The sequence below is a fragment of the Aptenodytes patagonicus genome, chromosome 3, assembly GCF_965638725.1.
Source record: "Aptenodytes patagonicus chromosome 3, bAptPat1.pri.cur, whole genome shotgun sequence".
Classification (NCBI taxonomy): domain Eukaryota; kingdom Metazoa; phylum Chordata; class Aves; order Sphenisciformes; family Spheniscidae; genus Aptenodytes; species Aptenodytes patagonicus.
Window position 1 is genome coordinate 104,258,067 of NC_134951.1, and position 72,089 is coordinate 104,330,155.

Genomic DNA, 72,089 nt, shown 5'->3' on the forward strand with positions numbered 1-72,089 from the left:
GTGAGAAAAATGAAAAGAAAACACGTGCCTGACTTTTCCAAAGTTTGATAGGAGTTCTGTCTAAATTTCTGTTTTCCTCACATGTACAGCTTCGAAAAGAACCCTACGCCTAACACCAAACCGACAGAATTAGCCTTTTTGACATTTTTCCAGTGACTAGCAGAAAATATGCCCCCTCTGCTCCACCTTCTGCTATATCTCTTACTGTGAGGTTGTTTAGTTTCGCTGTGTTAGCATCCAATGCAAGTCATTTTTGCTGCGTGTAACTGGGTCTTTTAACTGTTGTAAACCCTTTGAAGTTTCCTCTTTCTGCCAAGAGGTCAACGCGGTCTTTCTTTTGCCCTTTCAAAAGGACCTTTCATTCATTCCTGTGTTTGGTCAAGTTGTTGTGGGTTTTGCTCTGGCCTGGCACCACGAGTCCCCCCCCTACACAAGCAATTGCTGCTTTCGTTGCTACTGCTGTTTGTACTCCTTATTGCTTCTTTCATTTATCTTCGCTGACACACCAAAGGAAAGAGGGGGCTGAAAGGGGAGAATTTGGCTGTAAGCTAAATTGATTGCATGTTATATTTCATGGAAGTCTGGCAGGAAGAGTTGAGTGATCTCAAGAGTTTCAGGAATATTTTCGTTCCTATTGTGCAAATCAATCAAAGCGCGGCTCAGCCGGGGCTGCCCGCCCCCCGGCAGCCCATAGCAGAGCTTGCTGCATTGTCAACAAAGGTTTGAATAGAACAAAAGTCTCCCAAGTGGACACTGCATTCACTTGATGGGGTCGCATATTACCCAACATTTAATAAAACTCACATGAATTTGAAAAGGATTCCCAGATAGATCAACGACTGGAAAAGTAGTAAATTTAGCCGGTAGAAGGGATGCCCTAAAATCAAGGTGATGCTGTTACATGTGGCAGTTACTCTTCCGTTTAGATAGTACGTATCATGGGTGTCTTGGGACTATTAGAATGAATTCTTGCCAAATAAACATATCTACCAGTTTCCCGTGATGGTTCCACCCACCCTGGATCTGTCACGGAGGAATTCATTTAGGGTGGGTTGCTTTTTCCCAAGCCTTCATCCACAGCACCAGCTGAACAGGCTGGTTTGGATCCTCCGCGGCTTTACACGCTTCTCTGTGGCACAAGCTGTAAACCAGCAGAGCTAGCGGCTTCAGAAATGATGAGGCTCAAGCAACACCTAAGCGATTGTCCCCCTAAGTGCTTGGGCAGAGATGGCTCTAGCAGATCATGCTCCCTCCCTTTGCGCCAGAGCACTGTCTTAACCCTTTCTGAAAAACAGAACAACTGCTGCCCTGCCCCTCTCGTCCTGCCTTCTTCTTTTAAGCCCAGGAGATGCCCAGGCTCTCCTGAAAGTTATAACCGCTCTGCTAAGTGGGTCTTCCATCAGGGCCTGATAAAAAGGTGATCTTAGTAACCCTGGTTGCTGCTAAAGTAACAAACTCTTAAATTCTGGCACATGTGAGGTTTTAATTTCGTGCCTGAAAACAGAGAGTGAGAAATAATGACTCTGCATTCTTTCTTAGCGAATGCACAGCCTTAGGCTATCTAAAGAACATAAGGCCATATGATGTGTCACTGTTCAAAAATTCAAAAGGAATCCAAAGGAGTACTTTGTGCTTGTTCCCCCCACCTTATCTAGTTCACCGCTAGCCTTGGCAATCACTGTCACAAGTGAGAGCTGAGGGAATGCTGCGTCTGGAGTCATCACTCAGCTAACAAGTTAGTGCTTCTGCAAGATACATGGCAACTTGCTGACTGCCAGCACCTTATTTTGGACACAAGTCAGACTAGAAAGAGGAGCGGATGCAAAAGCTTGCAAAAACCCGTGGCTCTGGGCAGGCCTCCATTCTGCAAAAAACTTCATGTGCCCAGGTTGGGTTTTGAAGGGCAAAGCTTGTAAACTCATTTGTCAGAACCTCTTGCGTGTGGGGGTCATATCAATCACCCCCCTCTGCAGCAAGCCACAAAATATCTCACTCATTTGGAGTGTTTCCTTTTTAGTAACTAACTTTCTCAGAACAAATACATGTCCAATTAACGTATTTATGAGAGGAGGAGTATGCAGGTACAATTTTAAATCAATCTAAATGTGGAATATGGGGAACATAAAGATCAGAGGAAAATCCCTGAAAAGGGACATATAGGGACATACTTTAAATGTAAGAATTATTGTCATACTGTTTTCTTCTTTGTCTTTAAAGAGCAATCACTTATTTTTAGTAAAATATTCAGGACTACGTTTTCCAGCTGGCTGCCCAAATTCTTTCCACCAGTGCCATGTTTCTGCAGCCAGAAGAGCAATAGTGCACAAAATGTGCATAGGCTTGCCCTTTACCCTTGTTATGCACAGTTACTCTGTAGAGTAATTTCACACCACCACAGGGCAGCCCCCTGTTTGAAGCCACCCGATCCATCCCAGCCTCACGTATTAACACTAGAAAAGAAAACACTGTCACCTGGCACACTTCGGCATTCCAGCAAGGATGCTAACTGTTGAATCCATGGATGCTAAGCTAAATGTTGTTGCTAACCAAAAGTAAATAAATCGCCTGAAGTGCACAGCTGTTAGATCGAAGAATAAGTACATGGGATATACTTTTACTATTAACCTCCGAGTTAATTGTTCAGTTCTCTGCCTGCACCATCAGTTATCAAGCCAACTTTGTTGACTAGTACTGAACGAGCTGCTATGTACCAGGGTTCAAAACAGAGGCATGCTGATAAGAAAAAATGTGTGCCTAAAACTCATCTGCTGTTGAAAAACTTCAGGGCATAAGGTAAATACTTCTTTCACTGTGTCTTAAAAGCAATTTATGAAAGAAATAGACATATAAATTATGAACAAATGATCATGAAAAATATATTGATATTGCATCGATGCACTTTAAAATATTTAAACCTGCTTCTGATTATCTTGCCATTGTGCTTGCCATTTGGCATTTACTGCTCCTGATTATCTTACATGCTTTCCATTTAGCATGTAACAAATCCGCTTGAGTCTGATTAAATGTAAGCTAAAATGAAATACTTCCTATTTCCACCAAATACTATTCTGATTTGCATTGTTTTGTTCCTTGGTTAGTTTGGTAAAGGAGGTTGGTGGATAGTTTAAAATCTGTTCTCACCACCAGCTGGCACACTCCATCAGGGGCAGGAGCAGGGCAAGGGAGCGCAGGAAGGGGGGGAAGGAGATGGAGGCAGGTGTGGGATGCACCCCACATCCTGGAGCGCAAAACCCTGTAGGAAAAATTACCTGCAGCCTCAGTCAGGGCTATGGCAAGCCCACAAGAGTTTGTTTGATGAATTTTGCCTCTTTCCGACATGCAAGTCGGTCACAACTCAGTCCACTTAATCAGATACGCTTTTAATTTTTGGCTGGAGTCACTGATAGGCGCGTTTGGGTTGCGCTGCTTAGAGGAGATTGGCCAAAAGGCCTCGGATCGATTTGGCTCTGTTTCTGCACTGAATGTGTGAACGAATACATCCGGAAGGAATCATTTCATGCTTTCCTTGAAATGTGTTTCCTCAAGTTTTCCAGTAACGCACTTTCTGCAAATATTTGAGCCTGTTAAGTCTGATCACACAAACGTTATGGAAAGCAAACACCAAATGGCTGTGAGCCAAATAAATTAATTTAAAATCTGGGGAGGACATTTGCAGAATTCAACCGATACCACTATCTATAGCTCCTGGGAAAAAGAGATCTCGGTTCCTCTTGCTGAATGTGTGCTATTATTCTGTGTAATTAACTAAGAAGTTGATGGATCAAGGATTTGAGCCCCAACTCTGTGATATACTGTAAGGGGTCAGTAGTGAGGAATATTTCTGTCTACTTAAGCTTGGGCTTAGCCTGTAGTGCCACTGTAGTCTCACAGGGCTTTTGTGTGTAGGCACCGTGCTGAATCTAGAGCTGTGCAATTATAAAATACCATTATACAATCGTTTAAATGTGGGTAATTTAAACTAGGCCTCCTGCATTTGGTGGTTCCTATACTTTTCCCCTTCCTTTTTTAACTTTATCTATTTAGTTATTTTCTATTAGAATTCTGGAATGTAATCAGCTGGAAAACCAGGCACACAGAAAACAGCGTTGTGGGGCTTCCAGCCAGCTCCAGCACTGCCCCAGGAAACACTGGGGCACCTTGACTTTGCCTGGTATCAGGAGGCACTCAGCACCTAGCATGACTGGCCAATGTAAGTGAATGCTGGCAGGAGATTGATACACTGGGATTAAAGGTGATACATAATTAGTCCATATGACTTTTGCTGATAATAATTGCAGGTAACTGGCTGCATTCTGCTAATCCAAATGGCTATCGCTGTGGGCTGAGGGCATATGCTATCTGCAAAGGTTTCATATTTGATTTCAAACTAGGAGTTATCCATTAATAAAACAGAAAGCGATTACATTAATGTGCTCTCTGCCAAGACTGCCTAGTAAAACACGTGCGGAGCTTTTTGCCGGTGCTTCCCTGCCGAGCAGCACTGCCCCTGCTCCTCCCCTCTGCAGCACAGCCAGGCACAGGAGGGCTCCCAGGGAATGGTAGAAACGCCTGAGTGATTCACTGCGGGGAAATGCAGCAAGTAAATACTTGAACTGTGTTGTCCAGTGAAAAGGAAACAAGACCATCTTGCGGTGGGAGAAGGGGCATGAAAAGATGTTAATCGCATGAGCAGTAATCTCTTGGGCTGTTCAGTGTGCCACACTTGGGCTTTGTTTGCCTTGACTTATCTGGCTTACTTATCCCAATCTGTGTGATCATGGAGGTGGTGGAGGGCCTCCTTAAGTGTGCACGAGATCAGCTACTGGAGAAGGGCAATGAAACGTTAAGGAGGAAAGGTGGTATCATAAAAAAAGGCAACCTTGAAGGCCACCTATCTAGACAAAAGGGCTCAGACAGGCAATAAAAGCAGAAAATCACTGAGACAGCAGTGAATTATGAAGGCTATTAAAACCCACAACTGAATTTACAGAATCAACTTCCCCTGATGTATTATAAAAATGCTTTTCCCCAGGAGCTGGAGATACCAAAATTTGTATTGCAGATTAATTACGGCTTTATTTAGCAGAACTGGGGAGGGGGAGTTCAGCTCGGTCAAAATAGCATGGATATTAATAGTGTTAAACTTTCTGAATCTCAAATACTGCCAGGAAATCATTAACATCACATTTAACAATTTCAGGTACTTCTGGTTTTGAACTCCAATTTTATTATTTATGGAATCTTGATTGCAGAAAAAACATACCCAGCACTTGTATTTAGATTCTGTTTACAAAGGAGCTCTGTGTTCTCCCTAGAACTTGCATAAGAACAGAAAAGTAGATTATGTGGTTTCTTAATAGTTCTTCACAAAGAGTCTTCTGTTTCTTACAAATGGTTTATGCAAATGTATTCTCTGTACTGCTTCAAGCAGTACTCATGGAAAAATGACATTTTGCAATAGGGAACAATGAATATTCAATGCATCATTTCTTAGGTGAGCTAATGGACAGCTTGTATTCCATGGCCGCCGCCATTCTCTAATTTTGAAATTTTGACAAAGGGCAGGGAAGTATCAACTGGCAGCGGGAAATGAAAAGCACAGTATTCCAAGAAAGGCAGTTTGGGACTTTAAATTGCAGATTGGAAGAAAAATTTCAGTTTCTGCATAATAAACTAAAGGGCTGTTTTACAAAGGGGCAGTATGGATAAAAAATGTAGCTGCATCCTTGAAGTCACAGCTACTGCTGGACTGTGGAAGGGCAAGAGGGTGAAGGCTTCACAAAAGCCTCCCACAGATATTAATCCTTGGTGTGAATGGCACAAAAAAGAGGCAATTTGGAATGTACAGGCCGTATCTTACAGGCCTTATTCATACAAGCAGGCACACTGAAGTCAATGGCTTTGTTTGTATTGGGCTAGGACTAGCCTGAGAGCAAAGGCTGCGTGAGGAGCCCTCATTTTGCAGTCCAGTTCAGAAAGGATGGGTTGGCAGTGGGAATTTGACCTTTTCAGGACAAAATAGGCTTAAGCCATCAGTTCACATACAACTGCTGTATGTGAATGGTAGTGTAACATGGTAGAGAGCAAGAAATCGAAAGGAGTAAGAAAGGCAAAGTAAAGTAGCTATAATGTGAATGTTTTAAGCCTCCTTTGCCTCTCATGCACCTCACGTGACAGCAGTAAGCTTTTTGAGTTGAGTCCCATGAGTGAACATAACAGTTTAGGGAAAATAGCCAGGCTTCACTCGCTCCGCCTCTCTGTTCTGCACTCCTGCAGTTTTTTGCAAATGTTTTTCTAGTTTGGAGATAGGACGCGAGATGTTCTCAAGAGTAAGGGAATCTCAGCTTGTCCAATTCCTTAGCCATTTGTATTTTGTTCTTACTAGTCTTCTACAGTTACCAGGAAGCTGGATAACCATATCTTTGAAACTTAGACATATGGAAATAAAGAATCATTCATAAAATCTTCATGCAGATCGAAAAGAGGATCAGATCTCTTATGTTCATTTAGAGGAAAGGTATTCAGTGTATGAAACAGGCTAATACCTTTGATCGCTGGGCTTTGCAAGTTTATCACATTAAGTGCAGTTGGAGATTGGAAAACAATTTCATGCATATAAATGTCCTAGTAAGTACGTTTGATTAACAGGTGACCTCAAAAGAGAGATTTTGGACATGCTTTAAAACTTGCATTCCAAACAGTGAATTTAACAGCAATGTTGTAAAAAAACAGACACATTAGATATTTCATTTCCACACAGTCATTTGAAATTAATAGCCCAAATTCAGTGTTCAGTTACCTAACCATAATTCCTGAATTAGTTCAACCTATCATCCATTCATTCAACAAGGTAATTGTGGACCAGAACGCAGCAACTGAGATTAGAGGTCCTGCACTACAGGATCAGATAGCACTGAATCTGCTTCAGTTGTTTTTACAAACTATGTCCAGAAAAGTCAGAAACTTATTGCTTAGTCCAGATCTATACAATAGTAATATATGTCAAAAAGAATGCAGTATTGCACTTTTTTTAGTTCCATCAGCAGTGGCACTTTAAGAAACTTTCCTAACTGTTCAAGAGGTGAGTAATAAGAAATTCCAATCTACACCTAGCAATATCGTCCACTGCTAGAGGTTTAAATTAATCTTCAAGGATGGTGAAAAGCCCTGCCTTCTTTGTAGAGGCTGAGGCTTTGCGAAATATATGTTTTTAATGGCCTTATGTGGACTGTATGTGCTAATACCAAGATTCTAAGCTGAGCATTGTTTCCAGCTTCCCTTGGACCGCATTTCTGGCTGATGAACAAACAAATATTGAAAGTAATTCACAGAGGAAAAAAATTACTGAAAACACCAAAGACGTGTTCCATTTGTAGATTTAATTAAGATACCATGTCAATAGAAAAGCACTCAGTCACAGAATAACGATTTCCTGCTGCTGTATATGTACCAAGCCAAAGCTGAGGAGTTTATTTTCAAAGTAGGAGATATTGGTCCTGCCACAGTTGCCAAGACAAGTGATGCGACACTCTTGTAGATAATGACTGGAGTTGGTTTAATGATTTAACCTCGTGGAAATCCTGACCTGCTGCTTAAGTGTCAGAAGAAGGGTCAGGTCCGTACTTACTCTTTCCCTTAGGGTCAGTTGCTGGCCACTGTCAGACATTACAGACGGGGTGATTGGCTTTTTGGTCAGACCCATCAGGGTTATTTTGGAGCAGATGAAAGTTGTCTGGGTGCCAGACTCTCAGTGTGACCACAGTTTTGGATACCTAACTGCACGTGATCCTTTGAAAGTCAACAGGACCTTTTGAAAGCTAATTGCTGCTTAGTGTGGGGGAAGGTACTGGAGTTTGTGTCATCTGCCCAATTTGCTTACCTGGCACCATTCAGGAGAAGTCCAACTTACCTCTAAATGTAATTCGCGTGGTGAAGCTGGGGCTTTCTCAAACGTAAAACCATGGCCAAGAAGCTGCACTGCTTGCTATGGGTCACAGCTGGGAAAGAGAAGGAAATTAGAGAGGCTGGAGTGGGTGGATCACTCCAAAAACCTCGCAGGGGCTACAGTCCTCTGAGACCTGTACAGAGCCCGAAGAGGTAAGGAAGGCCTTTTGCAACATGCATCTAGGGGCAGAGTGAAGACAGATTCGGGATGCTGAATCCAGTCCCGATCACTCTTTCCCTCACTGGTGCATTCAGCTCAGGCTATGCACAGCAGAGGGTTTAGACCAGCTAATCTATTTTTAGCAAGTAGAAGGCCAGTTAGGTTATTTTCAGCAAATAAAATGAGATGTTGTTTTGATTTGCAATTTCCAGGGACTATTCCCTTCCGAAGAGTAAAGAAATAGGTATGTATGCATCTTAAACATTAAATGAAAGTCCTCAGTTTTCCCAAATTATTGCACATCAAGTGGCAGCTAAAAAGGCAGTATTCTCATCTCTCCATCAGGCTACTTCATTTGTTATAAATAAAACCTTGACGCAGACAAAGCCAGAAAACACTATGTCCCGATAACTTTCCCCAGACAGGCACAGATAGGTATTATTATGTTTGCGAATCACATTTCTGACACTGAGCCTAACATGAAGAGAAGATGGCTTAAAACTTGACCAGAATCAATACCGAGACTATAACAGGCATTGGAGTGCAAACTCAGGCTCCTGTTATTGTAACCTCAAAGTTTCTCTCAAATTCCTTCTTGGAAGTCATGCTTGCCCTACTTAAAAAGATACTAAAATACTTCTTGTATAACTGTTCAGGAAAAGCTGTACATAGGGAATAAACTACTGAGCTGGCATTAATTTCATTTTACTCTAGTGTTCTGCAATATGACATATTTTACATCAGCTCCACTGCGTAGGGTTCTTCTATCTATCAACTTAAAGAGAAAAGTTTGACATTATATTTATTTCTTGGATAATATACTGGATGCTTCTGAAGTCTACACTGAAGCATGAAGTGATAGTGTCTGTTGAAGCCATCAGTTCCTATTGACAAGTCTGGTTAAATTATCAGGTTGTATGTAATTTTATTTGAGCGTAGGAAAATGAAGGTTATAGCCAAGAGCTTGGTGGGGTTTTCTTTCGTGAGATGATGATTTATTCATTTTGGCTTCAATAGCTACGGTGTCAGGCGTATTTTATATTTTTCCAACTTTGACACTTCAAACATTTGATTTCCCTTTGCAACTTCCAACCTAAAACATGTTTCCCATTATAGATATTCAAGTGACTGCCTTGCGCACACTGACTCATGAGGCTGGTTTTTATTTTCACAAAATATATAACCCTATTTGAATAAAATACAGATGGTGTCCAATACATTAAACACAGCAAATTTGCCAGTCCCTCCTTCATCTCCTCTGTGTTCCGTTCCCCAGATTTTCTGTGGCTGTATGAAATCTTATCAGCCTCAACAGCTCCGAGAGGACATGGCAACAGAAATTTGATGCCATTCATATTTGGTTTGCTACAGTAAATAATGTGCAGTTTTTTAATTATTAGTATTTTTCTGTAGGAGTCTGCATTCGGAGCTCTGCTTTAAAAGTGAGCTGCATGCCCCTTGGAAGGTAGTTTCACATGGTCCTGTGGTAGAGTTTGAATTAAGGGCATTCAGCATGGAATATGGCACCAAATAACTTTCCTTCCCAGGTGACAGCTGGAGCAGATTCAGCGGACTCTTACATCGCCAAACAATTCGGAAGAAACAAAAATGCAATATACTGATAGTATAGTAAATTAACTGATTAAATTAGTAAAAGCTGCTGAAATTAGTTGAAGAAAAATTGTTCTGGGCTTGCTATGAAAGCATAAGGATCATAGTATACACACGCATAAAAGTTACTTGGAATGCACAAGATCCAGGTTTTTGAATAAGATTCTATCAGCATCACTAGATGGCATTGGAGGGTGCTTTATCTCATCATAGGAGAAAGGTAGCTTTTGTCAGCAGTCCATAGTAACTTTTATTGGGAACACTAGTAGTTAAGGAATTTATTCCAAGCAAGCTGAAGGCATGTTCTATGCAACTTTGGTGAGGGAATTGCAACACAAAGCAAGAACCAAGGCTGGCTGGGCAGTCACTGCATTGCTGCAGTTTCCTTCTGTCACACACAAGGAGCCCACCATCTCTGAGCTAGATCTGTAAGACTGACATTCAGACAGAAATAAATTGCAAAGGGTACCGAAGAAACTGAGAACTGATATTACATGGGCTGGTGACTTCAGAGAGGTAAGAGTTAATCTGTTCCTGACATTTAGGGTGGAATTTTTGGTACTGCGTATTTGTTTTCCCCCCAGAGCAAATTATACAAATCTTTATTATATAAATGGTATCTCTGTTTTTCTTACACCTTTTTTACTATATAGTTCTCATGTCCCTTTCCTATTACTTTTAGAATGAGATCTGTTTGCCATCCTGTGGTATTTTTGTTTAGCATCAACATCCACTTTGGAATTACTGCTAACTTTAGTCGTCTACTCTTGCCCATTGATTGTTACTGCGGAATCAGTTGCACCACAACTACAGTGGTTTCTGAATTGCAAGATCATTATTACACTTACAGAGTTCTCTTTTATTCATACTCTTTAGTAGTTGGTAAAAAGAAAGCAGAGAAGAGTTTGTTCCCATATAAACACATGATTCTAGGACTGTATATCAGAATAATTATAAGTCATGGAACATATGTTGCAATATAAGGCAGCAAAATGGTGTTTCTTTTCACATCTGCCACCTTGACCCACAATCTAAGTCATTAAACTTTTCAATTCTCCAGGTAGACTGTGCAGAGTCTGTTTGCAAATTCATTGCCTATACGACAAAATGGGCATTATTTTTTTGCCTCCGTAATATTCTCTCTGCTTAAGAGCTGTCTTTTATCTAAATTCTGTAATGAATCAGAAATCAGAGCCATATACAGGTGAAAATCTGACATTTAATTGAAGTGTTTCCATTCTTCAAACAGGCTTTAGGTGTGTCACTCTTACGACAAAAGGCCAGCATGGTAAAACATGTAGAAATAGTAGCGTCCACGCTGAACAACAGCTTGTGTCCAAGAATGAGGTAACACCTGCTAGTAAGTCATATAAGGTTTTTAATAGGTCATGAACTCGCACAAACCCAAAGTCTTGTATAAAACATTAAGTACACCGACTTCTAAAAGCGCCACTGTGCCCCTGGTCATCTATTTGTCTGACTGGCTGCTCCACATTCCTTCTAGTGTATTTATAGAAAGCTGCAATTTGTAAATACCAATTTGTACCATTATCTTCATATATGCCAGGTGCTCGTAATATTGAAAACTGGAAATTGTTCTTAGGGCATACTCGAAGTCAGCACAAGGATGATAAGTAAGAATGGCATGATACCTGTTAAACAGTGAGTGTAAATGTATAGAACTCTCATTCCTTTCCTGAGATTATTTATTAAATAGTATATCTTTAATTTGCTGCGTCTTGATAAAGCTTCCATCTTAAAGTAAGGGAACTCTTTATGTTGTCACTGTTTAACTCTCACAGGAACCTACACGCATGCTCACGCACACACGTGTGCGTACATACGGGAAAATCAGTGGGGTTTTCCTCACTTATGTGGTCCAAATATTTAGGTCTAAGAGGCAGGTTTTATTTAGCTCCTACTCCATACCTACTTCAAAATCCAACAGTCTGATTCTGTTTTGTGTGAATATAAATCAAGGATTAACTGAATTACACTGGTAAAATCAAGCTAAGTAAGATCAGACTCTGGCTTTATCATTTCAAGTAGCCACCGGATAGTTTAGTCTTCCTTCTTAGCCTCACAGTCATTTGCTGAAAAACTGTGGTTAGCAGGGATTTTTTGTTTACAAGCCACAATTTCTAATAAATGTGGTGTTTGCCCTCTGGCTTGACATCAAAGACAGTTTCATGATGAGGGTGGCTCCTGCTGAATTATATTTCCCTTCAGTTTGCATGGGGAAGTGGAGCACCTATCACACAAAGGCAATTGTTGACTGTGTTCAACTACAAAGGGAAGAGATACAACATTTTGTTTCCTTCATATTTTTAAAATGCAGCTCTTAAAAGCATCCATGTCAACTTGAAAAAAGTAACTTGTACTTACTTGCAAGCAACTTACTCATTAGAGTTAAAATGCCAAGGCCCATGTCTGTGCTGAAGGATGGGTACGGACCCTACGTGCCCTGGGAGCTCTCAGAGGCAGTCAGCCCGAGGCAGCCCAATGTGTCTCGTTCCTGCTTAAAAACTCAGAGAGAGAAAAAAATATGTTGTCTTAAAAAAAAGGATCAAATGATCACATCTCAAAAAACATTAAGCAGAGTATGATTGTGAAGTCTTTATATACTGCCTGCTTTTCGCAAATTTTCCTTTTCTTCTTTGAGCTCCATTTTCTTCTTTCTGCAGTCGATTGATGAAAACTTCACCTGAGTCTTTTCAACCCAAATTTGTTCAACTTCTTTTAACAGTGTTTCACGTTTTGACCAAAAGGTTAGGGATATGTTTTCCTGGAAAAACTTGTGAACAGTCTTGCCGCTCCATTTTTCCTTTTTTTTTTTTCCCCCTGGTAGTAGGTTTTAGTTAGTCTTCAAAGAATTTAGTGCTAAAGAATACAAAATAAGGCGCTCTCCACTAAAGTTTGAACATCCCTCTATTCATGTATTTCTTCCTGACAGGCAACATAACATGATCTTTGGATGTTCGCTATCACCTTCCATATGCTTTGAATTACAAGTCCTCTAAATCATTTGCTTTATCTAAATTATTATCAACAAGAGTTTCTTTTTTGCTCTAAATAGCAACAGTGCATGAAGGTGCGGGGCCTTACAAACATTAATAGGGTCAGCACCCCACATCCACCAGTAGAAGTGGACTAACAGTATATATTTTCCCTCTCTGCAATTCTCCTTGTAACGCATGCCTCCCGCATGTCCCCAGGTTACAGCAGGCTGTGGGAGAGGAGCAGTGCAGGACAGTGCCGCGGGGAGCTGCTGGGGCTCTGCTCTCCATAACCGTAGCAGAGAGAGCCCACGTGGGTAGCTATGTTTTTCAGGATGCTTGTCTGTGACTGACTGATTAGTCACTGTCTACTCCTTTGCTCACCTGGTGTGAACACAAGGCTGCATTCACCTATCATGAGCGGTGGTACAAGTTGATACGGTGAATTTCAGAGGCAGGGACAAGGTCTTGACTGTGCACCTACCATGGTCAGGTCCTGCTCCAGGACAGTGGTCCCCAGCGGTTACCACACCACATACAGTAGCTGGCAATAGAAGAACTCCTGCCTTCACTCCGAGCTGCTGTCCTCCCTGCACCCCACTCTGCCACCCTTCTCACAAATCTTATGGGAAACTTGGTGGTCGCGGCTGGCAGAAGTACTAAGCAAAATGCCTCAGTGAAGCAGGGAGAGGCAGGGCAAAGCACGTCAGGAATAGTCGTACTTACACTAAACTCCTTTATCTCCAAGGTTCTTTGCCAGTGTCTCACTGCCCATCCAACCCCTTCACTCTCTCTACAAACTTACCCGAGCTCCTCAGCTGGCAACAGGGCCCACTTGTTTTCAGGCTTTCTCTCAGGGTGATGAATGCTTGTGTGATATCACTAATTTCACCACAGATTTCTCTTAGATGTGATGTGAGTTGTAACAACCTGTTTCTGGAGCTGAATACGAGACCTCAGCTTTCCACTTAAAAGGACGCATTGAAGTTGGGGAGAAAGCTTTGAAAAATGACCAGAGAGAAAACAGTAGGCTCAGACAAGATACAGAAAAATAGAAGAACACATTTTTATTTTGGTCTAAGCAAAGACCAAAGCTCTCAGTGTGTCTCCACTACATCCCTCGGGACGTAGGGCCAGAAGTGATGCCGAGCAGTGCCTGCGTCATTGCCTGGAAGTGGTGGGGCTAGTGTCACCCCTTCACCAAACTGTTATGGAGATGGAGGGCAGCTCTTGGAGGCGCTCTGAGCCGCAGCCCATCCGGGGCGTCGCGGCGCTGGATGGGACCAAACGCTCAGCACGGCCCCTCACAGAGCCGCAGCACCCACTGCTTCATGCAGCTCTCACTTCTCCAGATGAACTCAACATCCTGTTTAGCACTTCATTTTGTGCACAGCCAATTGGTTTTTCACTGAGGAAATAAGCTCTCCCTGTTCAGCGTGACACGTACATAAATACGTATACACATACACACACGTGCATGCACGCACGCAGACGTCAGTCGTTTAAAGCCCTGTGGGTGTCTTCTTTCACATTTCTATCTTGTGGCTTGAGGAAGCCAGGAAATGTAAAAAGCAGTCAAAATGTTAGGGTGAAAAAAACAGGTAGAAATGCCTTTTCCACAGAAAACATGGAGCAGCTCCCACGCTGACTGGCCCAGACCTGCCAGCTCACTTTGTGCCTTGCTTCCTCCTCCTCTTCCTCCTCCTCCTCTGTGACTTCTCAGGGGTTTCCATGCCACAAACGACAGGCAAGCACTTTGCTGAATCAGATCCACTGCTGCCAAACACACTTTCTCCCCATAAATTCCGACTTTTGCCAGTGCTTATTAGAGCTATTAAATTCACTTATTGTAGTATCACGCCTCTCTTACTAAGATTTTAATCAGCATTTCCATTGGAAAGCCTTACTCTCAAAGAGTTATAAAACTGCCTGTATAAAGTTGATTACCGCTGAAATTTAGAATCCAGCTTCTTGGCTCATGGCTCTGTTTCTTTCTTGCTTACTTGATCTCTGTTTGCAAAAGCTGATGTAAATTGGTTTGGCAAGTTTGTTTAATTCCAGGGATAAACAATTCCTGACTTGAGGCATTTTTTTCCGGTGCGCGGAAAGTGATGGAATGAAATTATCCTAAGTTACCTGCCTACAACATTAAAGAATTACCCCAGATACCTTTTTTTTTCTTTTAAATGTTGATATTTTTTACCTAGGAATGCAACTAAAGAATTTAACCGTTCACATTGTTTTTAAACGCTGAGTATTTTTGGAGCAGTGTACAGTGCTTAATGGTAAGGCAATCACGGGAGGTTAAAGACTTTCAAAATACATACCAGCACCTCAGTGCCAACAACCCATATCACTTCAATGAACTGTGCAGTATGTGTTGGCATGATTTATGTAGCAATTTTAAAAGAATCTGTAGTGTTTGTTTATTACCACAGCATGATTGATGGGTTCCTAAGTGCACGGCGACACAATCAGCTGAGCTATTACGGCTGGGAGTTTGATAATTTGTGAGTTACAGCCGTTACAGCATGTCATTTCAGTCAATTGCCAGAAGTCGTTAGGGTATCGGTGACCTCAGAGAAACCGCGGTGAGACGAGACCCGCTGCCGACTGTGTCACCATCTCTCCTGCGTAGTCACACAGGCTATGAGCACTTCTGCCCAGCTTCCCTGGCTCTCCTGCGCTCCTTCTCAGACCCTCCTTGGTAAAGCCCGGTAAGAAAAACCACCATTTAGTCCCATGAGTAATTCCTTCAGATTCTGCTCTCATCCTCATCCCTTCCAAATGTTAAAAGTCTGCTACTGATGTGACTCAAACTACAGAGAAAGAAAGGCTGTTCAAGCCTTGTCTTCTAACGGTTGCTTGCTTTGCGACAGGCAACTGCGTAGACAAAGCCACCGCGTACCCCCAGAAACACACCCCTTACTGGGAGCCACTGGAACAACCTCAGTTCCTTCCTGGAAAAAATATCCCAGGCTTAAGTTTACATACAATACGTTATGTCTAAGCCTTCACTGGATGTAGGCATTTATTTGCAACTCAAAAAAATCGAGTATGAAAGGAATTGTATTTATCTTTTATTTTTTTTTACAAAAATAAACAATTTGAGAAACAAAAGCACATTTTTTTTCCTGACTGTACAAACTACAAAACAGTATGACATTGGTCACTTTAGCATTTACTTTATTGCTTTCACTGAAAGCAAATTCTCTAGACACACCATGCCTGTAAAACGCATTTTATATAGAATTAAGGCTAGCATTCATTTGCCATTATTAAGGTCATTTACTTCATTCACTCTAAGAATTAGCAAGCGATGTCTTAGAAAACCAAGGATTTGATGATAAAAAATACGAGCAACTGCAAGATAGTCATTAAACTAGTACCGTTCCACCAGCTGGATTGCTTTGCCAGTCTGTCAAAGATGTGGCTTCCTGAACAATTCAAACTCGATTCAACAAAAGTCTTAAGCACAGGCTTAATTGTAAGCATATGCTTAGGCCTATCCCTATTCAGCAAAGCACTCGGCACTCGGGTAAGTCCTTACCCTTTCAGTGGGACTATTCATATGCTTATGTGATTTGCTAGACCTACAAAATGGCTCTTTTAAATTAAAAATGAAACTTTATGATAACATTGGAAGCAAAAATGAAAATTAGCTACAGTCCTGCAATTCTAAACATAACCAATTCCTTCCTTTTGACAAATACGCCAGCATTGCATATTTGATAGCTTTAACACAAATGCTGATTGTCTTCAGAAATGTTTGCTATTCAGCTTACAAACTGATATGCTTCAGTTACTCTGTTGTGATTGTACGTGCCCAAATAAATATCAGCGCGGAGGATACAGACTTCCCATAGAAATGATCGACTTTCATCCCTGTGCACACATGCACAGGTCAGAAACATTATGCCAACCTTGGTTAGAAAAGCCAGAGCTGCCAGCTGATTTGTAACCAAAATTATACCCTAACAGTGTATCGTATCTTGTATTTTGCTTTGTTTTTAAAAAAATCACATTTTCAAAATGTTGTTTTATTGCACATTAATCCTGGTCACGCAGGTTATTTCTTTAAAGTTTTGTTTAGCACTCTATAGATTAGAATGAGTAATAGTGCAATTATCTCTCCGGCCACAGCCGCCTTATACCTAACAGCTGCCTATATTTATACACAAACAGCTCTCGCCACTCACGTGTCAGACTGAGCCACTTCAGCTGTCAGTCTGTCACCTTCACATATGTTATCTTGTCAGGATCAGGCATGATATGATTTGAGGCCATCTTGAAGAAGACAAGCTGCCGACCTGCACCGAATAGGAAAAGGCAGGGGTGGGGAAAAAAATTAATTAGAAGTGATGAGCAAAAGGTTGCAAACTTAAAATATTGACATTTCATATTCTTCTTCAACCTATGCATTCTTCAGACAACCCGAGACTGAACTCTTTCTTAACTTCACCTGGTATAAAACTGAAATGCTTTCATCTAAAATGACACTGAATCTCCCCTGCTTTGGTATGTTTACTCTTGATCTAATTATGGTCAAGATACGGCTGCGCACAGCTAACACGGTAAACGAAGAAGATTTTAATACAAATGTCACATGATCTTTAAAAAACGTATTTAAAGACTCTCCCACTGATAAAAATAGGCTGGGGTTCAGGGCATTCCTTTGATTGTACAGGAGCATTCATCTTTGCGTGCTTGAATCTTTGCAAAACCGATCAGTGCAATGTACGTTAAACATGACTTTCTCCGAAATAGCTCTTGCTGATCACTCCATAGCTCTGGGTTTTAGACAAGCTGGAACAAGGTTTCTACCCCTCATACAAAAAGCACCAGCAAGTGCTAATGGCCTGGGCTGTGTAAGGCACCAGCCACGTAGACATCCGAGGCCAGCGGGGACTGAATTTGGTGAGGTTTCACTCAGCGGTATTTGTGGGAGCCGCAGCACAGTTCTTGTATCTCCCCACGCTTACTGACCTGGCATCTTATTCACATCCCTGCCTCTCGATGAGTACCTGCCGTCCCACGGACCCGCACTGTCATTGCCTTTCCTTGGAGCAGAAGCCACAGAGAGATTTTTCCACAGCGATTCAACCTCTGCCTTCCCTCTCTCTGAACTTCAGAACATCAAATGCTATCTACGCCCAGCCTGCCTCTCTAGGGGGCTCCCATAACACTATTTTCTTGAAAATATCACACAGCAAACGGGATGCGTCGACTACTGAGCAAATTTCTGTGCTGCAGATTTCAGGGACTTGAGTGCTTATGCATCAGGAGCGACAAGGTAAAGGGAACGGTAAGTAAGACTAGAAATATTGCTAATATGTCTCATTTGCTTTTAGTATTATAACCTGAAACAGGAGCTGCTCTAAACTTCCTATGAATTTCCCTGTGCCATAATAATTACTTTTTTAGTATGTTAATTAACTTCAACTGACTATAAATAGTCTGACACGATGACCTAGTAGTCACCAGTTAGCCACAGGCAAGCTTAATATAAATTAGTTTTTTCTAGGTTCCATGGAAGTCTCTGTTCAAACCTCTCAGAAGCACAAGAAATGCAGAAAGCCGTAGCAGTACACTGCCTAAACACTCTGAAATGTATGAACTGTCTGAAGTTTCTACTAGTTTGTGATGCTTTCAGAGCTGGGGACCTGCTAGGCATGTATATAAGCCTACCTTTGGTGTGTATTTCTGTTGCTCAGCTAAGCACAACTAAAGCACCCAACTGCACACCGGGTAAATTTCGACTTTAAGGTTAAGACGTGTTGTGATTGCAGATGCACAGAGAGAGAGCTGAGCCTCAGGCCCTAATTAACTTGCCACACTAAAGTCTCTGACAGAGCGATGACTTCAATCAGCTTTCCCAAGGTGTGGCTAGCATCAGCCACCCTTCCTCTTGAAGACAGGAGCAGGGGAGCCGACCTGGCCCTAGCAGAAAATGGCAATCGCAGGCAGGGAAGCAGCCCTGTACGTGTGGAGACAACATACAGAAGAAAAACTCACCCTGACTTCAGGGGGGGGTTTATCTCAGGGGAAGATTATGAAAGAACACGGATTTGGTCCACTGCACCTTATAAAAACAAACATGTCTTTTTTCTTTACCCTTCAAAGGGGTGCAGTTTGCCCAGGGGAACACTGCCACCTGAGCTGGCCGGGGCCGGCCACGGGGGCACACAGCTCTCCTGGGCATGCAGGGAAGGGGCGAAGGGTTGGGAGCCGACTGTGGCATTCAGCTCTTTGAACCCCTCAGCCACTCCGGAGCCGCAGCTACTGGAGACTTTTAGCAGAGACTTGTAACATTTTTGTTTCTCAGAATGCTCTGGAGTTGCCTGAAATAAGCACAAGTCTGGTGCAGAAGCAGCAAGCCAGGGCCAATTCTCCGCTTGATGTCAATCGGCACCGACTGCCTGCCTTCAGGGGAACCACATGAGGGCTGCCAGGCCCACAGACCTTTTGGAAAATGTATTTCTCTTTTCAGTGAGTATATTCTGTTAGACAAGAAAATGAGTTGTAGTAGCAAATGGGATTTTCCCCTGGAAGTTCTACGTCTACTTCTGCGTCTACCTGGTTTTAAACCCTCCCTCCTCACTGTCCTTTAGCCAAAGCCCTACTGCTAGAAGCACAGTGTTCCCACCAGCGGCAGGGCATCTCTGACACCAGCTGGGAAGTCCCAGCTAGATCCATGGGAGAACCTGTCTGGTTTTGTGTCAAACCGCAACAACCATATGGATTGGAAAGATTTCTTTAAATCCAGTATGTTGGACCATGTCCTGCACAATTAACTGCGGAAACAGGTCACAGGCTTTTGTTGTTTCTGCTGCTGTGTTTTAAAATAAAATGTCAGACCCCACGGTTTGGAGACCTATGGTCCATGTGCTCTAGCCCTCTGGTGCCAGCTCCTTTGAGCCTGCCCGCAGGTTCCTGCTCCCCCGACAGCAGGCAAAGAGAAGCCCCACCAAAAATCAAACCGCCTCAGCTGGAGCTTCAGAAACTTCTAGCTGCTGCTGGCAGCTCCCACAGCCCAGGGCAGCACGCTCCCCAAACTGTATTAGAACACTTAAAGCAGCCAGAATATGTGACTCGGATGCTGTTTCTGCTCAGCAGCATCCCCGACCTACCTGTCCACGTCGTCTGGTTAGTTAAGACGAAAGCTTTGCACTGGGAGTAGCTGTCACAGATTTCAATGGCTTCGCTGACGTCAAACACGGAGAGGAGGCAGCCCTTATGATGGTAAGATGGCCAGCATCTGTAGTTCTCATCAGGAATAAAAGCTTCAGGCACCCGTCTGTATTCTGCAAATAACCACAGCAAAGCAATCGTTTTGAAAGCTCTAGCAAACTGCTTGTTTTTAACAGGCAAGGTTTATTATAACAGCTTAGGAGGGGGATACATGACGGAAAAGGTGACGGGCTAGACTGTACCAGCCTACCAGCCCCAGTTTACTCCCAAACGTGTTTATAGCTCTGCACCTTACTTTCCTTTTCCTTTCTTCTTCCCACCATTTTTTCCAGAAAGCATCTGTAAATAAACAGTCTGTGCACAAAACCCTTTCCCCTTCCCCACTGCGTAGGAGAGGCCTTGGTTTTATTAGGAATTTTACAGGAAGAATGTCCCATTGAATAAACAGAATCCACTTGAATGAACTGACTCACTGTCCTACTTCTTAACAGTGAGCGGGATTGTCGGGGTGAGACCCGACCAGGCGTTCCCAGCCCTCCCTCTCCCTCAGAAGAGCATGCTATTTTCCTCCGGTCCCTTTAGAGAAGGAAGAAAAGACAGGCTTTTAATTAAGCAAACTTTTTTTGCTTGCTCAGATCAGCACAAAAGAGGAGTCGCTTGATGGGCCTCCGAAGAGAAGGGGGAAAAAAAAAAGTAGCGGGAGCATGTCAGCGTGGTCCTTGCCCAGCGCCTCCGCGCTGCCCTGCCGATTACTCCTCTCCCTTGGCTGCCGTTCAGTCTCACTTGCCTTTATGAGCTGCCTCTTGTTCTCTGTTCACAGCTCCTCTCACTTTCCCAGCCGCTGACGGGGGTTTCTCTAATGAATGCATCAGCAAATTCAACTAATCATTTATAAACATTTCTATTTAGCGTCCAGACGCACAAATTGACGGTTCCACCCCGTCTCTCCCCCCTACCTCCTCTTCAAAAAAATAAGTAACATTCTATATTTCTTCTAATTGTATCTATTATGGAAACCAGAGCTGCCAGCCCTGACTCACAGCCTATTCTTAAGTCACTTTGGTTCAGGCATTTTCTGCCTGACATTGCAGATTCAGCCTGCTAATATTTCAGGCAGCACATTGTACGAACACCACCGAGTCGGAGGCAAATGCGTCTACTACTCTAAACTGCCAGTATTTCAACTGGGAAAAGAAGTACACATCCACAAGTGCTTGTTCACATCACACAATCTGAAATAGTGGGAAACAAATGCAGTAAATGCACTCTTTTTTAAAGCCTGGATGATTAAAAGTATCATAAGAAACATTCACAAACAAAAAGCAAAATCAGAGCTTATCATGTCCCACTTAAATCAAAGGCAAGAAAGTTTTCAGTAATTCAGAAAATGCAGACTCATACAGATGAAGAAAAAAAAAACAAAATAAAAATGCAGTTTTACATTACAAATGGTCATGTCTCCATCAAAAATACCTATGTATTTCTTCTGAAGAAAAGTCACAGCATAAATCAAACTGCTACTGGCTGGATAGGTAAAGTCCCTTTTTTTCGAATTTCTGTATCAACTGTACAGTGTAACAATAATTGAATGTAACTGAATAATATTCTCTTATCTCTGTATGGTTAACTGCTGAGTATTGATTTGTACCTCACAGCCAAGGTCAGTAAAATGATATGTGCAAATGAAATGCAAAAATCAATTCACCGTTGTTGGCACCATATACAACTACCTGTATCAATGGGCGTGCCACGTTGACTGGATATAAAGTGTGACTGTTCACAGCTTTTCTTTGCACGGCTACAGAAGTGCCACCTAACACTGCACCGCGCCAAACCCCATGCCACAGAGGATGTTCACAGAACGATGGCACTTGCTACGGCAGCAGCAGATGAAGCATCTGCCTGATTCTCCCTGTCAGCAGGGAGCATGCCCCCGGCCCTTCCCGCAGGCGCTCTCGGAGCCTGCCGGGCTCCGCGTCAGGGCTGGGAGGGAGCTGCAGCATCCCTCGGCACGCCGTCAGGGCACTAAGCAGCGCAGCCCCACGCCACGTCATGTGGTTTTTCTCCACGCGAGGCAGGAGCCCGTCTGGAAGACCCTTATTTTGAATTATCAATCAATTTTTAAACTCTTCTGCACACGGATATGACTCTTAATATGCCTATAGCACTTTCTTTCTTCTCAACACTGTTCCCGGTACAGCTGTCAGGGGTTAGGCTCTCAGCTGACGTAAACAGATTTCAAAAGAGCAGCGCTGATTTACGTGACCTGAGGCTCTGTCAGAGGTAGGAGATAAAGTCCTCCCTTTCCATTGACTTTTTCAAGGTGACCGAGCCTGGTAAATCATTTGGGCAGCTTGGACACATTAATCGACAGAGTTGGGCCAGCAATAACTGCGATGGTGATGGCGAGGTCCTGGCTTGTGGGCGGCAGAGAGGATGGAAACCTCCACACTGGTACTTAGGGTGGTCTTGCCGTGCGGCAGAGCCCCGTGGCTGTCCCTCCTAGGCCTTGCTGCTCCCCGCCAGTTCCTGCATGAGGGAAGCCACCACCATCTGCAACGACCTCAGGGTGCCGCACTTGTGGGAACAGGCTAGCCTAACACGTACACAACAGCGCGACCCACATGCAGAGAGCATTCTCCTCGGCTGGGAGATCACCAAGTGCCAGATAGGTGAAAATGCAGCCACTGGAGTCTCAAGTGAAAGCACAGAGGCACGCAGAGTCTGCAAAGGCAGCTTCCGGCAGCTCCCCCGAACCGGCACAGACTGCTGAATGCCTGCAGTTTGGGGATCTGAGCCTCCTGCCTACGCTGCCTGCAGGGAGGGGAGTGGGATGCAGCAAGGGGGAAAGGCAGGAAGGCAGCCCCTCTCCCCGCTCGCATGGCAGGCAGCAGGGATGGTTGCCCAGGAGCGCCTTCCCCTGGGAGCATCCCGGTGGGAAGGCGGCCACGAGGAGCAGTGAGTGGGACACGCGATGGCCCCGCACCCTGGCTCATGCTCCCAAAGCAGCCAGGTGCTCCCGCTGCCCCGGGAAGCCAACATGGGATCTCCTCTTAAACTATTACAGTCAGAAATTATCAGAAACCCTGCAACACCAACCGAGCGCTGGGTCTGAGGAAACCGCGCTTCCCTGCAAAACTCACTTTATCTCGAGCAAGGCAAGGTACCTGCCTTCCCCATTCGCACAGTGAAGGCACGTATTCCTGGAATCTCTTGTTTACACAGTTACAAATTAGGGAGCTGACCCCTTAGCCCTCATTTGTAGGACTTGTGAAGAAATGCACTCCTCTCACGTGAACTAGGAGGGGTCGGAAGAAGGGTGCTCCTGAAGGATGCCCCTCCGTTGAGATGTGCCCTGGCAATGCCAGGCACCTGCTGCTCCTCCTTGCACTCCATTAGCCCCAGCCAGCAGGAGAGCTGGGCTTCCCCTACACCTTTAAATGATCACCCTGGTCACTACAGTGCAGTTACTTGCTCAGTTAAGCAATACTCCACTGGTTTATGGACAGCTCCAGCTCAGGTTTTTGTCCTGCCAAGACCTGAAACTTGCTTAAATGGAGTCCGTGGAATTTGAAGGCTCACGGCAGTAAATCACATCATAAAAAGGTCAAAGTTCTGGTCGATTTCCAGACTAATGGTGTTTAAAACCAATAAATACTTGCCTAATACTATAAATGCAGCCATAAATTTACACTTTTGCGTACATACACGTAGCTTGACACAGAGTACATAAAGTCTATCAAGGTAATGGCAAGGAATAGATTAGACATGCAAGATGCCCCTGCCGGTATCACAACGGAAAAGGAACCATTTTCTCCAGCTACTGATTTTGTGAGGATTGAAGCAAATAAATGTACGCAGTAAGCCTGATCTTGATGTCACTTATGACAGATTTACTCCAGCTTAACATACGGGAGCTGATTTGCTGCTCACTGTTACACAAATAAATCCTCCTAGGAAACATCTTTCCTGCCCCGTAAACATTTTGAAACTTCAAAATATCTTGCTATGCTGAATCTGGGCAATCCTCAAAAGTTTTGTTTTGCAATATTTTTAATAGTTTTAAAATATTTTTACAAGTTTGCTCTGGTCAATCAAAATATGCTGTTTCAATAGGCCAAAATCTTCTTAGAAGTTTCTCACAGTGCTAGGCAGCCCCCACAGCAGCCGCAGCGATTTTCCAAACGAGCATCTTCTCGTGACAGGTAAGAGAGGCATCTTTAAAAGCAACCTGCAGTATCACTGACCAGGGCAAGAGCTACAAAAGAAAGTCAATGCTTTAAAATCTTGTTCTAAATTTTTTCCATCAAAAATCACCTGCGTTGTCCCAAAGCCGACTACAATCTATAAACATACTCATTTTCACTGCACTGGACTGAATCATATAAATAACTCCACAAGTATATAATAAACTATGTGAAACCGCCTGTGGTTTCCCCCTTTTAGCTTGTTTGAATCACCCTAAATCTGACTTTAATCAGTCCTAATGACCGTTTATTTCAGCCACAGCAGCCAGATTGCATTTTTACTACCAACTACAGCTACTCGTTGGAAATTTGCCCAGTCCTCTTTTCTAGTTATCACCTGCCAATACACCACGGGTCAATGACACAAACGCAGTAATGTTCATCCTTGAGAGAGAAATCATGTTGCTCCTTTTCCTCCCTCCTCTTTTCCTCCACTCTCGAGAGGACCACTGGCAGTCGACTCTGGATTTGCTTTTAATTGCTTTGCTTACAAGTAAGCAGAAAGAGCCTGATCTTGCCAATCTCAGCAAAAAGTGGTATTGAGCAGTGTTTTGCTCTACAAACAGTCCCCACCGATTCCCAGGGAGCTTATGGAGAACAGAATCGGATCCTAAATAGACAAGAATACACTTATGTTTTTAGTACGTTTCATTTTACGCTGAAATTTTCCTCATGCTTCAGTATCTCACATTTAAACATGCTTCTGACAATGAGCCTTGCAAAGCCGTGTGCGCAGTTGCGCTACGGAAAGCTGTTTTTTGGTATGTTTGAGAAAATGACATGCTAGGCGTATCCCGCGTGTCTCTGCTTTCAATCATTTCTGACGAATGCCAACTGTTTGGAAGGACAGACAGGCCTGGCAGGACATGGGTTTGCCGTCAGACCAGGAGATAGCCCTGCTTCTCTGGTGAGTATTTCTGTCCTTTGGCTGCCTCCCACGTGCAGGCTGGAAGCGAAGTAAGGCTTGCCTCTTTTTATATGCTTCTATTGTGCTTACAGTAGAGCCATATTTAAATCAGTATGCAGGCTGTCACCGAAACACAAATAAATAAGGAGAAGAACGACATGTTCCCTTACATTTTATTCCCATTAACATGACACAGCTGGAGTGCTTTTCCTGCCTCGTGCCCCACGTCCCAGGGCCGCTCACCGGGCTGCGGAGCTGCTCCGCGCCCACGGCCGCCTCTGCAATGCACACCGATTTACTGAAGGCAACTAGCCCAAACTAGTGCCACAGATGCTTGTAAACTGCATCTGGCCCGCTCGCTCATAAAAACAATGATGCTGATGATGGACGAGCCAAAAGGTGCCTAGGGTCACGTGTGCGGGGTATTTAAGCTTAAAGACAGATGCCTACAGGATTGTAAAAGACACTCGGTGACTTTTTTAGTGTTCTTGAAAGGAGCTGAGGACCTAACCCATCAGCAGAAAGCATTTTGCTGTACGCTGCCAAGTTGGACCTAGAGAAGTTTAGCGACAGCAGAACACGTTGCTCAGTGAACAGGGCATATGGTTTGCACGACGGTGGAGATACGTGTGAGCAACAACCAACCGGTCACTATACAGCTATACAGCCCCACGGTATTTCCAGTGCCGTACGGGTGCAAAGGAACCTGCTCCTGTATTCCTCTGTGTGCCGGGATTGCCTGGCTGCTGCTGCGAAAGCCCTCTGTGCAAGGCAGGGCGTAGAGGGAGACTTTCTGCCCGTGCTTGCAGCCCTGTGCACCTTTCCCCCTCAGCCGGCCACAAAGCAGCCTTGACGTTCCCGGGAAAGAAACACCAAATGCACAAGTGCCAGATAAAGCAGGAATCTGGGCTGCAAGGACTGGGCTGCAGTATGTTCCTGGCTGAGCCTTCAAGCGCCTTCAGCAGCATACTTTTAGCCTTCGCATTGTGGCCTGCCGTAGGATATACAAACTGCCTCAAACAATATTCCAGCAACCTTGCAAAATTTCTCTCTCGCACATACACATGTGCACAAACACTGCCCCCCTCCTCGATTTCAATAATTCTTGGGTGGATTTACAATTTCCGAAGCAGGTTGCTATAGTGACCCTGCAGAATATTTTTTCAAAACACTGTTGTACTGTAAATGTTTACATACAGCATAATCCTGCCAAATTGTCTTAAGACAAAGGAAAACATGAAGTGTCTTTGCTTTATGTCCAGCCTTCCAGCTTTTTAGGCATTGAGAATGTACTTTCAACTAACAGCAGCAGCTAATTATGCCTTTCTTTGGGCTTGCACACCCTCAGGCCTAATAATGGGTCATCTATTAGCTTTAATGAATAACAAAGCTATCGGATTTACTAGTGTTAGCTGATTTCACGCATTTCTGAGTAAATTCTGAGTTAACTGAAGGGCTGGGGCTTAGCTCAAGGGCCAGACACCCAGTTGGTACAAATCAGTGTCACTTGATTGAAGTAATAAAAATGTTGATACTGGGGCAGGACTTTACTGATGAACATCTGCAGATTTTTTTAGTCGTCTTAATCTGGGCAATTAATGGAACGATTTAATCATTTTTAGATAACATGTGTCAGAAAAAATACATGATTCCTGTTTTAATTCACATTCTCCTGGATTCCAGCAAGAGAGACCAACAGTCAATGGAATATAAAAGTATTTGCTCACGGTGTTGTTTTAAACACTGTAATGTTCCTATATCAACATTAACAGTAGTGTGATTTATGATTACAGAACACATACGTAGCTATCGAATGTCTCCCGCACCTCTACTCTGTTTCTAAGATACTAAAGCAAAGTCCAGAGCAGAATATAATTTACAGCACTATAAAATCTTTTACAACTGAAGCACAGTGAAAGCTTAATATCCAAGACCTTCTGTAATATGACTATGTCATCTTGTTAAACTTTATTTATGGGAACACTAGGGTTGACAAGAACTTTATGTCACTTCCCTACTGATTATCAATATCACCTTTCTCACTTCATGGTGTTCATAGGAAGAGGTCTTCCTTTCAAAAACATAGGTTGAGATAGATAACAGACTGTTTCCTCAAAGTTTATGTTTTAGTTATGGCCTTAGATCACTTGCCCAAGATCATGATCTCTTCTTTCCTAGTACGAATTTACAATGCTCTATCCAAGACAATGGATAATTCAAAGCATTTAGACCTAAGACAAATTCTGAAGCACCGTTACCTGAACCTTCTACGGTTTCTTTCCCTCAAAAACCAAACCAAACCAAAATCTAGCAATTCTTGTATCTGAATTCTCCTCCAGTTCTGCTTTTAAGATTTCAAAATAGATCATACACCAGAAAGGCTTTATTTTGTCACAACCCTTTAGATGCCAGAGGAGACTGGCATCGTTAATTCTTGTCTATTTCTACTGCTTGAGAGAGTGAAAATCTTGGGAGCCAGTCACCTTGTGAGACTTCCATCATCTGGAGCAAAATCGATGTGAACTTGTGCCTGCCCGATCTTGGCACAAAGGCGTACGAATGCAAAGCTCTGATTAACTCCTGTCTGGCCCGAGAACAAAACCATCGCCTCTGGTTTTATCTTAACATAGCACTGGGTTGGAAAACACTCTCCTTGAACTTTCATTACGCTGTAGAGCAATGCAGAAAAGTTTTTAAAAAATCCAACAATCTTAAAAGTATTTTTTCTTTGCTTTCAGAGAGTAACACAGTTACTAGACCTCAAATAGGGCCAAAGCAAGACCTCAGCTGACAGCTTAGGAAAGGATCACAGTTGTCCCTTTTCCCACCCACCTCTACCTCCACCACCCACCAGGAGTTACACAAATTATTCGATCTGCTCAGCATTTCAGCCCTGGTTTCGCTGGTCAGGACGCCAGCTCAGCTGGGAACGTCCTGCCTGCGGGAAGAGGTTGATCACTTGGACACCGGTCCTTTCCAACATCGCTGTCACCCTCTCCTGCAACTTCACCGTATCGTAGGAGAATTTCTCATTTCATAATGTCTGGATAATTTCTAATTAATAATTTCTTATTCCATAATCTTCAGACTGAGAATATTAAAAATTAATTCTAGCATGGTATTACCAATCAAATACTGGTTGAGGAAGGAATGTGTTCAGAGTAAAAGTGATACGAATGAGTAGGTAGGCATATTTTCACCCTCACAATATAACTTCTTCATACTTTTCTGGCAAGGAAAGAGAGGCTTAAAATAGAAATAAATTACAACCCCTTTTCTGTTTGGTTAAAGTAGCCTTAGAACAAACAAGAAACAGGCCTGCACATCTTAAAGGCATGGCAGCTAAGTCTGAAAATACTTCTCATCTAAGTGTAAATTCCACTAAGATATCTGATTCCTCGGGCTTGCCGCTGGTTGAGAACATTTTCCTATCAAGGAATTCAATACTACACTCATGGTCTTTCATGCAGACTGGCCAAGTATGTTACACAAAGCATCTACGGATTTTTAACATCTTTGCTCACGCTGTAGAGTGCCTAAGCCCATGAGCAGTGTCCTACAAATAAAAAGGGCTCCTTGCACAGAAGGGCGTTACTAACCGTGAACACGGGCGGCGGATTCTGCATTATATTATCCAGGACTCCTCAGAATTAACTAACACAAAAATGTGTAACTATTACAGTAGCCAAATATACATGGAGATCTGCTCCATATTAGTAGAAACCTGCACTGTTACATTTACTACCGCTGTCCTAGGCTTCAGTCCCCGAGATTCTTTATAAACACGACAGCCTTCTAAAATTCAAAACTTCATCTTGTCCTGATGCGGCAGTTAAATCTGGAACCAACCAGCACCACAGAAAAACTTCAGCCCTCCTGGCACTTCTTCAACAAAGGACGTGTTTGTACTATTGATTGTACTGCTGAAAATAATTTTGCTGTGTTGACAGGCCTCACTCAGCACAGATTGTGATGAAAAGCTGAAAATTAGAAAGTTAAATGAACACCTGCAACAATTTTCCTGCCAATTTTACAACAAAATAAATATTGAATTATTCTGATAAGTGGGTCAAATTCATCCTTGGTGTCATGGCCCTTTGAGGTTAACGGCACTGCGACAGGGATGGATTTGGCTCCTGTGTCTCTTTCACAAAGCAAATGCTTCACGGAACTATTCAAATCCCCCGTGCCAACATTCATCTTCATTTAGAACCCATCTTTCCCTCTTTACTGAGCTTTTGCAGCAAAGCCATAATTTTCCTATCAACTTGCAGTCAATTATGTTGACAATTTGACACGAATATTGTACATACACAAAAATAATTTGCAAAACAGCTTTTCCAGTTGTTAGACTTAACAGTCATTTCCATCATACATCATCTTCTTTGATGTGTATAATTCCACAAGCTATCCTTCTGGGAGGACTATGCATCCCTCCATGTCATAGCAGCTTGAATAGCATTTTACATACCTGTGGTGCTGCAGAGATTTTATGAAAAAGATACTATTATGCAGCTTCGTTTTCATCCTTTTTCATTATATTGCTAGCAGAAGCTGAGGGACACATTATTTTTGTGAAGCAAAAATTTTGTTCTCCCAATCTACAAGTGCTTATGTAGCAAGAAATTCCTGTAAGTCCCAGGAAATCCACAGAGGGTTACGGCATCTTGACTAGATTCCCCCTAACTCGTGTTTGGGGAGGCTCTCGTACTCCAACAGCAGAGAAGTGTGTGGATGTGATGAAAAACATTTTCTGCAGATCTGCTATGGAAAGCAACGCTCCATTGGGTTTCTTTATCCCCATTACAGCCTGCTCACACCTATGGATGTGCATCTACCTCATTTAGTGAGAAGGGTTTCAGATGGCGCCCAGGAAGCAAAAGGCAGACAACAGATTATCACGTGCATGACTTCAAGGGCCACCGAGCCCCATTTTCTGCACATTCGCCCTTTCAAACCTCAAAATAAAGGCAAAGTCTCTGATTTTTAGTTTCGAGAAAGACTACTTTACCAGCTTTCGGCATCCGGGTTGTGTTCTGTAGGTACTCTCCACTCTTATACAGGTTCAAAACTCTCTCTAGCTGAGCAGCTGTCTCATCTATTCCCCAGTGAAGTTCTCCTTTAAAAGCACAGAAAAAGAATGAGTTAGATGACGAGCAACCTGCACAGGACGAAAATGAGGTTGCATAAGAATAAAGCCCTAAGCATCAGAGCCCAGCGGTGCCCTGCTCTACGATGGCGTCATGATGCGGACATGAAGTCCATGAGTTACTACAAACTGGGTTTCACACCTGACATGAGCCAGGCATGTCAAAGGCTGGCTCGTCCGGCTGGGAACCCCAGGCCTGCGGGCAGAAAACACTGCGGTGAGCTCCCCACGAGGGATGAACTTTAGCCAATACAGGGAACTCAAGAGGTTTTGCTTGTTAATTAGCTACAGCCCAGCACCATTAAAGTCCCCGTTGAATACACACAGCATAAGGTATAAAACCCCTAGAAGAATGCACTGAAAACCCTCAAATCAGATTTACTGATTTGTTGCAGTTGCACATGCAACTACTCTTGTCCCAACGGCACTGTCTTGGTAATTAGTAAAGATCTATGGTAATGTCACTTGCCTCTGGCTTCTGAGGTATAGAAGCACCACCGGGACCATTGGCAATGGGGAAGTACCCTGGTGTTATCATTAAACTTCCCCTTGCAATGGACAGGGACTTGTCCAGATCCCACAAGGGATTGCATTCTGATGCAGTTCACCCCAGTGCTGAGGTGTCAAGAGGAAGCATATACCTCTGTGAAGCCTAGATAATATCTCAAAATGGGATTTCTCTGATATACGGGGCCTTCTCTGTATGGAGGGGATTTTACCTTGGATAGAAAAACAATCTGGTTCTATTGCAGTGAACATAAAGCAGCATCCCCCTCATCCCAAGCGTGATAGTCACACTAAAAAAGGAACTCCTTGGCTTTACCATGTTTATTGCGATTACCTGTTGCATTGACTATCTTATCCAGTAACGGTCTTAGTGAGGATGGCGCACTGTGTGGCAGAAGATATGTAAAAAAAAACCTGCAATGGAAAAGTAACCCATATTGAAAAATTTAAAAAAAGAGTTTACAAATGTCTGGTAACTACTGAACAACATAAGGAATAAGATTCCTATCGCTTATAAGCCACTGACCTATTCAGGAAATATAATCATATTCTATAATCAAATAAATATATAGCTGAGACTATTCACATAGCTGTCTGGCATACCTAGACCACGCTGTTATATACAAGGCGGCCTTGTAACTATGTGTAAATGTGCCATTAATACAGAAATTTGCTACGAAGCCCCATGGATTGTAACTATTTGCAAAGCTGTCTGTACTTTAACGAACTAAAAGGACACCATCAACCCCAGAAGTCTTGGGGTTTTTTTCAAACCTTGAAAGTGCATAAATCAAATTTCTGCTCATTTCAAATAATTGACTATTATTTTCTTTTCTACAGTTTTCTTAGACTTTCAAATGAATTGCCAGGAGAAAGCCGCCTTCTATTGTTTTAATGCCACTGCAATTCAGAATGTCTTCTCTGTTCTCATCATTTATCTAAATTCAAGATGCATTTACGTAGATATTCATCGATGGATGTATATTCTCCATTTCAACATTTCTAATTACAAAAGAAAAAACAATATGCCTTCACCATCACCTGAAGTACACTTAATTTTCACGTTGTTCCTTTAAATTTCTATTACTCTGCCAATATTACTACCCACTGCAAACTGGGTAGTAAAAAAAACAAAACAAAAAAAGTTCAGGATCTGACAATATAAACAGAACTATCAGACATAAATATTAGGTAATGAGCAGAACAGGAACACAATCGGGAAATTGCCCTGCTTTACATCTAACCTGCAAAGCAAAGTAAACACTTTTTCATATACAGAGACCACATTGTCAGACAGAAACCTCCAGGGACTCATGCTCAGGAGGGAGACTAGCCGACGTCTTACATAAGCACAAATTAAAAAATTAAGCTACTGATAGCAAAAATTGATCATAGACACAGGAATTATTGAGCTGACATATTCCACTTACACAATGAATGTTTCCTTGGGATTTTAAATCCCTTTTTCATCCCTTACAAAAATAGTATTTATGATTTTCCCAAGCGGGATTATCCCCAGGTAGGTTTTCTTAGCGATAAGTATGAAACAGCCAATATAAATACATACAGAAATCTAAAGAGCAGCATAACATTTGTAATGAATAATTTGGTAAATTTTACCTCACTTTTTTTGCTTAGAGATTATCCATAAAGCAGAGTCCGGCTGATCGTGAATAGTTCTTTGCAAAAATTCAGTAGCTGTCATTTACTTTCCTAAATGCTGGATGGATGCGAGTCACGGAGGTTATTGTTTTTCCATGGCTATAGAAATATACGACTTGTTCTAATGCAAACGCCCACATGTGAAACTCTGACATGTAGAGACACTGGCGCCTGCACAACCTAATTGCAGGAACATTTGTTATTCATTGATTGCAGGGCCAGTGGCATCCCTTGTGATCTGCATAACACAGATTGTCAGATCCTTTTACATTTGTTCCTACAGCCTTTTTTCCTTTCTTTCTTTCTTCTTTCTGAGAACTATCTGATCTTAATTTAAGAATTGTCAATGATGGAGAATTTGTCTCAGCTATTGGTTAATAGTTCAAAATATTAATTATCCTTACTTTTAAAACTGTCCAGTGCTTTGAAAATTGTTCCTCCAAACATTTGGAGGAAAACCCATGAAGACACATTTGTGACAGAAGGTAACCATCTGAAAGTCAAGACGGGCCAGTTCTTGCATAGCAGAGTTTTTTCCAAAATGTTTTCTCTCCTTTAATTATTTACCTCATAAAGAAACCAGCTAGATAGGCTGATTACGCTTTCAAGGTTAGGGCCTGCTGTATTTTAAAATTACAAGGGGTTTATGAAGTGTTTGACATATTGCTGCTTTTGACTTCCACCTAACACCAGCAATCCTTCACTGAGGGCAATCTCTAACCCTACAGCAACAGAGTGCACCCATGAAAATATGAAATTTAGTAGCCTATACCTAATGAACGGACGATTTAGCCTTCCAAGACAAGTGCGCAGAGTTTGTTGCTCATGCCCTAGCATGGGTGGTCACAGCCTACTATAGCATGAATCTGCTGTTGAACAAAAACCCACTGTCCCTATTGAATTAAGCAAAAGCAGGGGCTGAAAACACTGGGGCACTGTGCGTGCGTTACACACTGGTGTGCAGTTCAAAGGCAATATTAAGAACTGTAATAGAAAAAGACTGCTTCCTTCAGCGAGACCAGCAACCTGCCGCAAGCCCACCACACCGCAGACGTATCTCCACTTACGACCGAGATGGATGGGTTTCCCATTAAAGGTTTCTTAGCCAGACCAGTAAAACGGTCTTAATCAAAAGCTAGCAAGCTAAGCAGGATCTTTAAGCCAAGCAAATGGAAACGGAAAATTTTGCAGGACACGTTAAAAACTGTGCTGCACAACTGCAGATGGCTGTCATGTGGTGCAGCCCATTTCAGTGTGGTCAGCTAATGCAACACACATGCTGGTGAGCACCCTGGGACCAAAGCAGAAGACGCTCTTTGGAGCAGCCTCTCCTCGCTGTGGTCTGGCAGGCAGTGAATGGCATGATACTTGAAAGAGAAGTCTAAGAAATGAGCACACCATTATGGCATTGCTTTGAGATCTTCCATCCTCCTATCTGGATCAGACAAGGCGGCCGCCTGCCCCAGCAGCGCCCAGCAGCCGGAGCGGTGGCGGCAGGAGGAGTGTGGCACTGAACATCGGCTCTCGGCTCCCCGGAAAGCAGCGACACGGCTCCCTCAGCATCCCGGCCCAGCCCTCCGAGGGGAGCGATGGCCGACGGGGCAGAGCCGAGACCACAAACACAAAGCCATCACCCAGGAGGACTCCGCTGTAAATTTGGAGAAACCCTTAAAATTAAATTCGGAAGACAGATGCGTCGGCTGAACGCTTTCTTCAGCGTGGCCGACTGGTCCAGCGTGACCCGTCACCCACGCGTTCCCCGTCGTGGGCATGGCGCTGCCCCAGAGCAGGAGCAGCACCGGGAGCCAGTCCCCCAGCACCTGCCCACGCAGAGACGGGGGCTGTGGGCAGAGCGGAGGGGGGGCAAAGGGGAGCAGCCCTTGCTTTAAAAGGTTTGGGATTACGCCCCAGATCGTCAGCAACTGAGGGTGCTCTTCGTGGCCCCGTGGCTGCACCGGGGACCGTTATAACCCTACCGAGGCAGGCTCCAGTGAGGCAGGGAGCATCAAGCCAGAGCACAGGGCGAGAGCTGAGCTCTAACTCTGCCGCTGAAGCCAGCCCTTTCCTCAGCCGGTGGTGGAAAACGCGTGATGACCCGTCTTAACTCACACTGAAGAAGAGCTGCAAGAATTGTCTCGCCACAGAGCTAAAGGGCCCCCACCTCCACAAGCGCCTCTGTTTCACTCCTATGAAAATTTCTACTCGTGTGAAGAATTCAGTGGGATTCAACCAACGCAAAATTAGACTGAGTGGTGAATCACACACAAAGTATGCAAAACATTTCCAAAGTTATAAACGCTACGTATTTTCACAAACGAAACAATTATTCATGGCTTCACTTACTCTTGGGTAATGGTTCTGAGACAATACATACTTGTTGATGTGAATAACTACAGAGGATGCCGGAGACTTTTGGCCCACTCTTAATTCTCTTTTACCTTATCCGATCACGTACCTGTAGGCGTTGTAGAGATTCCTCTTTTCGTTCATACTCTGACACCGTCCCTCAACCGAACAGGGCAGGGTGAAGTTCCTCGCAGGGAATTCCATAAAGCAGTCGCTGTTGCTGGTGCAAGAGCTCTCCTCGATGCTGGCATCATCCAGATCCGTCACCTTCAGTTCCCCATCCACAATCACAAACTGCCGAGGGCGAAAATCCAGTAAAGTCACGGAGCCAAGAGGAGAATGAGCCAAATAATGCAGAAGCCGAACTAAGCTGAGACATATCTGAAATGCAGAAATGCGGGTACCTTGCGTTATTTTCTCAGTACAAAGTATATAAATGAAACCACTTTAGCTGAAGATACATTCATAAATATATGACTTAATATAAGCATTATAACTTATCCTCAAAACTGAATGCTGCAGCTAAGGAATTTTTCAAAGGATTAACATAGTTGATTGTAAAACCCTTAGAGACTTGAAACAAAAATAAGCTTCTTTACCAGTGCTTTCCCACACTATTCTTGAAGCAGAGCTCATTGTTGCTATTCTTACTTTTAATAGAAATAAAAGCATTAAGTTTTAATAACACATTACGCACAGGCCTTGACCACGCAGCCTGATTCTGCTCTTTTACAAACTCCAGGTCTGGCAGTTTTGGCCGGACCACCCTGCGCCCGCGCCTGGAGCTCCAACTACAGACGGTCTCTGTATTGCCTCCATAGTGATCCCGCCTTTTGGCTGCTTTTGTAATTTTTTTCCACTGATTCCTCTTATGTTTGCCTTTTTACAGGGGAGAAGGAAGCAAATTCCCAGAAGGAGGAGCTCCACAGCTTCTCCGTAACTCTTCACTGTGCCTCAGGGTAAGCATATATATCCGTCTACCTTGGTGGGTCTACCTTGGTGGACCCTCATGTGTCACTTTGAAGCTGGGGTGGGAGCTCTGTGCTGATGCTGCACTTTTCAATTGCACGTTAGAAACCTGAGTAACTATTACTAGACAGCAAACTTGATGAACGTTGAAGTCAGCCCCCTTACCAAAGTACTGTTTTCAATTCATGCATTCCTTTAGAGCGCACTATACAATATATGAATGCAAACGTAGCATTAATATGAACGCAGTTAAATACTGGAATTTTTATTCTATGTATTAAATTAATAACAGGTCTTATCCAGTCTAGCAAGCTTTTTATTGTTTATATATAATCTTTGTTTTCTTTTAAAATACACCGTTAAGGCCACGTGCGTTGAAGCAGTCAAATCCAAATTCAATCTCGGGGCATAAACGGTATACTCGGGGGAGCGCCTTAATGCGTCCTTCATAAGAAAGCTGAGCATGTCTGAAGTTATCCCTCACAGACCCTTCACCTGTGGGACATGAGGACTATCTCACACTTCTATAAGCATTCTCCTGCTTGACCAGACTAGAACATTTTTATCCTACTTACAGGATACCACAGTTCACATGGAGATGCCTGTAGGTGTAGATGAACACAGGCCTGGTTATGGAACACCAGACTTGGACCACCCTTTCCTCCCTCTGGAAGGACACAGGATTCATGTATGTGCCATCCCGCAATACGCTGTATATAAAAGGCACATCCAGCCCAAACTAACCTATAATGCACGTATCTTCAATTGCCAATCAACCCAGAATTTAGCTTGAATAAAAACACAGGTTGTCATCTGAAATTACTGCCTTTTCTCAAATGCCAAAAAAGCCCCTGCTCCTGCACTGGCAGCCTCTGTGACCAGGCTGAGCCCCGATGGGCTGCTGCCCCTGTGTACCTGCTGCCAGCCTGGGACTGCAAATGCCTCTGTAGGACAAGCTTTAAGCACACAGATGAAGGCTTTGCTCAGTATCACACAGCTCTGCTGAGCGCAGAGGTGCTGATCTGGGGAGCAAGCTTCCTGCTGAGGCCTTCAACACAAGGAAATTATTTGTAGGAATAAGGTCAATATTTATTTATGCAGACGTTTTCAGGTCTGGATCACAAACAAGTCTCACATATCAAGACGACAGAGTTTTATCTCCTCCTTCTTCTCTGCGTTAATTGCATCCTAGACAAGCTAATGAGCATGACATTATCTAAGACGTCGTTACAGCGGTCACAGGAATGTTTCATCTGTAATTCCACCTCTGTGAATCAGCTCAGCACCTTCATCTAACTCTCCTTCATCTCCCTTTGCAATTGCTCACTCAGAAATATCCATGCTGGAAGGAAACCTCCCTATTTATTACCCATAACCTAACATATCTCTTGGTCATTTACTTTGTACGCAGTTGCCGTCACAGTCCGTTATTTGCATTGCCTGGATCAGATGAGCCAAAGACAGGTCCTGTATTTTGGGAGCCGTGACGAGTACCTCTACCACTTAACTAAGTACTTCTTTCAGGAAAAGGGAGCTGAAGCTTAGCGCAGGGAACACATTTGCTCCATCTATATTAGTAAAATAAACTCTGCCAGGGAACATTCCTAGGCACAGAAACTTAATCCCACACGCACACTTGCTAGCATGGTCTCTGGCCCGGGTCTGACCGGGACCAAGGCTGCTCTCCCGCACAGCCCCCAGATGCGATCCAGAAGGCAGCACGGCCCAGGGACCATTTCCGACGGGCGTCCTGCGTGCAGCCACCCAGCCTTCAGGGAGTGCAAGAATTCAATAGTACAGACGTGGGCTGCACCTTGCTGGTTCGTCTCCGAGATCAGTCAGGCACACTTTTAGTTTCCTGGTACAGATGTAGCCATGCAATCCAAAGTGTTTTAGATGAAGACTGCTGTCGCCTTGCAACGTCTTAGGGAGTTAACCTCAGCCGACGACACATCCCAATATACACTGAATGAGACAGCGCTGTCTTGATCAAAGCACTGCTGCAGTCTGGCTTCATTTTGGACAAATTAAGTGTGACCTTCGTGCTCCTGGTAAATTGCCAACGCGGTGGACAACCAGGGCTTGAGATTTGTGTACATTTATTTCACTCTTCCCCCAGTAAAAGACAAACAGAGCAGGAAGCAGTAGAAAACAATTACAAAACCAACCTATGATAAGGATCAGGAGAGAAATGTAACATCCTCCTATTGTTTAAATCCCAGTTGCAGAGCACAAACCTCAATGCCAAAAATCCTGGGCCTCGAGCTTTAACAAGTAAGAAATGTTTGAAGCTATCATGTAAAAAGCATATAGCCAGCTACAATTAGATAACATCGACAGACAAAATAGCACAATATCTTAAACGCTGCTGAAAGGGAATGCTAAATGTTGTTTCTAAACCAAGATGTAATCATAAGCGAAGCAAACGTTTAATAAATGTGAATTGCACTGCATAGTACATAACCCGTTTCATGCTTGATGTTATTTTGCATTCATCGCTCTCCCAAAAGTCCTTTTAAAACAGTTGTTACTCACTCGAAATCTGTCTTCCCAGGAAGTCTGTAAAAGCTGAATCATCTCTAAAGGCGAGCCTAGTTCAGTGATGGTCGTCAGCGTGTCTGGGATGTCATTGCTATCTTGGTAACAATAGCCATAGAGCTGAAAAAAATCACAACCAGGCACTGTCAGTGTAAGTATCCTGGCATGCTTTTACGTTTCTCCGTGGATGAGGTGCAAAGTGAGCATTTCTTACAAGGCTCTGAGGTCTACACATTGTATTGCCTTGAAGTCCCCCCAGTAGCTTTTGTATCCTCTCATTTGAGTGACGCTCCCTTGAAACTCCCAAATTAGCTAGCAGAGTCTCTTGTGGGCATCGTAACAGCACAAGGTCAGTGAAGTGCCCGCTGCATACCCCTCTGTACAGGATCTTATACCAATGAATGTTTAAGAGGGAAAAAAAAAAAAAGATTAAAATATCCATGAATGCAGAAGCAGAATTCTATTTGAGGAAAAGTAGTTTAGCCTATGCAATACTTGGCTAAATAAGACTGATTTTCTGCTCAAAAGACATCGCGAAATAGCTTTTAATGACATTTCCCATAGGACTACTGTTTGTGCATTGAGTGGCAATGTGTATTTCAATGACACGGTAGCTTGAAAAGCAATTGAAATGCCAAAACTTAACTTTTCCCAGCCAGAAATTGCCTGTCGCTATACTTGGTGGACTTTTGTGTGCAGTATCGTTAAAGAATGGCAAATACTCCAAAATATTATCTACCAGCAGCTTCTTCAATTTAAAAGCATTTAAATGGCAATTTCGGCCATGCTCCAGCTCCTTCTTGTATTTACTTTCCAAAGACATTTGAATGATTAATTTTCACTTGCACAAATAATTGCACAAGAAGAATATTTAAAGACTGTGGAGAAGAGATGTCTTGCTTTATATGGAGTGGGACAATGTCTGACAGGGCTGGGGGACAGGCTTTTACAAACTCCCTGCCAAACCCTGGCAGACAGGCAGTTAAATGAGCCTGATAAGGATCTGATTGCAACTTTCCAGCCAGAACAGCATGCACATGAAATAAAATTAAATGTAATCTCTGCCCCCAGTCAAATAAACCATACAGTAAAAGGGTCTGTGTGAAAATGCAGCATTAAAAAATGCCCTGCTGCTATTCCTCTACTGCCTTGCCCCGAGTAATTTGACTTTTCAAACCTCTTAGTTTTAAAAAGCTCAGGGAAGATGATGGGGGTCTCCCCTGAGCGGAGGGGACTCGGATATGGCCCTGCAGAAGAAGCCAGGCTCATGCAGACGAGAATGGGGACCGACCCTAATTCGCCAGGAAAGCAGAGAGCCAGACTAGAGAGTGCCATCGCTGGAGGGAGCGGGGTGAGGCTGAACACAACCCCTGTGAGCAGATTCGAGTATCAAGCACATTCTTATGGCTTGTGACCCTCCCAGACAGAAAAGCAAAGACCAGGCTAAAGCAGCAAATACGGCGTTTGTTATGAACCGTTCTGCTAGCTCTGACTGTAGCTGTCTACATTTAAAGGAAAAAAGGGTGCCAAAAAATGTAAAAGAAGTAAACAATTTTTCTTTTTGGTGTAAAAATGGTGCTGCGTTTCAAAACAGCTGCTTAAACACGGACATTAACCTAAACAAAAAAAGAGCTAAAAGATTTTATTTTAAAACATGCCGAAAAGATTTTGGCATCGATGCACAACAAGAGAATTTGTGATAGATGCCAATACGAACATTTGAAATAGGAAAAGGGACCTTTCTCTTTACTGCCACAACCATGACAAAGATTGCAACCGCAATCATTTCTTAATCTAGAGCCATTCAGACCGGACTTGGGTTTGTTCCTTAGCATCCGTGACGCCATTTTTGTGCAGCTTATTGACAGCCGTTAAATCTTCGTGTGCCGCTAACTATCTTAGAGGATCACGTCAGCACAATTCTGTTTAAGCCTTCTGAACTAACAAAAAAATGAAATTAAATTAAAATATTTAATACAATATATATCTTTTCTCAGAGACAAGCTGGATTCTGCTTTCCTACGAGGTATTTCACGTCTCTCTTGCGTGGGGGTGTGGGGGCAGACTAAGAAGGCAAGAGGCAGCTCGGTAGGTTTGAAAACCCTCACTTCTGAGTGTCAAAATCTAACATCTGTTTCTGTATCATCTGCAGAGTTTAGTGCTTGTCTTTAGCACAGTAATACTATCCGTTGGGGAAAAAGCCATAAGGGAAATTAGCAAGCAATCCAGACTGGGAAATGACAGTACCGCAGTAACTGTTGGTTCACAGTAACACTGAACACAAAAAAGATCTCAGTCTTCATTACGCATTCTCAACGTTTGTGAAAACCATTCCAGGGATAGAAATACAGACGACAAACAACAATTATACGTTCATTTGATTATAAAAACATAACACATACATATCTGTACACACTAAATACTGAGAAGTTAGTCTTACTATCTATTTATGTGCATATGAACACAAAAGTAGAAATGAATTACAGTATCTATTTGTGTCTATTTTATCTCAATCCATGAATGCCAAAAGTAATAATAATGATTTAGATTTGTTCTCAGAGAGCTGGAACTTTGCTCGTAATTCTTTCATTTTAGTATCCAATTTGTACCTTGGCAAAAGTCTTCACTGCCCAAGTATCTGAGTATTTGGTGTATATTTTACTATATTAATACCCATTTAATCACTTCAGTCATTGTGGAAGCTTAAATGACCTGATCCAGTTTTGGTTTCATATTAAATTGCTCTTTATTCTCACAAGAAAATTTTCTTGCATAAGTACTGCTGAACTTAATCAATCTTACAAGCTGAAAAACAGTACTGAGCAAGTTAGCGTAGGTCTAACTCAAAAAATATATAATCTAACCTGAGCCCTTTATTGCTTTTACTTAAGTGAAACCTCTCCAGATGCGGTGTTATTACATAATTATATAGAGTTATAAAAGCACAGAAGTCTGAGATATAAAGGATTTACTGGGCCGTACTTATACTTTTCTAAATGAACTCCTGAAACTAAATGCAAAAATGCACATGTAATTACATGGCCATATTTGTATGTGCAATTACCATGATTACAAACTGGGCAAGTCCCAACAGCCAGTTAAGCATCTAAAATGGTTACATTCATCCCCTCCTGATGAACCACCACCCAGCATACAGATGTTACAAAATACAGAATATATATAGATGCAAAATATTCCAAGACAGTAATTCTTAGGCCTTTTGTTTAAGCAGCTGACTTATTAAGAGACAGAAACAAGTACAGAGGTACTACGCAAAATACTTTTTTTTCCCCCCTTCCTTTTGTTTTTGTCCAATCCATTTTAAGGTCTGAAATGAGACAAAATGGTTTGTATTCCCAGACGGTGAAGTAAGAAACAGATAGCTGGATGCATACAATAACAAGAAAAATAACCACACGGGGAAACTGAATATAGCTGGAAGCAAAAGATGAGCCAAAATATCTCCCCTATCTAAAATTCTATTAGGTTGGACATCATTCTCAGCGTTGCAAAGCTACACTTTAGATATATTCAAGAGTGATGGTTTTCATACGCCTTTTCAGCATGGTTCCAATTAAATGAATGGAAAGAAATACAATCCCACATCTTTTTGCTATCTCGAGTCACTGCATTTAAATGCCACCCCAATATATTTTTGTGTAGAATCTAATAGCAAACAGTCACAATAGTGGGATGCCTTTCTGTCTGTTTAGAAAAACATATGCCAGATATGAAATGTTGACCTGTTCTCACCTCATATGCCGTAATTCATTTCGAGTAGCGCTGTTTACCGAATCCTTCCCTCACTGTTTGGATTTTCTCAGTCATAAAGGCTCGGTCCTGCATTAGCCTTTATGCACCCAAAACTCCCACTGACTTCAATAGTTTTTAGGCACGCTGGGCACACAGGGTCAGCCCCTGCTAAAGTTATATTGCTTTCTAGGAGCCCATATCCCTACAGCCGGTCAGTTCACCTCCCTTTACAATTCCCTTTTACTACAAATTATGGGGACAGAGGTGCCCCTTTCAGAGGAGCTGGGGCGGGGGGGGGGGGAAGGCGAAAGCAGAGGTCAGACCCTACACAAAAGCCGACAAGCTTACTGAATAAAAACACAAAATAAAGGAGCTTATTAAGCTGTCATCAGCAGGCTAAGTCTGTGCAAACAACGGGCCCTCCTGCATTAGCGTAGGCACCCTAGCCGGATTTTCAGAAAAATAAATATCAAGCCAGAACCTCCACCAAAGTGTTACATTTCATTTAGAGAGGCTGCTCAGCCGGGAACGGGGGGCCTGGCCACCTTCCCCAACGGGGACTCCGCCGGCTCGGCTCTGCCCGGCTGCCGGGCTGCGGCACAATCGCTGCCCCGGCTACTGGAGGGCAAAACTCCCCTGTAAAGATCAGGCCATTTCCCTAAAAATTACAACACACCGCGAATCTTTTTCTTTGCCTTGCTAGGTTCTACCCTTAATGTTGACAAATTTTAGATTTTTCTCTACAACCATACAAGCTGGAAATGTCCCCCTTTTTTCTTTAACGAACATGAGATTTCCATGACTCCAGGAACAGGAACTTCGAGAACACCGTTTCCAGCTGTAATATAAGTGACACACTCAACTGCATTACACTAGAAGTAATTTCTAGAAACCCAATTCTCTGCTCTTTTCATTTGGACTTGCCCAAACTAACTACAGTAAGGCCTAGCTGCTGCCCACAATAGAAAAGGGCAATTAAAAAAAAACCTCACTTTTATGAAGAGCAACAGTAGTTAACACTTGCCACAGCCTTTAATTTCAAGAATAGATGGACACACGGTTACTTAATCAAAACTCCTTGTGTCAAGACTGTATTTTGTAGCGACTTGGTGCCCAGGGGAAATAAAAAGCTCCCACTGACATTGCTAGCCATTTGATGAGCCATTTGTTTGAGCTGCTACATGTCAAAACCAGAACAGCAGATTTTAGAAGCTCTTGCCCCTTTATTGCTATCAAAGCGAATGTAATATTTTTTATGCAGCCAATACTTGGATTCACCTTTCATTCCTGGAGCACTGGGACAGTCCCTGCGAGAGCAGGAACATACGGCACTGCTTGATACAGCTATGATTTACTAATACATGATTTGAGATGTTTATGTCACTCTAAGATCTAGTCATCCCTCGGGCTTTAAGTATTTCCCTTCATTGCTGATGGTATATACATATATAAATATACACATACACACAAGCACATATATGTATATATTTGTGTATATATGATATGTATGCATATGTGTGTTTCTATATATAATATATACACATATTTGTATATACATTTTAGTATTTTTTTATATATTAAAATATTTTTATATCTTGCCATACCTACTCAGCCCAGAAGATTCTGCAAACCTGTAACATGCATCTCCCTGGAAAAAGGATGGGTTCCCTGAAGGGCCTAAACTTAATAAAGATCAATCCAACATCAACCTTCCTGCTACAGGATATATAGAGATGATGCACGGGAAGTGTGTTGATTTTCCTCATTGAAATCTAGCAATCAAGCCCTGCCAAGTGCTGAGCTTCATTGGAAAAAGACTTTCATACAGGGTGTCCCCAGCACCACGCAGAACCTTTTAAGAGCAGGACCAAAACTGTGTGCTGACAGCTGCGAGGCAGGAGTTCCTCTGCTGCTGGATACTGGAACCGAGAGCAAGCAGTGGGTAATTCAAATATTGAACTCTAAATTCACAGCTCTGCCTAGGCTTTTATTTACAAATGCATTATTACAATTAGCACTAAGCTCCAGAAGAGCTAGAAGGTACAAGGATCTCATACCTGGCACTGTTACTAAACATGGAAGTTCATTAATAGAAAAATTGGCATGTATTATTTAGAAACACACATGTATGTATATCTAACCATTTCTGTTAGTATATCCAGAGAGGTCCACAGACATCTCCATATATTTTATATGTATGTGTGTGTATACATAGCCATATATACCTGCTGTTCTGACACATATTATCTTGGCTATAATCTTATGATTTAGTAACGTTATCTCCGTTTTACTCTCCCTGCTTTCCTTACACTCTGAAGTGGAAAATTCCTCTACTAAAAACATTTACAGCACTTTGAATTTGCATTGCACTGCACAAGCTCAAGGCCCAACCCTGCAAATATTTAGTCGCACAAGTAGCCTACTCTTGCAAAGCCTTCCAGTGAAGACAAATAGATCACTCACACAACCATGATTTCAATGGAAACGGGCTGATATCACTGGAGGTGCAGTTCATTATCTTATAAATAGCCAGACCAGAAGCTCCCCTGACCTCCATCCACAGGACTGTATTCAGTTCCACTGCGTTGCCAGATTAACCCTTCGTTATGATGTGATTTTGCATTACAAAACTATCAACCTCTGTGCATTGCATGTTTGGAAAAGCTTGACTTGGATTCATTAGACCCATCTGTATAATTCTTCTTTCTGAGGTGTCTGAGCCATATCACTCTGTACTTTAACATGGCGAGCTTTAAAATAAGCTTGGAGTCTATCTGCAGCTACAGAGTCCAAGAAAAAAGCAACTCTTTCCAAACTATGTTGTTCCACATTTGGCCTAAAACAATATAAAACATCCATGTTTGGTATCTGCTACCTAAACTGAGTGGTTCAGCTGAGTGTGACAAAAAATAACAACTTCTTTAAAATTAGTCTAGAGTCAATATTAGTATTAGCATAGTGCCTGTGAGAACTAGTTCTTGTCAAGTTTTTCATGGCCACCACAGAAATGAAAAACTGCAATGGGAGTTAGATGCCACAAGGCACTGAACTGAACCATCAGATGACTGTGTCGGCACAAAAATCCATTAAAAAGACCTTTAAAAAACCCAGCTTGTATGTCTGACACAGACACTTCATAAGCCAGGGCTGCAACACTTCTAAGTGTGGGCCAGCTTACGTCTGAGTCCACCAACACTCTCTGTGTCTGTGCAACGAGCAGAGGGCCAGAGGAGCAGAGCTCTGTCCTTCCAGGAGTCATCTCCTGCCTCCTTGGCTAACCACCACAGCCCTACCGGCCCTTCCCAAAATATGGCTGCAACGAGAAGACAGGGCATGTACAAAAGGCCCACAACCATCTGCTGCAGGATAGGATAGGATAGGATAGGATAGGATAATTTCAGTTGGAAGGGACCTGCAACGATCATCTAATCCAACTGCCTGACCACTTCAGGGCTTATCAAAAGTTAAAGCATGTTATTAAGAGCATTGTCCAAATGCCTCTTAAACACTGACAGACTTGGGGCATTGACCACCTCTCCAGGAAGACCATTCCAGTGTTTGACCACCCTCTCGGTAAAGAAATGCTTCTTAATGTCCAGTCTAAACCTCTCCTGGTGCAGCTTTGAACCATTCCCACTCGTCCTATCACTGGATACCAGGGAGGTTTACCTAGCTACCTCACATTTGGGGGGAGGGACGGAGTGTAAAGAGAAACTCTAAAAAACATGTGCTTTCCCTTGCAATTCTGCCCTTGTCGTAACTAATTTCCAGGCCAGGATATTCACAGGATGGAGTGGCCTTGTTCACTCATTGTCGCTCCTATGAAAAAAGGCAAGCAGCAAGGGAGAACTGGATCGTACCCACAGCATCCCGTGGCGACCAGTGATCTTCCCGAGCCGCTGTGCAAAAGGAGCAGCGCTGGGCTCCCCTGAAGGAAACTGGATGAGGTTGCAAGTCATCAGCTCCCATAAAGGAGGCAGAAATTCAAACCAGAGTCTTCTGGAATTATTTACATGGCACATAAAACTGAGAAGCAATCATAGAAATCATTTAACAAATGATTGGGATTAGTTTTATGAATGCTGCTTTCAAAAGGACGGACGATGTAGCCCTTTTCACTTACGTGATGGCACGTGCCTTATGGAAAGCTGTTCCTGCCAACAGCTTTGCAAGTTGAACACCCTCTGCCATCCCATGCAATTCAATGGGAAAACACGTTATTTGGCCACTTCAGCATCAAGACGCACAGCTTGCCTTCCAGTGACATGAACGGTTAGAGCTGGTTTGCAATTGTATCAGCTCTGCACTTACAGCAGCTCTGGAGTTCTTGTTAACAGATCCTTTCTTCACTCCTAAAAGTGCAGGATAACATCTGGGCCTTTTGGGAAGCAGTCTCGCAATAAAGAAGCACTTTGTGTAATTCTTCTTTCCTCGCCAAACCGCATCTGTCTGCTCTCTCTGCCCTTCTCCACTCCACCCCGAGCTCTTTGGGGCTGTGGGGACATCTGTTAGCAGCAGCGAGCTGTCTCCACCGAGCCATCAGTAGGTGGCACTGCCTGCTTTTTTTCTCTCCACCCATGTAAACGTCCAGTGCTGACACCCTATATCGACCACCACTAACAATTTTGAAGGATGCCCAAGTGACTTAAACACCTTGTGTCCTGCAAGGTGCACCTACGGCAACGTCAAGCAGTGGAGTGACTGGGACAAAGAAGCAGTTCCATCTCTGCTCGCTGGGCAGCCGTGGTGGCAGCTTTACCAGAGGAACAAGGTAGCGAGCGAGCAGTGCAAACCTCTCCTGCCACCTCACCAGGATTTGGCAGGCTCGTCTGCCCACGACCTGAAGTTCCTCTGATCCTAACGCCAGTTAAACAGATGGTGTCAGCCCGGTCTTGCACCGTGTGTGGTGGCCTCATTCATTCATCTTTAGCCAACCTGTCCCAAGAGCAGCTCAACTGAGCTACTTTAGAAAAACATCAGAAAAAATTCCCTGTCTAAACCAACCCCCCTACTGATGGCTGCATGTGGAGCGCCTGGTCAGACCCCAGCCAGCCCCAGCCCCAGCCTGGAAGGTTAATCCTCATTAGGCGCTTGGTTTTGAAAGGTTTGCTCCCAAGAGCTGTGAACCTCCGCTGCCCCATCCAAAATTCAGCATGACAAATTCTCCATGTAGTCACCCGCCAGCTGGTATCAGCAGTCACAGCACTCCTTCCAGGCCAGCCGCTCCCAAAGCTGTCATGGTCAAACTCTAGCCAACTGCAGATCAAGGCTTGTTGCTGGGAATCCAGCACCATTGCCACCACAAAGAGAATTCAACGCCCACCCGCTGGCAACAGGGAAGAGGTCCATGAGTAGCTGTTTCCACCATGGCTTGATCTCCCCTCCTTTCTGTGAAAACAACAGCGGTTTCATGCAAGAAGGATGGGGAAGGACCAGACCTTCGAGTCCATACACTCCCTATGCAAATGTATTTGCACTGGAAATTAATTGTATATTGACCTTCTTCAGACTTGGAAAGACCGTCTACTTCCACTTGGAATAAGCAAACTGTATACAAAGCTTTACTATTTTAATTCTCACATTAAAATTAAAAGTACCCTATCCCGCTGGCTACGCATATGTATAGGGAAACGATCAGGGTAAAATGTCTGTTAATTATCACATGTAAAGAAAAGAAAATCTTATTTAAAAATAGGTATTTAAAAATATCATGACCGGCTAGCACATCTTAAGTCTACTGAACTTGTCAACAGCAAGGGACGTATTATTTTCAGTGCTATTTTACTCAATGAATTTTCTAAGTGATAAATATTCTCACTGTAATCATGACCATTTAAAACAAATCAGACAAATACACTAGAGCTAACTGAACCAATTCACATAGAAACTGCTTTGACATCATAACTCGGATGGTGACTTTTTTAGTGTTGATGCCATCTCGCTATTTCATCTGCGTGTTTTAACTTTACACTAAAGCTAAATAAGCCAAATGAAACGGCCTTGTCCGGGCAGTCAGCAAACCAGCGGTTCTGTTAGCAGCTGGTGTCTTCCACCGGCTTCAGACAAAGCCAACCCTTTTCCTTGAGCTTTTGTGTTTGTTTTTAAGAAAGCGGTAGCTCCTTCTTAAAAGAATCATTGTGAACTCACACTAGAAGTGCTGATAAACAGCTGCCACAGAAATAAGCTTGCACTTTTCCAAACGTCTGCACTTTCAAACCTTGCCTCCCCTCTCTTCAGCTTCAGCAATGCAAAGGAAGAAAGAATTCCTCCAAAGAACCGCTTATGCCCATGAATGGCTACAGCCTTAATTCTGATACTCCAGGGCTATAATTACATTATTACAGTAAATCAAACATTGCCTTTGTGTCTTTACAATCGCGCTCATTGTTTGAAATTAACTGCAAATGGTTCGATTTTCTTTTCTTCCTCAAATACGGGCAGGGAGGAATTAAAGCACACTAAATCATCTTCCCCACTAAAATGCGTGGAAAGCCAGGATTCAGACAGCAGCATTTGAACTTTGCAAGAAAAGAAACCGCAGCATGGAGGGAAAGGAAGAGATCAGGCACCGCATGTGACACAGAGCGACTGCAAAGCAATTAGGGGGCCGCTAAATCCTCTGTTACAATAAATCAGTGACCCGCTTCCCCGTCTTCCCCAGCGCCCTTCATTATAAAATCAACTTTAATGAACTACATAGCCCTCTCTTCCCCACTCCAAAGCAAACACCTTGCCACCGCAGTCTGCACCTGCCCTTCCCAGCGGCTGCCGCGCCAGGGAGCCTCGGGCAGCCCTGGTGAGCTGCAGCGGGCCGGGGGCTGCCTCAGGTGGAGGGGCCAAGGAGGGCGATGGCCCAGCGCTGGCACTTCGGCGGGCATGCGAGTGATGGGCAGAGCATGGAAATAAAAAGAGGAAGGCAAGCTGCCTTCGCCTCAGCGTTGGCTAGTGCGAAACCACCCTCCCTCTTGCCGGTTTTCCACGTTTCTTTTGATAGACTTGATTTGCCACATCTGCCGGAGCTGACACATCTGGCTCCTTCCCCAGGCGGAGGGCACGGTGGATATGTCAACATGTTGTCTGAAGGCAGTGGTACTTTCTGGAAAGAGCTCTTTTCCCCTCTATCATATATTGTACAATAATCAAGTCTTTTAAAAGGATGGCTAAAAAAAAAAAAAAAAAAAGCTGATTTTGACAAGAGACAGGCCGGAATGGGAACTGCTGAGACAGTAAGGAACAAGCCTGTTATCTTACAAACTACACTTCAGGCTGTCAGCTGCCAGAGATTTACCGGAAAACCCCCTTTCCTAGGACTGAACCTACACGAAACTTTTATTTCCAGCAAAAGAAACTCATGAACGCATTCACCCCGAATAGCCCCTGACCGGGGCCGGGGATGCTCCAGAGCGGCAGGGCACGGAGGACAAGGCAGCCCGGGGGAGGGCGGCTGCCGCCGCCGCGCCGCTCCCCTGCCCACGGCGGCCCGGCGTCGTGCGTGGATGGGTCGCCGGGTGCAGGGGACTCTCCCCGACCCTCCCGGCTCCCCGCGGCGGGGGTAGGCGGAGGAAGACCTCCCGCTTGCCTCAAGCCAGCCCCGGTTCGTCTCCAGCCCCGGGCGGGCGGCTGCGCGGATCCCGCCGGCTCCAGCCGGGGTGGCAGCCGGGCGGCGCTCGCAGGTGGCAGCGCGGGCGGGTGCTCGCTCCCGCCGCGGCGCGGAGGGAAAAGCATCGCTCCGTGCCTAAAACCCTCCCGGCTCCCCCCTTCCTGCCCCGAGCCGGGGCTGCTGCAGGCTGCCCGCCAGCCCTGCCCTCCCCCAGCACGGCAGGGTGGCAGGAGGGTGACAAATCTACTTACAGCAGCCGGCTCGTACTTGGGTATGCCGGGAGCCGCCGGGGTGGGGGGGGGGGGAAGGAGCAAAAAAGAGGTAAGGAGGAAAGGCAGAAAAGCTCCCGGCCTTTGCTGGCCCGGTAGATGTTGTGTGGTGCCTGTGGCATCTGTAGGCAGTACGGGTCCTACTGCTCCAATGGAAGCTGAAGCGCCTGTCAAAAGCCAGAAGAGAGGGGAGGAGATTTTGAACCGATTTCCTCTCCCTCGGCCGCAAACCCTGGACAGTGATTTCTAAGCCTTGGGCCAGCTTCCGCTGAAAACAAGCTACAAATCAGTCTTGAGGTTGGTAGATCCCGTCCCCTTTGAGATTTTAACAGAGACATAATCAGTAAATTTCACGTTGCTCGCTGGTGCCCATTTTCTGCACCAGTTTTACGACTCCAGCGTGACACCAGAGACCTATTCCTGGCCCATACGGCTGCCCCGACCGTGCCTAGATAAAGCCCGTCAGGTCGATTTTTATAGTCTCCTTTCAAGGCAATGTCTTATCAAACGTTTATCCCTCACTCACGCCGCAGTAACCTCGCCCCGTACGTCCCTGGAATGAGATATGTTAAACAAAACGGTCGGTGATGTACGGGGGCTCAGGGCTCTTCTGGTCTCAGCCGGGCAGCTCTGCCAGGGGCTGACAGGGACGGAGGGCAGACAAAAGAAAACGCGATGACAAAATCGCAACGAAACCGAAAACATATTTCTGACTTAAGTCTAATCTATTTTTAAATTAGGTGGCGTTGATTAGGGCATGAAGCCCTAATTAACGCGCGGGATTTTTGCCCATCAGAGCATTTTCCCAGCACGGAGGCTGGGCGTGTTTCTCCTCCCGGCGCTGGTGGAAGCGCCTGCTCATCCTCCAGCTGCTCCAGCCCCGGCCCTCCTCGCCAAGGGACACCCCACAACTCGCCTTCGCTTCCCCCTCCAGGCTCCACCTGACATCACGAAACGGAGGAGTGAATGAATTACGGCGGCTCCTCTACGGTTTGCTGCAGGGGGAGCGGTGCTCCAGGCAGCTTCAGCGGCGCAGCCCGCGCTGCCAGCCCGCTGCCGGGGGTCCCGCTGCCCACACACGCAGAAACGCCACGGCGGCTGCTGGGGACCCTTCACAGACAACGCAGCCCCCTTCCACTTTGTGAGGAGGACGGGCTGTTTACAAATTAATCTTTCCAGAGCAGAGAACTACACACGAGTAACACGGGGAAGAAACACTAGTGCCTACCAAAATGACCCGCAAGTTTAAAAACACACGCTTCAAGCTCGACCTGGCCGGCTCGCTTCCACTGAGGAAGAAAAACAATCTTGGGCAAGAAAAAAATCCCCTCCGCGTTTACAACTGTAGGGTGTATTTCCTGCTGTCAACTCAATCAGCAACGATGGCTGCACCCAAGCACGGGTTTCCCAACAAGAATTCATCACAGCAACAGAGGAGCAAGTAACACCCTTACGAGGAGCACAGCTCTTTGTAACTTGCTAGATGCTGTTCTCCTTCTGTACTATACTTAGACCTGGCACCACTGAGGAAAGAATATGGAAATAGGAAGGAGGGAAGGGAGGAGGGAAGGAAGGATTTTAATATCTATTTTCTTGTCGCGGATAAATCATGACTACCCTTTCTTTGAACAGTATATGAAATTCGAGAGCTTTGATCGCTGGGATCTGAAGTTCTCTTGGGGAGCTGGTACTCCTGCTGCTGCTGCTGAAGAAACACAAAACTCCTTTACTCGATTCAGTTCAAAAAGCACCTACTGTGAGACCGTCTGGTCTAACGTTCATTTTTTATTCTACTGCAACGCTCATGCTATGCGAAACGCAATAGGAATTTCCATACCAGCATTTACATCCAAATGGACCCGTTGAGATTCATGCTGATGTGTAACAGTCCTACTATGCAGCCCTTCTGGCAAGTGCCGCGGTGTCGGCGCGCTGACTAACAAGACTAACCCTCGGCCCGCCCCAGCCGGTTACTCCGTGGGCTGATCCGTGTGCCGGGGCTGCGTGCACCCAGCACGGCGCCCTCTCGGAGGCTGCGCCCGCCGAGAGCCACCGCAGGCGCTGCCAGGGGTGCCCCCTCTGCCTCCTTCTCTCCAGGGGTGCCCGGAGCAAGCGGCGCTTGCACCCAAGACGGCCTTTATTTCCTACATTTGGGGAGTGCTTTTTAACCTCCGAGTCCTCCCTAAGCCCGCTCCCTCGCCCCCTTCCTCACCTCGGTATTATTTACGAGGAAGAGCGATCAGAAAGCAAGCCGCACGGCCGGCCGTGGCGGGAGGACGCCGGTGAGGTTGGCCCTGCACCAGGCGGCAGGGGGAACGCGCCGCATGCCGCACCTTTCCTCGGCCTCGCCCCCGGGCCCGGCGCGCCCCGCCGGGGCGAATCACTTGTCGGCGGGGGGTGAGCGCCGCTGGCGGTGCGCGGCTGCCGGCGGAAAGCGCCCATCGTCGCGCCTCCCGCCTTCCCCGCGGACCCGCGCTGGGGAGGGGAGGGGAGGTGAGGAGCCGCCGTGCCCGCAGGGACCTCTGTGTCTGCCCCGCCGGCCCCCACCGCGCCTCCCGACGGGGCTGCGGCTCCCCACGGGGGAGGGTGTAAACTCCCGGGGGCTCCGCGGCACGGCCCCGGCCCGCTCCCCGCTCACGCCCGGGCCGGCGCCGCCAGCACCGACAGGTTGCCCGCGGCGGGGCCAAGAAAGCGGCGGAAAACCAGCGCAACCCACCCGCCTCGGCGGGGCTCCGCGGCCGCCCGCGCAGGACCCGCGCGGGGCCCGCGTACCTGCAGGACGTTGGCGTGGCGGAGCCGCTGCAGCAGGATCATCTCCTTGACGATCTTGTAGGCGGCCAGGCGGTAGCAGTCCCCCAGGGCGGAGAACTGCCGCACGCAGTGGGCGATGTCGTGCCCGCCGAAATCCACCGCCTTCAGCGCCACGGCCAGCGTGCGGTTGAGGACCGCCTTGTAGACCGCCTTGGTGTACCCCGAGCCCAAATACTGCACGCCGCTGACATTGCGGATGTCGCGGCAGCCCAGCAGCGGCGGCTCCAGCGAGAGCTCGGCCGAGGCGCCGGCCCGCGGCCCCGCCGCCGCTCGGCCCCGCGGCCCCGGCGGCCGCGGGTGCTCCGCCGAGGTGCGCGGCGGCGCCAGGTCCATCAGGCGCCGCTCCCGCGGCCGCAACGGCCGGCGCCCCGCTGCCGCCGCCCGGTGCTGCCGATAGCGCAGCACCTCCTCGTAGCGCTCGCGGATCTGCCGCGCCAGGGCGGCCCGGCCGCCGCCGCCCTCCTCCTCCGGCGAGTAGAGGGGAGCGCCGGGCGGGGAGGGGGGCGCCCCGTCGCGGGGCGGCGGGTGCTCGGAGCCGGGGATGAAGAGGACGTTGAGCAGGGTGCCCAGGAGGAAGGCGAGGCAGCAGCCGGCCGCCACCGCCGTCTTCCTGCGCCTCATCGCCACTTCGCTGCCGGCTTGTCCAGCCTTTCGGGCTTCTCTCCTCTCGCCCCTTCCCCGGGAACCAGCTCCGAGGCTTTTTTCTTTCTTTCTTTCTTTCTTTCTTTTCCCCCCCCTTTTTTTTCCGGGCTGTGCCGGCGGCAGAGCGGACCCGGGCGCTCAGCCGGAGCTCAGCCCTTACGGCGCGCCCGCATGACACTTGCCTCCCTGCTTTTAAGCCTCTGAAGCACTTATTATTAGCGGGACGCGGAGGAGGGCGGGGGGGGCGGGGGGGATCCCCGGCTCGCTACCCCCGCCGACGCGCGCTGATTGACAGCCCGGCCCTGCCCGCGGCCCGGCCGAGCAGCAGGGGGGCCTGGGAAACGTAGTCCCCCGCGGAAGCCCCGCCGGCCTCCGGCGAGCCCCGGAGCCGGGACTACATCTCCCAGGCTCGGCCGAGCCCCCCGGCGGGGAAGGCGCGGGGCGGGGCGGGGCGGGGCGGGGCGGGGCAGAGCGGGCGGGCGGGCGGACCCCCCCCGACGGGCGCCGCGGCCACGGCCCCGGCGCTGGGGCTGGGGGCGCCGCCGCCGGGGGCTGCCGGGCAGGGCGGGCCCCGGGCGCTGCCGCCGGGCGAGGCGGGAGCCGCGCGGCTGTGGTCCTTCCCGCGAGTGTCCGCGCGGCGCGGTGAAAGTCGCGCCGGCAGCCGTGTGCGCGGGATGCCCCGTCCCCGTCGTCCCTGGCAGCCGCGGGGGGGGGCACAAGCACCCACGTACCCACAGGGCCGCAGAAAGGCGGGGGTTTCCGATGCCTTTCGCCGGCACAACGCGGTCGCGGAGGAGGGCTGGGCAGGGGAGCGGGGAGACGGGCTCGGGGTGCCTGTCACGCACACGAGACTACAGCCACAAATCACGGTCTCGGCATGGGGTAGCCCCTGCCCTGTTGGAAATGTGAATTGCAGGGGTGAGTGCTAATGACATGGTTATCCATCAAGCCCACATTACGATGCTGTTAGCAACTAATTAACAAATACAATCGGCCCGCGAAACTTCCACAAAGGAAAGCCCATCAGCAAGAGAAAAGCCGTAAAGAGTCAGGCGAGGCAAAGTTCACCACAATGGAAGCGGGCAATCATTTCCAATGAGGGAAAGGGACGAGCCGTTTAGGTAATACACATCGGACATTCCAAAAAACAACAAAAAAAAAGGAGGGAAATAGAAAAGGAAAAAGAAATCGGCGGCGGCTCCCAGGAGCCCGCGTGCTGTGATGGCCAGCGCTTCCTCCAGAGCCGACAGAAAGCGGAGCTCGGGGAGGCTCAGCCCCCGGCCCCCGCCCGCCCGCTGCCGGCGGCCGGACCCGCGGGGAACCGCTCGGGGACCGGAGGCAGCGGCGAGAGCGGGAGGAGGCGGGCGGAGGCAGCCTCTGGAGGGGATGTGGGAGATCCACCGTCTCTCCCAGCAGCCTCGCCTTTCTGTCGCTGCCTCCCGAGAGCCCTCCGCAGTCACCGGCGGCACGGCCCACCCGCGGCCCCGCACACGGGGCGACCAGAGGCGCGGCAGCTGCCCGCCCGCGGCGGGCCGGACCGGGCGCCCCTTCCCCGCGGGACTCCCGGAGCCCGGCGCTAAGCACCACATAATAATAACGGGGGGGCGCGTAATGACCAATTAAAATAAAAAAAACACGGGGGGGGAGGGGGGGGGCTGTGCCCGGCGGGGCAGCAGGCTCCCGGGCGCGGCGTGCCGCCCAGCCCCCGCAGCGCGCTGCCCCGCGGCCGCTGCGCGCCGCCCCGCGGTACTCGCTCCGCCCGCCGGGGCGGTGCCACCTGCCCGCCCCGCGGCTGCGGGGGACCACGGGCGGGGGCGGGAGGGAAGGTCGCTGTGGGTGTTGGACAGCCGGGCTTTCATGCTTGCTGTATCCCGGGGGATTGGCGGTGGGTGGTTTTCTTTTTGGGGGGGGGGGCGTGGGTTTTTTTGTTGTTTGAATTTTGGGGGGATTTGGGGTTTTCCCCCCGCCCCCAATCGTTTCTGTTCTTATCTAGAGGGAGCAGCGGGTTTTTTACCTTTCAGCCGTGCCAGAGCAGCTTCGTCGCAGATCTCCCGAGCCAGCCCCTGTTCCTGCTGCGCTCAGTGGGATTTCACGGGTGTAGGGGAGGACAAGGTTGCAGGCCGGGATAATTTTTTGCAAAGTAAGCGGGTTCATAACGACATAAAATGCGTTTCCAAAGCTGTTGGGACACCTGCAGCCCTCCCTGTTTTGAGTGGGATCCCCCCGACCCCCGCAGGCGGCGGGAGGCTCGGATTGCCTTCCCGCGGTAGGTTTGGGAGATCTGAAGGTAGCGGGCCTCCCCCCGGCAGGGCAGAGGGCTCCCGGGGAGACACCGTGCAATATTACCCAGTCCGTCATCTTACATCGCACATTGCGGATCAAGTCACCGCGGAGGGGTCCGCCAGCGCCCGCTTCCCGAGCCAAGCGCAGCCGCCGCGCAGCAGGCGCGCAGCCCGCCGTCCTGCGCGCCCTCCGGGGGAATCACGGCGATTTGCCCGTGAGCGCTTCAAACGTGCACGCTCGGCTGGATTTATGGCTTGGTTGATGTTAGCCAACACTCTCTATTACTGCGCAGATAGGGCCAGAATAAAGTCGGAGCGGTTGTGCAAGCCGAGAAAGGAGGAGGCGCTGGAAACGTTACCAGCAAGCGGTGTGATCTCAGCGGAATATTTCTCACAGGCCAAACCGGGGGCGACCCGAGGCCAACAGCCGCTTGGAGGGGGAAGCCGGCTCCTCCGAGGGGCCGCGCCCGCCACGAAAGCGGATGGTGCCCCGGGGGGTGCAGGCGGCCCCGGGGGAGCGGCTGAGGGCCCCCGGCAGGGCCAGCGCGGAGGGAGGGGGAAGCTTGCATTGCCAGGTACCTCGCATGGCACCTGCACCCCTGGATGCTTTGGGGGCGGGTGTGTTTGGGGGGGTGTACATCTCCGCGAGGTGGAGGCAGCGCACGCTCTTCTTGCAGGACGGGAAGGAGAGGGTCTGCAGCGAAATGGGGAGGGGTCGGGCTTTGCTTGTCGCCGAGAGAAGGCAGCGACTTACGGAGAGCAGCCCAAAGGGCCGGGGAGCAGAGCCGCCCTTCTTCTGCCTTCCCCTTTGCCTCTCCCCAGAAACGCGCCGCTTCGGGCCGGCCAGCGCCTGGCGCCGCGGAGGCTGCGCGCCCGCGGAGGTTGCGCGCCCGCCGCCGGCCCGCCGTGTTTGCGCAGTTTACGGGAACACAACCGGACTGCAAAACAGATGCTCCGCAACCCATTAAAGTGGGCCACCTGTTTTTCACATCATGGCCCATCTCAAAGCCGGTTTTCTTCATTATATCCCTCCCGACAGATACCATGAAATACATCACTCATTTAGATATGGGAGCCGACCTCTGGAGGACGACTTGCGCGGAGCGCTTTGATGTTGAGAGACAGATTTCAAAAGACAGAAAGCCCCTTCCATGTTTCTAATTACCCCGCGCCCGGGGTCTGCCACTGATTAGGGCGGCGGTGCCGGGCGAGGCGGGCGGGCGGCCCGCGGGAGCGCAGCCGGGCGGCCCGGCCCGGCTGGGCGAGGAGGGGCTGCCGGCCTCCTTAAACCGCGCTGCCGGTAAAACCAACACGGGTGCATAAACGGAGCTAGCGACTGAAGTCAACAGCGAGCTGCGGCGAACGGCAAACAGCCCGTGCCGGCGTGAAAACGGGGCAAAAGCCTCTTCTGCATCCCCACCGGCACCCCCAGCCTCCCCGCCGCTGAAGGAGATTCAGGAGTGGACGATATTTGCTCCCGCAGCCAAGGCTCTTTTGCAAGACGGCGCGCTGAAAGCATTACAGACCTTGCTAACACTTCTGCTCACATGCGAGCCTTTTATCTCGGCAGCGCAGTTGGAAAAGCTGAATCACCGCGGAGAGAGTGAGGACTGAAGGGTGTTTTTTCATATGCAACAGGCTGCTCTTTATTTGATCTTCACAGTCCCTATTTCTATCAATATTCCTAAAGCTGAGGGATCAAACACGGAAAAATTAAAACCATGCTACCACGCTAAACAAGATTAAGATCGTGGCAATATATTGACTGCTCCTTGGGGAAATGATTTTGTTGCTGCAGGAGCCATGGCCGTCCTGGAGGCAAAGCTTGTGTTTCAGGAATGGGCGACGGGAAGGAGAGGTTTGGGAGTCTGCATCCGAACCCGGCCAGGAGCAATCCCAAGCGCCCGTGCTCCTCTCCCCCTCTGTGCTCCCAGCCTGGCTGCGTGGGCATCGCTGGTCTATGGAGTCAAGGAAATTTGCCAAGCTAAGCTCAACTATCCCTGTTTCTACACCCACGAGCAGGCATCTTCAAGCGAGTCCCACTGTTGGTCTCAAGGGATTTTGACTCCAGGCCCCAAAAAAGAAGTCCTGCATTTTCAAGCGTGGGTAGCTTCAAGATTTCACTTAAAAACCACAACTGGAAACATGTTTGTGGGAGCTGGAATCCTTCAGAGCTTCTGCTGGGGAAGTTTGTTCTTCCAGAAGTGTTCTGCGCTCACATCACTCCCCTTTGACGCTTAGGAGTTAATTTTTTTTTGAAGGGACTTCATAACCTTTTGAATTCCTGGCCACCTGTTCTGGCTGCTTGTGTGGAAGGAGAGCTTTTTTTGGAAAGCTCAGCCTCAGCCATGAGGCCAGAAGTCCCTTGAAAACGCGAGTCCATGTCCTGCATACCTTTTCACTGAGGGCTCCTCCAGGTCCAACCTCTCCGTCATTCCCTGCTTTGCCAAGGTCTTGTCAGCTTTCAGGGCAGGGTGGAAAGCTTCTCTTTCCTCAGGGATGTGGGGCCAGAGGTGGGCCCTTGCACGTATATATTTTGTAGCCTTTTGTAAGTTTTCTTACATGGCAAAATCTTTGTAGTGCTTTTTACTTTAAACAAGATCTCTTTTTTTTGATGTTGTTTCTTCCTTTTCTCTCAGGAAACCCACTCCCTTGTATATTTGAAGCAAGCTGAGATGCAGCCAATTGTATTAGTTCTGGCTGGAGCAAAAATGCATAATGAAACACTGGATGTGTGGTGCGAGTCCAAAATAAATGGTCACTAGCAGAGCCAGCAAAAAATCTGCAAGCACAGTCAATCTGCAAAAAAGGAAAAGCTTGGACTCTACCTGCAGTGCTCTGCATTTTTCTAAAGGGAAAAATTAACTTGGGGTTTAGAGGGCTTGGGAAGAGATGCTGGGATACCGTGCCTTTTTGATTACATTTGTGAATTGTGATGATTCTTCCATTTTTTTGTGCATACAGCATCTGTAAGTGGGAGAAGGTGTTTTATCTCCTAACCTGTATTCTCAAAGCACAGCAGTGTGGTTTTTATGTGCCAGATGTCAGTGTGCCCTGATTCTTCAGGCATTTGGGATTAAAGCTTGCCTGTATCAGAGAGGTGTTACAAGGATAACTCCATTAACGCGTGTGGAAATCTGGTACTGCAGCGATAAAGACCCTGTAAATATTTACACAGACAGGCAAGCTCATGGAAATTTTACATTATTAGCTTAACTTCATTACAAGGAAGTAGTTGAGAAAGTCAGCAGTATATTACATTCGCTTTTATTTTTAATTAAACATTGACAGCATATCTGGTGCTCCTTCAAGGCACAAGATTCAGAGAGTCGCTGCTCTAAATATTTTACAATCTGCAGGGAAATACCAAGTCTGAAGCACAGGAAAAAAGTAACATAGCCACTATAAGAATAAATCTTGCCAGTCAGACCTTTTACACTTTTAAGAGTTAATAAAATAGTGGGCAAAGAAGAACCAGAGGATATAATTTATTTGGACATTCAAAAGCCTTTTGATAAACACCCGTACAAGAAACTGTTAAGGAAACTTGGTAACCACAAAGTGAGAGGTAAAGTCCTGTCATGGATTAAAATCTGGTTATAAATGGGTATGGAATAAATGGCCAATTCTAGTAGGGAAAGAGATTAATAACGAGGTGCCCTAGAGAGCAGGACTCAGACCAATATTGTTTAATGCTTTATTAATAACCTGGGGGTGAATAGTGAAGTGGCAAAAGTTGATGTCAATAGAAAAGTACTTAGCTTAGGTCAGGAGCAACTTCAGAAGAATTTAATAAAATGGCAGGACCACGTGCAGAAGTATGAGGGCAGCTTGGAAAGTGCCTTCAAAACCTACAGCAGCGCTCCCGCTCCTCCTAGCACGCTGGGACTGGCAAAGGGACAGGGCCTGTCCCACGTCTCTACAAAGGTGATGGAAGGTCAGCTGAGGACAGGCAGATGTTTCCAAGCATCTCAAGTACTTTTTCACTCCTGGTTGCTGCCCAGCTCCCCTAGTTCGTTATGCCAGGAGGAAAGACTGAGCTCCCATATGGGAGGCCCCTCCACCAGTCTGTGAATAATAGCCCCATGAGCTCCTCCAGTAATTGTTTAAAGAAGCTGCTGTGAGTTCCCATGGCTGATTCTTCCCTGAGGACATGCCAAAGGCTCTAGGTCACCTCTCACAGGCATTTCAAAAATTACATGCTTGGTCCGATGAGAGTGACACGACAGCAAGCCTCAAGTCTGCTTAGTCTAAGAACATAAGCTCCTGGGTGCTGCCTGGCACCTGGAAAAACAAAACCTACCAGGACAGCTGGGGTGCAAATATCTATATGCAAATAGTAGTCACATCATCTAGTGCGTAACAGGGTGAAGGCACCGGCAGCTGCCCGAACTTACTGCCACTGAGTGTTTGGGTGAGTTGTTTAGGTGAGTTGTTTACTCTGGCTTTTTCTTCCCACTGATTTCACTTGCGGTGTGGCTGTGTCTTGCTAGACCTTGTTGATGCGGACTGCAGCATCATGACCTGGCGCAGGCCTGAATTCACATTGCAAGCTCTTTATTTAAGCCTGATATGCAGACGAATGTACTTAGCAGCAGTCTGGACAACATTTGATGGTATCTTTGTGTAATCTAATTGCTGCCAGTCCTCTGTTCCAACTGTTCTGTCTTCTCCACAGTGCCACCCAAACACAGCACAGGCTCCCATGGCTTTTGAAGGTAATGACATTCATGGAAATTCAAACGGCTGTTTTTCACAGGGATTTATTATTGTTTTGTTTTTACCCAGTGGGTCATTTCCAAGGATACTATGCTGGAAAAGAAAGCGACTCATAAAGAAAGATTTTTAAAAATCCTCTTGATATGACTTGCAAAGTATTTTGAAGTACCAGCCACAAAAGAAATTGTTTTTAAATCCCCTCTTTCATCTGATGATTTATATTACATTAGAAATGCCCCACGTCCCCAGCATCAGGACCCCAGAGTAGTAGGTGGGGTGCCAGTGCTGCTCACAGAGGACTCTGTTCCCAAAGGGAACTGGAAGGAGTCCCACCCCAGGTGAGAAGTGGGAAGTCCACAAGCACGCGGGAAATGATTTCTCTCTGATCCTGCAGCACCCAGGAGACAACCCAGGGCTCCCTCCCCTCAGTGAAGCACACCGCCTTGCCTTGTCCCCACGTTTGTAGTTCAATCCAAGCTCTTCATGGCTTGTGGGCACTCTTGGGATTCTTACTTTTACTTCTTTCTTTTTTTCATCATCTGAAATGAAAAACCATATACACATGCACATAATGGCCATTCAGCCTAATAAACAGTAACCTAATACTTTAATGCAGGGGGATGGGCTCCAGGTGTGAACAGGCTTCGTTTGTGGAGCTTTATAAATTGACATCAAATGAAGACCTGCTCAGAAGTGAAGGAACAGCTTCAGCAGCGCAGGGTCTAACCACCCAGCACGTGTAACCGGGGGTTCTGCCAAGGATCAGGTTGAAAAGGAGCAATTTTGCAGGCCAGGGGTGCATGCTGTATTTGCTGCTGAGCCTGAGGCGCGATTTGCTCTGGCCACGGTTCACTGAGTTATTATGGGAAGCAAAATGTTCAGGCAACATCATGGTAACATTTGCAATAAGTATGATACTACAGGAGCATAGTGCGCAGTCATGCAAATGTGAAGGTCACTGAATGGCTTGGGATTGATGGTTTAAAATTGGTACATTTTACCATTACCACCGTCACTTTTCTCCATAAGTACCATCCAAAGAAAAGCTTTGGGAGCTTGTTCTGAGGAATCAGGATAGGCCGGAGTCTGGGACAAACAGTGGCTCTGGGCAGCTGCAGCATTAAAGCAAGAAAGACTAAAACGCAAGTATTTGACTTCAAAATGCGGAGGCAGAGCCCTGGCCTTTCCCTGGAAGTGGCTGCCCTCTGCCTGCCTCGCTGCCCCCGGTGCGATGGGACATACGGCTGCCTCTGCTGTGTCTTTAGTGCTGCAGGCTCTGCTTGTGGTCTTCTTGTCTTTCCCATCTTCACCACTGAGCCTGCTTCTCCCAGCACACCCCCTTTTCCCTCCATGCGGCAAGCCCCTCCGGTCATCGCTTCTGTTCCTTCCTCCTTGCCAGCAGAGAAAACAGCACTTTCTCAACCCTGGCCTCCTTCTTCTCCAGGCTTTTGAGGGCTGCAGCGACTGGCTGCAGCGACCAAGCCACTTGAGCAGGGCAATGCTGATTCCTTTCCTCCTGACTCCCAGAACAATTAGGAAAGGCTGGCATTTTGTTAATCCAGGCATAATTAGTCACCACCAATGCTCCTCTGTTTCCACAATCCTGAAGAGCTTTAGGAGCTGTGAGCTTTTATACGTGATTGTAGAAGATACTGATGCAGATATTTTGCCAGGCCATAAAATCCTTTTTTTAGAGGGCTTAAACAATTTGGGATTAAAATCAGGACAGAAATACAAGGGCCAGGCTGGAGAGGTACAGAAGGAGGTTGTCTGATCTTCGTTGTTCCAGCAGCATAGAGTAATGGAAAGGATCAGGAGCAGAGTATTTTGTACTCAGAAGACGATTTCTTGCTATCTACCAGTTCACAAAGACATGGCAAAGAGGAAGACCTGGATCTGTAGTTCATTCCTGTGCCTTTGGTATCTATCTCCAAGGATGCTGGCAGTATAATCGCAGCAGTGTTTCTTAGAGATGGCAATGTGTTACTTTCTATGAGAGTATCCAAGACTGCGTCCAGGAAAGATGTCAGGTCGCTTTACAGCCTTTCGTTTGAACAGACAAGATGTTTGAATTGTTTCTCAGAGTCACTTAAAAAAAAAGGCATGTGAAAATGTCAGAGAATTTCCTCTTTCCCTTTCCCACCCAAATACAAAATCAAATAAAAGCAAACACATGGGACAAATACAAGAGCAGCCCCCTCTGCACGTATTCTCTGTGATACACAGGCTGTTTCCAGATGTATGGATTAGACCTCATCCAACTACTGCTTAAAGCTCAGCCTTAGCATATTGATTGAATACTCACCGAGTCAGAAACTTCTGGGAAAACTAATGCACTCGGTGGTCAGTCTCCCACTTTCTGCAGTGATACTGGTTGCTGTGTCTATTCTGTGACCCTGTTGCCATCTCTTCATTCCAGTTAGACCATTTTCAAGCTTGCTAAACTATAGATTTAAAGTTCCTGGAATGTAATTAAAAATGAAAAATAAAATATGTGATTTTTTTTGTCTTTTCCCTGAATGTTTTTTAATCAACTGTTGCTATAGTGTAGGAAATATATAGCCCTGACAGCATGAGCAGTGAAGTACACTCACGGTGAAAAAGCACAGCATCAACACTGCATCATGTATAAAAACACAACTGCATTGTGTGGGAAAAAAAAAAAACCACAAGTGTTTAAAAGCACTTCGGTATCTGCACTCGGAAACAGTTCGGGATTTTCACGTATCATGTGGATGAACATCTCACATAACTACTTTTGCTAATTGAATATTTGTGTGTGTGTGGTTGCACCCCAGATGAGAATTTTTCAGACATAAATACGCCTGCAGTAATAGTAAGTACATGGTCAATAGGGCATCGCTGTACTTGTGCAGGGCTCGTGCCCTAGGCTGTAGTTGTTATTACTGCCTGTATCAGAAACAGTGTGGCCAGCAGGAGTAGGGAAGTGATCATGCCCCTGTACTCGGCCCTGGTGAGGCCGCACCTCGAATACTGTGTTCAGTTTTGGGCCCCTCACTACAAGAAGGACGTTGAGGTGCTGGAGCGTGTCCAGAGAAGGGCAACGAGGCTGGTGAGGGGTCTGGAGAACAAGTCTGATGAGGAGCGGCTGAGGGAACTGGGGTTGTTTAGCCTGGAGAAAAGGAGGCTCAGGGGAGACCTCATCACTCTCTACAACTACCTGAAAGGAGGTGGTAGCGAGGTGGGTGTCGGTCTCTTCTCCCAAGTAACAAGCGATAGGACGAGAGGAAACGGCCTCAAGCTGCGCCAGGGGAGGTTTAGATTGGATGTGAGGAAAAATTTCTTTACTGAAAGAGTGGTGAAACATTGGAACAGGCTGCCCAGGGAAGTGGTGGAGTCCCCATCCCTGGAGGTATTTAAAAGACGAGTAGATGAGGCACTTAGGGACATGGTTTAGTGGGCATGGTGGTGTTGGGTTGATGGTTGGACTCGATGATCTTAGAGGTCTTTTCCAACCTCAATGATTCTATGATTCTATGATTCTACTGCCTAACATGGTGCTTAGTATTTTTGGTCCTGATTCCGATCCTAACGTGCCTCAGCACTGATCTCTTATTTTTGAGTAATATTGGAATGAACAAGACTAGACCAAGGTTCTTGTGGCTATAGATGTACAAGAGGCACCTCGGCTTTACAACAGCCAATTTTACAGTGCTGTGTCACTCACAGGATTTTTATCTTCACATTATGCACCAGAAGAGCCTGGGCATCCCAAGAGAGAGGACAGCCTACGAATGGGGGTCAGGAACACCATCGGGCTGAGAAAAGAGCTACTTAAGCTCATCAGCAAGTAGAGAGTGCAATATAGAGCGAGGTGCCTGGCTTAAGGCTGAAAGGTGATGCCTCTGCACTTGGGATTCAGACCCTGAAACACCCCTGGGCAGGTGGCTCCTGTGAAAGAGAGGAGACTGAGGCTCTGTACTGCTACCTCATTGTGTAACCTGGTGGTTAGGAGTGTCACCTGCCCTCCGGGAGACCGAGATACCTGAATCCCTGTACTGCCTGACCAGAGTTCATCCCTCACCCCTCACCTCTTGCTGGAGTACTCTGGCAGGAGAGTACAAGATAGGATTCCCTCCATCATGACTACTCAAATTGGGCTGTGTACTAAAAGCTATTAGAGAAATTATTCTGTTCTCTGGTGGTTTTTATCAGCTGCTGCATAAGAGAATTGAGAGTCAGTCTCTGGTTAAACGATGAACAGCAGAAGCAGAGACACGCAGCACACACACTTCCAGCAGCTGCGGCACGTTTAACTCTAAGAGCACAAAAGGTGGATTTAAGGGCCAGTCTGCTGACGTTGGCTTTAGAAGAGTAAATGCCCTGACTCACAGAAGCCCAGCGGCGCTCTGCGAGGCCGGCTGAGCCCCGAGGATGGTTGCAGAGTCAGGCCCTCTCCATGTGCTCACACCTGCACCTATGGGAACAGGAGCATCCCGCAGCCTCGGCTGGCAGAGACTGACCTGCCAACAGGGTTTGGGCACCTCTGGGTTAAGGGTCAGAAAGATTTCTGAGGATTTTTCAGGTTCTGAAGATTTCAGGTGCTTAGAGAGGCAGTTAATGACTACATCTCTCTGTGGAGGTGTTTTTCTCACCACATTTTGCAGATGCCTTATGGATGTACCCTCAGTCAAACGTGGTTACACTTTGCAGGGGGCTTTTTATTCCCACCTTTCTCTAAAGCATTGTAGATACCAGCCAATAAAGTCACCAGCGTTGTTTTGCAAGTAGAAAAACTGTATACTTGTGTAAAAAAGCCCTTTATTATTCATAAAATATTCCTTGATAATTTGGCTCTATTTATCCTGAGAATTAAAAAAAAAATGCTGTTATTCAGGAAAAAAACCCACTTAAAAATTGTTTTAGTCCTCAAATCTAGGTCAAAGACCGGAGCCACCTTTGAATCTAGCAAAGTCACGTTGAACTCAACTGCTTTTCCAGAAATGCTGAGAATTTTATATTCTTTGAGCACCCTGATGGGCTGAAAATATTCCTGAGAGATTGGTAGGCTCTCAGCTACTGCTCCAATTCATAGAAATTAAACCTTCCATCATCTGGTTTTTATATTGGGAAAATGTCGGCTATACTTCCTATCACGTATATTGTTGCTTCAATGCACTGAGCCTTCCATGAATTTCAAAACACATAACTCAGCTCTCAAGCATTTCTTTTGTAAATATTGATAATGGTTTCAAGTTCTTTATTAAATAACTTTTTAATGAGTTTGAGGACAAAGAACTATTTTTTCACAGTCTCACAAAGATAAGAATCATAACATATCTTTCTGTACCATGGAACACATGGTTCTCAATACCTCATTGTGCAGCATGGGTTTTCCTCACTTTTAAAAAGTTTACTTTAACAAAAAAAAAAAGCGCCCCACAATACCAAGAAATAAAATCTAAGCAAGCCATACTAAAACGTCCAAAATCGCATGCAAATGCTATGTGACAGCTTTGCAGGTCAGTGCGTGCTGGCATTTGGAGCAGCATTAGAAAGCTCCCTTTACCCCTTTAATCCGACAGCAAGAACTACAAAAAGCCACCGTCACTCCTTAATAAGGTTCAATGTATAAACCTCTCCTTGCTCAGCATTATTTATTGCCTGCATTTTTACCAGAAAGGATCCCTGTGTATACACTTAGGATCGAAGACAATAAAATATTACGGCGAGGTTCACCAGGGGAAGTTTCCAGGGAGAGGTTTTTTATCAGTTTACAGGCATGGTCAAAGTCTTGCAGGGGAGTTCCTCTTTGGAGCAGGCTGTAAACAATTTACATGGGGTAGGTAAGAGGAAGTCTTTAGGGTGCCTTGAAAAATATTAAGTTATAGAAGTTCTGACCTCTGTCTTCTAGACCTGGCCCAGAGGACTGATGTTTACTAGCAAGCATGCGGCTCTCTAGGAAACTGCATACTGTCAGTGGAAGTAGGTTTATTTTTTTAATACATTTCAATTAAAAGTTGGACTGGGTAGCAGCATACTAAATCAAATATGCTGTACAACTAATTTTCTCTATAAAACCCCAAATGTTTACCTTTGAACTTTTACCTTTGAAATGTTGCCTTCAGGCATATAGTGTTCCAGCCAGCTGTAGTTTAAACGCATGGTGCAGGTTCTGTAGCTTGCTTCTTCATTCAACACTCAAAATCGTTCATGTTTGCTAAGCGGAATTAAAAGCCGGCTAGGAACAGATTACTGGTCCCCTGATATTAGCCTTTCTTCTCACACATTCCCTTGAAGACTTTCAGGTCTAATAATAACATTTTCCCGTGCTGGTCCTATTGACAGCTTGAAACCTTAATGACGATCCATTTGAAATGTAAATACTTGGCCTTATTTGCATGTTTATTCAAGGGAATTTGTATTGAATCATTTAGCTGTGACTACAAACAGAAGTCAAGAGACAAACAAGGAAGTTTAGGTGATTTTAGATGGTGTTTTAGGCCTGGCCCACGGCAGGACATGTTGCCAAAATTGTGCTTTCCCAGAAGGCAAAGAGAGACATCTCAGCCTTTCCAGTCTCCACCTGCACAATTTTTCTCGTTAAAATTAAATACAAGGGCATGCATTGGCACTGCTGGTTGGTTGGCTTGTTTGTTTGGTTTGGTTTGGTTTCCTGCAGTCAGGATGGCAACAAAGCCACAGAACATCTCTATTAAACATGTAACCAAAAGATAAGGGTTGGGAAAGGAGCTGTTGTTGATTACTGGCTAGCGGGTTCTTATTTGCATCTAGTATTTTTATGATGCTGAGACGGCTGCAGTGTTTAGGATGTGTTAGGGCACCGAGATCATTCCAAAGGTATCTTTTTCAGCCGTTTCCAGTTAAGGAGTATATATTACTGAGTTGTGAATTAGAAGAACCATTCAATCTTCCATCTTTGTCATTGTGCCAACACACGGGAAATGACCTCGTCCGAAAAGCTGAGCACCTGCAACTCTCATTAAGATCCGTCTAATGTCACCCATTGCTTTTCAGGCTCCTAAAAGGGCCTCTTACAATCTACCTGCTTCAAATTCCCCGAGGATTTATTGGCTCAGAACACAGATTACTTGTCTTGGTATCAGGGATTTCCTTTCTTTTGAACAGGAACATAAAAACACAAAGAAAGTCTAAACTCAAGTAATGTAAAAATATTGTGTTTGATTCCAACCCATACATTCAAAGTTAGAGCTGAATGTCTGACTTAAACTTGAAATGCGATGCCTTGACTCTGCATATGATCTTACGGCATATAAAACGTTTGGAAGCCTTTGAAAAAACGGAAATATTGTAGGCTCTTATTATTATGCTTTCTTTAATGCATTTATAGTTGGCTCAATAGATCTTTACATTTATCAAGCTTGGGTAGCAAGTTGCAGGACTCATGAAATCTGTGTAGTTACTGATTGTAATGGTAGTACCGTCAAGTCTGTTGTGCACTTTACCGATGATGTGTCTTTAGGTGAGAGGATCCTCGCACATAAATGGTATAGTCCAAAAGCTTGATCCAAATCTTCCCAAAACTTTTCTGGTTTATTTCAGTGACATGCAGCACTGAAATTTATTTCAGTGATATGCAGGGCTAAAAGTTTAAAACGCTGAGGTCTCCTTTCTTAAGAGGTGAGCGGTAAAGTACAGGCACCTGCAACTTTACACTGGCCTGAAATTGCCCTACTTTCGCCCTTTTAAATTCAGACAAAGCAATAAAATTTAACGTATACATGCACTTACTGCATTAAAATTAATGGTTTCATTTCCAGACTGATTACTGACCATGAGCTTAAATGAAATTAGTTCTCCTAGAAGATGGCTAAGTACCCTTAGAAGTGAATACTGTTTTTTAGACATAGTTAAAATGCAGCATAGAGAGCAATGAAAATTTCATGCTCAACATGCTCAAATGCCTCAGTGATCTCAGTTTTTTTTGATAGGTCCTGACAAGAAATAATCTCCGAGCTCCATTCAACAGCTCACTCAAGTTTGAGTTAAAAGGAAAAAAAATATCGGTTGTCTTGAAAGGTTTAAATATAATCCCTTCTAATGATTTTTTTTTTCCATTGCTCTATGTTCACTTTTAATCCTATCAGAAGTCTCTGTAAGAACACCTAAACAACTTTATACATGACTTATTTTAAAGAAGAGACCGTACATTCATCGAGCATGTTCAGCAATGTTCTCCCAGGGGTGACTTTTGTATTACAAGAGTAAAACTTTAAAGCACATCATTAATTAGCAGTCAGAGCTGGCTGGATGTGAATGGAAGTGAAGAGCTTGCAATCAGACCAAATTAATACAGTCAGGTAGTTTGCAGAGCCTGCAACCTTACGGTTCCATTCAGCCAGATGCTGTGTGACTCCTGGAAGGGAACAGTCCCTATCCCACAAGTCTGTTATCAAAAAGAAAGCCTTTGCCATTCTGTGAAGCGATCTTCAAGGATTTTAAACGATCGAAAAGCTGATACTGTTACCCATACAAGTACTGATCAGCGGTTCACTCTTCAATCAGTTGACTTGAAATGCATGGAATTCCTTCAAGGCTGGAGTGTGTATCAAGGGGAACGAATGTGTTCTCAGGTAAGACTTTAATCGATGAGAAAAGGTATCTGAACTAGGAGATGACTGGAAAACACAGTGTCAAATAGCCTTGTACTGTAATTTCACTGCGACCCCATAAGCTCTGAAATCAAAGCTAGTTCCACTGAATGCTGTCTGTGCTCACAGTCCTATTCAAAAGTTGGCAAAGTACTATCTTCACAGCTAGTCACGGTGAACAGTTAAAGTATGATGGCATTGTGTTTATGCGTGGACTGTTTATTACACTTGCAGCACTTTCTAATATAGCAATCTTTCCTCGGTTTTGCGTTCATTACATGTGCTCATAATAGATGAGCGAAGTTGCAAAATGTGAGTTGTGTATCAAACTTTGCAGAAACATCAAGAATATAGGGGCTCTCCCTGTGCATCTTCTGTCTAACATGTTGATCGACATACATGCAGGCTACATATTTAGCAATCAACATCTAGCAGCCTTCACAAGTTTAGCAATCAACATCTGGAAAGTTGGCAGGACCAAGCTCGGGATTTGGATTACAGCTTTTTTCACAAGGTGTGCAATTGTCCTAGGCAAATAAAGCCCTTAAGCCCCATAAGGAGCTTTAGAGTATGCAATTACTTTAAAGGACAATCATTTAAAGGACACTGAAAGCCTCACAAAGTTTTACAGCCTATGTGGCAAGAACTTCTGGCTCTTAACTGCCAAACTCAAACCAATTATAACAGTTTGTCTCACGAGGAAAAAAATATCCTGATGGATGTTCCCAGTCCTACACAAAGTTCAGCAGTTGGGGATCTCTGGATGGAAGAGTACAGGTATTTTCCTTTAGTTCCTTCTATTAGTTACCTGCCAGGGAAAAAAGAGTTGTGCAGGTAAACCAACATTCCCCTTATATTCTCCCTGAATATGAGCTCCACAGTGGTGCCAGAGAACAGAAGTGTCTTTATATTACATTGCAACAATGGACATATTCCTGAACCTAATCACTGTACGTAAGAAAGGCAGCATTGTAGCTAGGACCCAGAGGGAAGAAGCCCACAAAGTTCTTTTGTAGGCTGTTTTCTTGTGGAAAGGATTCAAAAACGATGCTGCTGAGCAGCTGATGCCTTATTTACTTTCTTGTTTTTGTTTTAACCCAGACTGTCTTACGTAAAAGGAGACTCCAGCACACTCACCCAGCGCTTCTCGCCTGAGGCAATGAACCTAGCAATTTCATCTATCAGTTACACCGAACCACAGCACACTTTTCTAAGCTTAGCTTGTTATTGTCTTTCAGGCTGCAGAATAACCCAGGGCAATGGAACAGTTATTGGCACTATAAATGTTTTCAGACACTGAAGCTAGTAATATGCAACCTTATTTGAATTAAATTACCTCTTTAAGAGAGTCTGAAACCGGATGACTTCATATTATTCATTATGTTTAAGAAGGCGGTTTAGTGTGGCAAGTTAAAACCCATTAAATTGCTCTGTAGTTTTCTTGGCTGTGGTTGTTTTTCTTAAGTGAAAGTAATTAAACATAAATATTTACTAATATCCCAGGCTGTGAAACTCTATAGCCAGTAAGAGGAACAAGAACTGACCCAGCGTTGGCTTCCTATGTTAATACCCCATGCTGGCTGAAACTTGCTTGCTGACTTTTCCACAAACAGGGCTGGCCGATGTGAAGCTCTGGTGGGGAATTCGGAAGCTGAGCAGTTGAATTTATTTAAACAGGGGGAGGAAACCACTACTCAGATGTGATCTCTTTTTTATACGCAGGATTAATGCGATGGGCCGTAAGACACCACAAATAATTGGCTTTCTCCTTACTAATCCTGTCTAAAGACCTGCTCCAAAAATCTGTTGATGTCAATGGAAAAAGCCCCACTGAGTTGCGTGGGTCCAGCGTCACGACCCGACTTTCTCAAGCACTGTAAATAAGCACAGGCGAGCCCAGCCACAGAGGGAGCACTGCCTTCTCCTGCCCCAGCCACCCCATCTCACTGCTGCTAAACCATCTCCCTCTAGCCAGCACGAGTGTTGCTGTGGCCACGTGGGGAACCGATACCGGCAAATACTCAGCAGGGTTGGTGCTGCCAGGTTAGCTTAAGGTTTCTGTTGCTGTAAAGCAAAAGCTCCCCCTTGCCAAGCTACTGCTAAGCTGGTGAGCTGGCAGACGCTGGTAGAGGCAGCAAACTCCGTTAGTCTGAATAATATAAACTCCCAGTACGTATGTTCTTGAAGGGCCTGTCAGGATGCCAACGAATGGGTCCAGACTGGCCCAACATGCCCAGTGAACATCTCAGGGTTAATACTCCAGCTGAGACCTCTTCAGATCTGATTTCCAGGGGCAGGTATATGGGACTTAACCTTGAAATAGTACTCTCTACTCTCTCTTTATACTCCATTTGAAACTAAGGGGCCTCTTGTAACTCTCTAGGACTCCAAGGTAACAGAATTAAGCAGAGTTAAATTATTTATATGCTGTGGTACTTCACTAAGTTGATCTATGGACAGATTTTGCCCTTTCTACACAGACCAGGTCCGCTTGATGCCTATAGACCTCTCTTCCCTAGCAGCTGATAAAAGGACTCTCAGAAAAGACCCAAGTCCTCCCACGTTGTCAGAAAAACACAAATCTGCCTAGCTTGAGGAAGATATCAATTGCTGGCCCAGGGGCACTACTCCCAAAGTGAGGTACCGAGCACCGTGAAAAAGAGCAACAAAACCTTAAAGCAGATGGTGATTAGGGATGGACATATGCCTGATCCTCCGCCTCCTCCATACCTGCTGCTTTCTGTTGCGCGCGCGTGGCGGGACACGAGGGCAGTCGATGCCTCGCAGCATCAGGCTGGGGCAGCGCAGCCGTTGCAGAGCAGGGGGTGCGGGAGGGTTTCCCAGCCCCGAGGGTGGGTGCTCAACCCTCTGCCCCCAACACAGCACTTCCATCACCCGAGCTGCGGCAGGGCGCCCCGGGGCCACAGCGGCACCCCTCAACTGAGGGCCCGGTCAAGCAACATTATTAAAAATATCATGAAGCTCTAAACCCAAGCAGCTCAGCTGGAACAGGTGTCAGGCAGCGGGAAAGCTTGAGTTACACGGACAGGGGAGGTTTATTAGCAAACTCTTTGGTTGAGCTTTTACCCAGAGATCTTGTTGCCGCATGTTTAATACTGCTGATGTGGCTGTGCTTTTCTAAGGCGAATGAGGAACACTGAGTTGTTACATTCGTATTTGCCATCCACATCC

At 45.8% G+C, this 72,089-nt stretch overlaps 1 protein-coding gene across 1 annotated transcript; it reads right to left on the bottom strand.

The window, feature by feature from the left end:
- Positions 1 to 15,778: 15,778 nt before the first annotated feature.
- PKDCC (protein kinase domain containing, cytoplasmic) lies at positions 15,779 to 53,524 on the bottom strand. The gene is made up of 7 exons (XM_076334468.1): positions 52,622 to 53,524; positions 38,225 to 38,347; positions 34,830 to 35,101; positions 31,047 to 31,126; positions 30,068 to 30,175; positions 19,842 to 20,015; positions 15,779 to 17,021 (listed from the first exon to the last, which is right to left on the bottom strand). The coding sequence occupies exons 1-7, from the start codon at positions 53,279 to 53,281 to the stop codon at positions 16,936 to 16,938; spliced, it is 1,503 nt and encodes a 500-aa protein (XP_076190583.1). The 5' UTR covers positions 53,282 to 53,524; the 3' UTR covers positions 15,779 to 16,935.
- Positions 53,525 to 72,089: the final 18,565 nt, after the last annotated feature.

Excerpts from the sequence above, each read along its gene's own strand:
- PKDCC (XM_076334468.1), bottom strand. The coding sequence starts at position 53,281 with ATGAGGCGCAGGAAGACGGCGGTGGCGGCCGGCTGCTGCCTCGCCTTC. Across the intron at positions 38,348-52,621 it reads GCCACGCCAACGTCCTGCAG|CTCTATGGCTATTGTTACCA; the intron begins GTACGCGGGCCC and ends GATTTTTTTCAG. Across the intron at positions 20,016-30,067 it reads AACCCGGATGCCGAAAGCTG|AATACAGACGGGTGCCTGAA; the intron begins GTAAAGTAGTCT and ends GGTTATTTGCAG.